Here is a 72,089-nt window from a genome sequence, read left to right on the forward strand (position 1 = left end):
TTGTAGGCAAACCAGAACAGTTGTTTGCCCCAAATAGAAGCCTATGATTGGCTGGCTGTCTCTCACTGTTTTAAGTGAGGTCCTACCCAAACAACTTCTGCTCAAACCTCATTGGCTAGAATTTAGTCACATGGTACCCATTTGCAAGGAAGGCCGGGACATGCACATGGCCTCCTACCAAAACTTTGTATCTTGGCAAGAAAAGAAGAAAAGGCAATCTCTCTCACACTTAGAAAGCCTGGAATGGCACAGTCCATGCAATCCCATAGTGTTCCTTACCCCCAATACTCTCCTCTGAGCCTAAGAGCATCAGTAGGGTCAGTTATAAGTACCTGCAACAACACAGGTGATAGAGACTCAGGAACTTATCAAATCAGAGAGCCAATTAGTTGAGAAAAGTTCAGGTGAGTTACTAAAACTATAACTGCCCGGAGGCTCCCCGTGGGCTCTGGATCTCAGGGTCCTGTGTCACATGGCCCCAGCAAGGTGATAGGGACTGGGTTCCAATGACACCCTTCCAATGAGTGTGCATCTCCATTTTGTATCTAAGCTCCAACAAGCAGAAGAAAGATGCAGAGTCCTATGAGCACTGACAGGGCCCTGATTAGGGATTAAGTTTTCTCCAATCCCATCTTCACCCAACCACAGAGCATCGTTTTGAAGAATCATTTGTGGTAAATGAAGAGAGAGGAGCTGTAAGGGCAAGAAATTGCTACAGAGTAATAGGAAAGAAGTGCTATCGTTTGATGAGGGTAATAACCTTTCTAAACTAGTGTCCTACTGCATTAGATTTTCCATGAAATTATTTAAAACAGCAGGGAATCCAACATCCCCACATTATTAACCTCTAGCGTGTGCTTACTGAAGAAAATCCAAAGAATATTTATGTGTCTTGTGCAGAGGTTGAACCGTAATGTCACAGACTGAAGCAAGACAGCCATGGAATCCTGCCTGCGCTGTCTTTTGTCAGTAATGGGGATCACAGCTACATTTCCTGCCTGGTGAACATGCAAAATTGTTCTTCAACCTATCACGATAAGCAGAGCATCAGTCATCACTTTCTAGCTTTTGGCAGTTTGTTCTATAGAAGAATAGGTCTTATTTGCAGTTGGTCCTCACTTTTCACTACAAAGTTGATATACAAAGTAGTGTCTTCTTTTCAGATTCTTTCCTAGGAGGAAACACAATGGTCTGAAAGCCTCACCCCCATAGCCCTGTAATTGTTATAATAAACCATGACACCACCTACATGAAGGAGAACATCCAGCCGCAGCTGATCACATTATTTGGGAGTAAATCTGTCACAACTAGAGTCACTGTAGAAGTGTTATGGTCAAATATGTTGAATTATAGCTAGATTTTAGCATTCATTATAATAATTATGTTATAACCACCATTTCATCATAAAAATGAGTTTCATGATGACATTTTGTTCTTTGTTCCAGGACTTGCAAAATACCCAAATTGCAAGAGGAGCTTAGGAATCATGTTCAATCAAGGTTACAAAATGTAAGTTTTTACAGATTTATGAGTTTTTTAAACAGCATTCAGATAAATGATAATTAATATACAGGCAAGCTTGCTAAAACTGATTGGATTCCATACTCCCTATAAGTTAGAAGGATTTAATTTTTACATTTTTTTGAAGAACTATGCATGTATAAATTATAGGTAGTTGTGAATTCCAAAGCTATAAATATACTGGAGGACCCTGGTGGTATCATGCTGAACAGCTGTTTGCAGAGAATAAGCCTCTCCAGTACCCTGAGGAAGGCATGGAATGTTGAAATGTTGGCTAAATGTTAAAATTGTTCAAAGAATAATATCCCTGAAAACAAAAGGAAAATAGGAATGATGTCCCTGGGTTTATAGCTTGATCTGAATAAACTCTGTCAAAACCCCTCTCCAGTCTCTCCTCTGCCTCCCCTCCCTCCCTTCTTTCCTTTCCAGAGCAATTTAGTTCAAAAGCCATTAGCCAGAGCCAAACAACATAGGTCACTAGGGAGAAGAAGAGGGCAGGCCACAGCGGTCCAGGGAAAGGGATAATCACTCAGTCACGTCTGACTCTTTGTGACCCCGTGGACTGTAGCCCGCCAGACTCCCGTCCGTGGGATTCTCCAGGCAAGAATACTGGAGTGGGTTGCCATGCCCTTCTCCAGGGGATCTTCCCAACCCAGGGATCGAACACCAGTCTCCTGCATTGCAGGCAGATTCTTTACAGTCTGAGCCATGGTGGTCCAGAGTTGTATATTAGAGCCCAAGATGGGTGAGAACAGCACCCAGGAGGAAGAAGGGTGGCCTGGCACAGGGTGCTGGAGCCAGAGGTGTCTGTGATGAGGGTACTGAGGTGGAGCCTAGGAGGCTTGACAAGGCCTCCATGCATGGAGGGGAGGCAGCAGTGGCCTGGCACAGATGCCAGAGCCCAGAGGGAAGAAGCAGGTGTGCTGGGGAGGGCACCTGAGCCCAGGTGTCAGAGCTCAAGCTGCGTGAGGAGGACGTTTACATAGAGGGTCCCAGAACTTGGTGTCAAAGCCTCAGTGAGGTGAGAAGTGTGTTCAAACTGGGGGCATAACCCTATGGTATACATAATCTTTAGTCCTCTGAAGAATTAATTTGTATTAAACACCTTTTTTACATAAGTCATATACCTGTCATAAAATGCTTCTAACTTCTTTAAAATTTCCATTTTGAAATAATTACAGATTCACAGGAAGTTGCAAAAACAATGCAGAATCCTTTACCCAATTTCCTCCAATGATTACATCTGATGTAACTGTACAACCATATCAAAACCTGAAAACTGACATTGGTAAAATGTGTGTGTTTAATACTAGTCCCGTTTGTCACCTATAAATTTGTGCAACCACATCAAAACATTCCATAGTTACAAAAGATCTCCTTCAGGCTACCCTTTATAGTGACTCCCACAAAAAAAAGAAAGAAAAAATACAAAAAACCTTCCCTAACCCCTGGAAACCACTAATCTATTATCCCTATTTATAATTTTGTCATTTTGAGAATGTTGTGTAAATCAAATTATATACTATTTGATTGGATTTTTTTCACTTGGCATAATACACTTGAGAATAAAGTTGTTACATGGATCAATAATCCATTTCTTTTTATTGCTAAGTAGCATTTTACAGTATAAATGTACCAAAGTTTATTAACTATTTGCCTATTGCAGGACATTTTGTTTGTTTCCAGTTTTGACTATTGCAAATTATGTTCCCATGTACATCTGTGTATAGAAGGGAGAGGGGAAAAGGACTTTCCAATGAAGAAAAAATTACTTATAAAGAAGACTACTGGGGAAATTGAAAAATTTTAATATGGACTACACATCAGAGGGATTTTCTGGTGACTCAGCTGGTAAATGTCTGCAATGTGGGAGACCCGGGTTCAATTTCTGGGTAGGGAAGATCCCCTGAAGAAGGGAATGGCAACCCACTCCAGTACTCTTGTCCGGGAAATCCCGTGGACAGAGGAGCCTGGTGGGCTACAGTCACAAAGAGTCACACACAACTGAGCGACTAACACTTTCACTTTCCCATAAGACTCATGTGTTCTTGTTTTTAGGAAATCCACACTGAAATATTTAGGGACGAAGAGATGCTTTACCTCTCAATTTCAAATGGTTATGGAGAAAATGAGGCAAAATTTAAACAATTTATAAATCTGGCTATAGGTATACAACAATTCTTAGCACCATCCTTAAAACTTTTCTATAATTTTGAAATTATATTAAAATTAAAGATTACAAAGAAAAGTACTATCAGAAGGACAATCCCTTTGGCATATTTTAGTTGAAGAGTCTTAAAAAGTTAAAAAGTATTAGATCTGTGTCCAGTATAGAGAACCTTTATCTATCATCTAAACAAGTGAAATGTAGTACTAGCTTTATCTTTCTTGCCCTCCACTCTTGAAGTACAACTATCAAGAAAAAGATCTGATCAAAGAGATTTTTTTAATGATATACATACATACAAGAGTTCAGTTGACTGGCAAAGTTTTATGGTAGTAACATTAAATGGTGGTGGTGGTTTAGTCACTAAGCCATGTCTGACTCTTGCCAGCCCATGGACTGTAGCCCGCCAGGCTCCTCTGTCCATGCAATTTTCCAGGCAAAAATACTGGAAAGGGTTGCCATTTCCTTCTCCAGGGAATCTTCCCTACCCAGGGGTCGAACCTGGGTCTCCTGCACTGCAGGCAGATTCTTTACCAACTGAGCTACCAGAGGAGGAGAATATTAAATGATCTCCAGCTCTAATGTGAGCCCTCAATTTTATTTTTCTTTTTATGGTGGGCGTGTTAACAGGGATTGTCCTAGCCAAGTCACCTTTAGATACTGTTCTACACGATACGTACTATGTAGATGCACATTTCTATTGAAAGTGAAAGTGAAAGTTGCTCAGTCATGTCCAACTCTTTGTGACCTAATGGACTATACAGTCCATGGAATTCTCCAGGCCAGAATACTGGAGTGGGTAGCCTTTCCCATTTCCAGGGGATCTTCCCAACCCAGGGATCAAACCCAGGTCTCCCACATTGCAGGCGGTTCTTTACCAGCTGAGCCACAAGGGAAGCCACATTTCTATTATGTGTTTTCAACAGGAGCCATACTTGCTATTATGGGAGGCTTTGTGCACTGATTCATACACACACACACACACACACACATGTATATAATACTTGTATGTAGTACAGTATCATTCAGTCACAAAAAAGGATGAAATCTTGCCATTGGCAACAACATGGATGGACTTTAAGGTATTATCCTAAGTAAAATAAATCAGAGAAGGACAAATACTCTGTGCTTTCAATCGCACGTATGTAAAATTTAAAAAACAAACACATATAACAAAACAGAAACAGGATCATAAATAAAGAGAACAAACTAGTGGTTCCTAGATAGGTATGAAGTGGGGAAAAGGGTGAAAATACGTGAAGGGGATTAAGAGGTACAACCTACCAGTTATGAAATAGGTAAGCCACAGGGATGTAATACATGGCACATTGTAATAACTTTGTATGGTGTGTAATGCATAAAAATATCGAATCACCATGCTATTCAGCTGAAACTAATATAATACTGTAAATCAACTACACTTAATAAAGAAAGAAAAAAACACTTCATCTTCTTTTAAGGTATTTTTATTTTCCTGCTTTTTGACAAAATGTTTCTTAATCTTCAGCAGTAATATATCAATATGGAGTGGCAGTTTGACAATATGGTTCTCACTTTTCATGGTATAAATTCAAAGACAAATTGTGAACAAGTCAAGTGAAACTTGTCATTCACAGCTGTGAGGTCACACTAGTGAATTATAAGCTTTTCATTATGTCAGAACTGTGAATTACAAAGACTTTTTTTCTGTATTTTCTGTCAAATAATTTATTAGTTCCCCCTCTATCTCAGGATTTTACAGCATGCCAGAACCAGAGAACACAGGGACTGTACTGTGGCAATTCCAGATAGAACAATAGGTGTTCATATGTATCAGAAGAATGTGAAAGAGGAGACAGTGATGATTTCAAGCTGTACTATTCACAAGTTCAGAGTCATTCCTGGTGAGCAGTTAGTTTTCTCAAAATTGAAGCCATTGCCATCCCAAACTAAGGGATGCTATCTTTTATTGTCTCCTCCTTGTTAACACCATCAACTATCATTTCTCAAAAGCCACTAAGGGTGTCATTCTATGCTGTTTAAAAAATTAGAAGATACTTTCTTGTTAACATTAACCTCATAATTATTACTGCTATTATGAAACTCTAACTCTTCATAATTTGCATAGTGCTTTCATGTTTTATTTATCATTCACATTGACTCAGTGAGGTCATATTATATGAGTATATAGCCAATATAATTAGGTATATATAGAAAAGATATTTCCTGATTCACTTACAAGGAGATCGAGGTATAGAAAGGCTCCAAGAGATGATAGAGGCTTAACCAAAATCATGCCACAACTAAACATCAAAAGCAGGAATCATTTACTCAGGTTCTAAATCTAGACATCATTTCCCACATTCCACAAAACTTCCTTCTCTCTAGAAGCATGCATGTGCTGCAACTCAAATAAATCTCGATGCTTCAGACAGTCCAGTGTCTCTTCAGTGTCACATTTGGAGAAGAGTTCCATATTCTAAAGTAATTTTTTAAAGAATTTCAACACCTGCACTTGTAAATCTTAACGAAAATCTACTCAGTTTCAGTTAATGCGCCACAGTCACATAAGCTCTTGCTTCCACTTGTTCACTCAAAACTCCTCCTGCTCAGGATCAATACGGTGTTTGCCATTTGTTCTTTTTCCCCTTTCTTTTGTCTTTCTAATCCTGTCCATCTCTCAGTAGTCCCCTGATTCTGCACCATGAGAGTCCCAGAACTGACCACACCCAACCAAATGCTCCTTGAAGTTCAAGGAGGTGGACAAAGGAGACAAAAATAAAATTACTTTTCATAAATGACTGGGGTACTGGAAGTTTGTAACACACTCAAATCTTATTTCAATTTTTGTAGTTTTGATCTCGCTGGTTTGAAGATTAGAGTACTGATGACAATGTTGTTGTATTAATGCTGTTCAGTCACTCAGTTGTGTCCAACTCTTTGCAACCCCATGGACTCAGCACACCAGGCTTCCCTGTCCTTCACTACCTCCTGGAGTTTGCTCAAAATCATGTCCATTGAGTTGATGATGTCATCCAACCATCTCATCCAATATTGGCCAGCATCCTTCCCCATGCCTCAAATAGTCCAACTTTCGTGCAGTTCTCTAAATGTATCATGCCCTTTATAGCTTCTAGACCAGTGCTTCCCACATCTTATACATCATGAAACACTGGAATAGACAGCAGAAATTGCTGCAGTGACCAGGGTACCCAGTGACTGGATACCAATTAGTATCCAGTGATACTAATTGCTGCATTAGTATCTGCACTGAGATAACCTATTTGAGGCATTCCTCAGCTCTGTGTCTTTGAACACATGTTGCTTTTCTACCTAGAATAATCTTCCTTTTCCTTCCCTCCAGTTTCTTCATCTAATCAGCTCACTGTCATCCTTCAAGAAACAGCTTAGGTGTTACATCTCTCAGATTGTCTCCCGTGGCTCTTGCAAAGTCATTGAACTTGACTGATGGGCCCCTAGAATTTCTGGACTTAGGCTCATTTTAGCGCCCCATACTGACTGGGTATTTACCTCCATCTCCCACTAGACCATAAGATTCTTGAGAATAGGAGCTTCATTCTATGTATATTCCATATATATTCATTTTGATATTTCTAGAGTACCTAGCAAATGGTAGGTACTCAATCACTACCATTTAAAGAATGAATGAACTAGTGGACTCTTCCTAGATATATGGTTCTAGATGTCATTGGTGGGGCTCACAACTCCACTCCTAAAAAAAATAACTCATCTCTGATAGTCCTGGCAGTGTCTTCCCAACCTAATCACTCATTACTCCTACTACATAACATAAACTTTAGATAAATAGAACAACTTTTGTACTCTCATTCTTTCAACATTCTCAGTTATGAATGGATGAAGGCAAAGTATTCATTCCACAGTTATCTGCTGAGTACCAGCTATGTGCTTTATGTACTTTCCTTCACGACGTTCAATAGATTTGCAATAAAGAACAGACATTAAAACAGTAATTAAACAATAAGCCATTGTTGCCTTTGTGATAAGTGCTGCAAGTTTCTCAATTTGCAATGAGGACAGACAATGACACATCTAACTTGGGATGTGACAGCCAGCTGACATCCTACCTCTTAATCTCTCTTGTTAGTTACAGTTGCTCCCAAAAGGTCTTACTGGCAGGACCATGAGCCTCTGGGAAAGAGCTGAAGGGAAAAGAATGTCTTTATTAAAAGGAACTCATCTACCAGAGGCTCCATGTGTAGGGAAAGGTTCTGGTCTAAGAACATCTAGCCAAGCATTCAAGTCACTCAAAGAAAACTGTGGTTTTCACACTTTCACTGAATATGTGCTTATTTCATTTTTTTGAAATATCCTTTTTTCTTCAAATACTTAAATAGGGACTTCTCTGGCAATCCAGTGATTAAGACCCCATGCTTCCAATTCAGGGGCATGAGTTCAATCCCTGGTCAGGGAACCAAGGTCCCACATGCCACAATGCATGGCCAAAACAAACAAAAAAAAAAACTTAAATTGTGGGCCACATGTCTCTCACATGCCGGAAGCCCTTCCTCTAATCTCTGTGCACCTCCACCCCCTAACTTGATGCCACTTCATTCAGCAAGTGTCTCCAACTTCCCCTAACCCAGGGGTGTCTTCTGACCTCCTGTACCTCTCGTGTAGCCTACCATTTCCTACTGTTTTTATCCTTAGAGATATCCTAATTTTTGAGAAAGAGATAGGGAGGAGAGGAAACTGGGAGGAGAACAGAGCTGCTGAGATGTGACGGGCTGGAGAGTAGACAGTCCAACCACTGATGTGGACCACCATCCCCTAGGAGTCAATGCTATCATAAGCAGGACAGGGAACACAAAGGCCGTTCCAGATTTAGTCACCATCTCCAGTCGGCTTCTTGAGAGAGAAAGAAAGAAAATAGCATTATAATCTTTTTAGGCATGATTCATGAAAAATGTAAGTATACCGAGATAATTGAGCCACCCGTAAAGCGGAAAGTCGGTGTGCATACCTGATTCATGGAAGATTTGATATGGGTAAATATATATGTTATGGTATATGGTCCAACTTAGTATTTTTAAATTGGATAATATTGACTTAAAGCAGTTTTTTCTTAGTTTTCAAAATAGTCAATGCTAAAATAGCACCCATCAAATGTGTCCCTTGACTGTTATAACAAGCTTGTCCTAGATACAAGAAAACTAATTGCAGTCTGTTTTTCTCCCTTTTCTATAAATACATTCCAAACACAGGGTTATGATCTTACTTAAATAAATATTAATATATTCCTTGAAAAAAATAAATGGATTTCTTTCTCTTGGCATTGTCTTTACAAGAGCCAGAGCAACAAAAAATGTAATCTTGTCCAAAATATGCATTTTCAATGACACTGGGACTTCTGGAAAGCAGTCATTACACACCAGCTTGTTGAAGGAATGTATTTTACTCAAGAACTCGACTGAGTCTTCTCATGAAAAAGTTATACCCACTATGTTTGTGCCGTTAGTGGTCAATTGATCTTTTGACCTGCCTTAATTACAGTCATTTCTTTTCTAAATCCTGAGACTAACCAACCTTTCAGAAAACTGCAAAAGTTTAATTAGATTCACAGAACCAACTCCATTACAAAGGCAAATATTTTGAGCCAGCTAGAACTATACTTGGAGTTCTAAATCTGAATATTTTATCATTAGATTTGCTTCTCACTTTAGAGGTGATATCAGGGAAGCCCAGGTGGCTTAGTGTCAAAGAATCCACCTGCAATTCAGGAGACACAGCTTCAATCCCTGGGTCAGAACAGCCCTCGGAGTAGAAAATGGCAACCCACTCCAGTATTCTTGCCTGGGAAATCCCATGGACAGAGGAGCCTGGTGGGTTACAGTCCACGGGATCGCAAAAGAGTACGACACGACCTAGCAACTAAACAACAACTAGATATGTAGTTCAGTTCAATCACTCTGTCGGGTCCGACTTTTCCCGACCCCACGGACCACAGCACACCAGGCCTCCCTGTCCATCACCGACTCCTGGAGTTTATTCAAACTCATCTCCATCAAATCGGTGATGCCATCCAACCATCTCATCCTCTGTCATCCCCTTCTCCTGCCTTTAATCTTTCCCAACATGAGGGTCTTTTCCAATGAGTCAGTTCTTTGCATCAGGTGGCCAAAGTATTGGAGTTTCAGCTTCAACATCAGTCCTTCCAATGAACACTAGGACTGATCTCCTTTAGGATGGACTGGTTGGATCTCCTTGAAGTCCAAGAGACTCTCAAGAGTCTTCTCCAACACCACAGCTCAAAAGCATCAATTCTTCTGCACTCAGCTTTCTTTATAGCCCAACTCTCACATAACCATATATGACTACTGGAAAAACCATACCCTTGACTAGACAGACCTTTGTTGGCAAAGCAATGTCTCTGCTTTTTAATATGCTGTCTAGGAGAAGGCAATGGCACCCCACTACAGTACTGTTGCCTGGAAAATCCCATAGATGGAGGAGCCTGGTAGGCTGCAGTCCATGGGGTCGCTAAGAGTCGGACACGACCGAGCGACTTCACTTTCACTTTCCACTTTCACGCCTTGGAGAAGGAAATGGCAACCCACTCCAGTGTTCTTGCCTGGAGAATCCCAGGGACGGGGGAGCCTGGTGGGCTGCCGTCTATGGGGTTGCATAGAGTCGGACACGACTGAAGTGACTTAGCAGCAGCAGCAGCATGTTGATCATAACTTTCCTTTCAAGGAGAAGCATCTTTACATTATCATTATTACAGTATTAATATATACTATATACTACTCTTTGTTATTTCCAGTATCATCCACTGTCTATGATCTAGGCTACCTTTTTTACCTCCCTCCTCCCCAGCCCTACTACCCACCAAGTTTATAAAATATGCAAGCCAGTAAAAGATACATGGGATGAAGGTCAGATAAGATTATTGTAGTGATGATAGGAAGCAAAGAATAAATCAAGAGGTCTTGGTGAAATCTGTGGAAAAGTAAAAATACGCAATATGTCATCAACCCTTTTATCCATCCACAAAATTGGAGTAATAGATACATGCCCTCAAAAGGCTGCTGAGAAGCATAAATTAGATAATTAAGCCATTTAAAAAACATGTGTTAAGGGCTTACTGTGTGCTCACCATGAATAAGATTGACAGTCTATGCCCTCATGGAGCCTATATTCTAGCTGGAGACACAAATTTTACTCAACAATTTCCTTACAGTTGTGATTAAATATTATGTAGAAGAAGAAAAGTATGCAAAAAAAAAGAGCACTAAAGGAGAAAAGCACTTTTCTAATGCCAAACCATAGGGATCAGAGAAGACTTCTGTGAGGAAGGAATGTTTAGGCTAAGATCTTAGGGATGAACTGTTAATAACTCCGGTGCAAGGAAGAGTCTTGGCAGGGGAAATACTACGTTTCCAGTCTTCGAAGCTAGGAGGGGGAGTGATGCATTTGAAAACAGAAATAAAGCCTGTGCAGAGCAAAAGGTAGGCTTACTGCTCATTGGAAAAGATTCAGGCTTTCCATCTCAGGCTTCCTCTCTTTTAAGACTAAGCACAGTTGCCAGCAATGCAGGAGACTGGGATTTGATCCCTGGGTCAGGAAGATTCCCAGAGGAGGAAATGGCAACCCACTCCAGTATTCCTGCCTGGAGAATTCCATAGACAGAGAAGCCTGGTGGGCTACAGTCCATGGGGTCACAGAGTCTGACACGACTAAGCGACTAATACAAACACCCACACACTGCAAATGCAAATGTTAGATAGGTCTCTTGATGTTTCCCTGGAGGAAATGGGGGTTTAGAGATATATATTGAGAGACAAAGAGAAAAACTAAGATGAAAATCAACAAACCATAGTAATTAAAAGCTCGCCTGCCTAGTTTGAATATCAGCTTTGGCATTTATTAAAGATTTGCCATTTTCTTTCAGGGTATAGAAATCAAAGGAAACATTCCCCAACATGTTTTATGGGAACAGAACAGCCTTGACACAAAACTTCACAAGGACATCATAAGAAAGAAAAATTACAGATCAATATCTCTCATGAACATAGATGAACAAACCCTGATGAAAATTCCAGTAAATGGAATCCAGATATGTAAAACAAGATAATTCATAAAGATTAAGTTGGATTTATTCTAGGAATACTAAGTTGGTTTAGCATTTTTTTAAAGCCAATCATAATTCAACATGTTAACAACATTAAGGGAAAGAATCATATAATCATTCAAATACATGCAGAAAAAACACTGATAAAATTCAATTTCTATTCATGCTAAACACTATTAGCAAAGTAAAAATAGAAGAAAACTTGAGAACTTTCTTACGATGACACAGGGTACTTAAAATAAAAAACATACAATGAACATTATGATTAATGCTGAATGTTGAAAGCTTTCCTTTGTAAAAAACCGGAAATAAAACAAAGATGGTATCACCATTAACCAAGGTAATGGTCGAGATTCTAAGCAGTGCAACAATGGCAAGAAAAATCTAAAATAATCAAAAATATAAGGTTTAAAAAGGAAGATGCAAATGATATACATGCAAAATTTCAAAACAATCTACAATAAACTATTATTACTAATCTTACTAATTTATCATAGGTTATTTTTCTATCTCCTGTTGCTAGATACAAAGTCAATATAAGAAATAAATTTGCTTTCCACATAGAAGAAACAGATAATTACAAAATAAAGGATGTAATATTAACATATAATGCATGTACGCTCGGTCATGTCCAACTCTTTGTGACCCCATGGACCGTAGCCCCCCAGGCTCCTCTGTCCATGGGATTTTCCAGGCAAAATACTGGAGTGGGTTGTCATTTCCTGCTGCAGGAGATCTTTCTGACCTAGGAACTGAACCTAGATCTCCTGCATTGCAAGTGGATTCTTTTTTTTTTTTTTTTTCAATTAAAAATTTTTTTATTTTTTTAAATTTATTTATTTTAATTAGAGGCTAATTACAATACTGTGGTGGTTTTTGCCATACATCAACATGAATCAGCCACAGATGTACACATGTCCCCCATCCCGATTCTTTACCAACTAAGCCACCAGGGAAGCTCTTCTGTAGTAAGACACTAAATCACAGGTGCTGTGATGGCAGGGAGGTTTTTTGTTTTGTTCACTGTGTATCCTTGTTCCTGGCATGGAGTAGGTACTCAACAGTTATTTACTAAATAAATAAATTCACAGCTTCCAATGCATATGAATCTCTAGAACTTAGTTACAACTCTCTCTCTCTCTCTAAAGTCTAGCATTATTAGAGGTTTCCAATATGCAGGTTCAATGAACACCTGATAAAAAATTGTTCCTTGATCACATGCTTTTGCACTTAGAGCATTTCACTGTCACTGATGATCCAACCAGTCAATCCTAAAGGAAATCAGTCCTGAGTATTTATTGGAAGGACTGATGCTGAAGCTGAAACTCCAATACTTTGGCCACCTGCTGCAAAGAACTGACTCATTGGAAAAGACCTTGATGCTAGGAAAGATTGAAGGTGGGAGGAGAAGGGGACAACAGAGGATGAGATGGTTGGATGGCATCACCGACTCGATGAACAGGAGTTTGAGTAAGCTCCGGGAGTCAGTGATGGACAGCAAGGCCTGGTGTGCTGCAGTCCATGGGGTCACAAAGAGTTGGACACGACTAAGCAACAGAACTGAACTGAACTGATGAAGAACCACAAGTCTTCCAGGAACTCTGACATGAAAAGACCTTGGTCCCACCCTCATTCTACCTAGAGGTATAAGTATAAACAGTAATGTAAGCATGACCTTCTGTGCTATAATTAAGCCTGTTTTCTCCCTCTTCGGCCTCCTGACTTTTTGCCTTTATCTGGAAGACAGGGAATAAAACTCTCACTATTGCAGCCTCGTGAAAGACCCAGAGACAGAAATCCACAGCTAAGCCACGCCCAGACTGTCAACCTCCGGAAACCATGAGTTACTATGTTATTATTTTAAGACATGAAGTCTGCGGGATAACTGGGGTAATTTTGATTTCAAAATTAACTTACAGATTCAAGAAGTTCAGTTCAGTTCAGTTCAGCCGCTCAGTCGTGTCCAACTCTTTGCGACCCCATGAATCACAGCACGCCAGGCCTCCAGTGAACCTCAAATAAATATAAAGGAAACCACACCTAGTCACATCAGAGTCAAAATACTGAAAACCAAAGATAAAGAGAAAAATAACATACTACATATGGGATGACAGCAATAACAGTGACTAAGTTCTCAGTGAAATCAATGGAGGGAAGAGACAACAAAGAGTTCAAAGAACAATGGCCAACTCAGAATCCTACCTCCAGTGAAGATCCTTCAAAATTAAAATAAAATACACTCCAGAAAACAAAAGCTGAGAAAAAAACCTTCAACAATAGACCTGCGCTACAGGAAACTCTTAAAAAGCAAGCAAGCAAACAAATACATGAATAAATAAATAAATCTCCAAGTTCAAGGGAATAATACCAGATGGAAACTTGGATCTATATGAAGGCATAAGATGTATTACATATGGTAAATATATATGAGTAAATATAAAGATCTACATTAAAAATTTTTTTTCTTAAAGGGCAACATACTGTTTAAAATAATAAGAACATAATAACCTGGGGGTTTACAACATATGTAAAGCAAAATATGTAGCAACAACAGCACAGAAAATGAAAGAGGCAGAAGCGGATTCGTATAATGTTGAAAATTCTCATATTTTGTGTTAAGAGATTCACTCTTAATTCTAAACAGACTATAGTAAGTTAAGAATATATATTGTAATTCTTGGAGCAGTCTCCAATAAATAAATAAGCTAAAAAGCCAACAGAAAATGCAAAAAATTAAGATTAAATACAAAAAATACTTGATTGAACAGAAACAAAGGAGGAAAAGAAGTAGAACTGGATGGGACAAACAGAAAACAAATGGGAAGATAATTGACATAACCATATCATTAAGTACATTCAATGTGAATGGATGGAACTCTTCAGTTAAGAGGAAAAGATTCAGAATGATTGGAAAACAAGACCTAACTGTATGCTGGATACAAGGCACATACTTTAAATATAAAGTTACAAGTCCATTGAGAAATTTTTAAAAAAACAATTAAAGGTGACAATGAATTCAGGTGGTGTGGCTAGACGAACACCAAGGGGAACTTCAACACAGTAAGTATTTCCAGAAACAAGCAGAGGTATTTCATAAAGGAAAAAGGGTCAGTTCATCAGAAAGATATTACAATCTTAAGTATACATGCATCTAAAAAATAGAGATCAAATATTTTTAAAACTAAAAGGAGAAAGAGACAACTCCATTATCATGATTAAATATTTTATCATTCTTCAATCAGTAATAGATAGGATAAAGAAATTTAAAAAGGATACAGAAGATCTGAAAAATATTATCAGCAACTTGACCTAAAATCTACCCGTACCCAAGAAGTTCAGAATTCACATTCTTTTCAAATGCACACAGTTTTATTCATCAAGTATACTATATGCTGAGTACTAAAATGTCAATAAATTTCAAAAGGTTGAATACTAAAGAATGTTCTCAGAATAAGAAAAATTATATTAAAAAACTGGGCTTCCCTAGTAGCTCAGATGGTAAAGTATCTCCCTGCAATGCAGGAGACCCAGGTTTGATCCCTGGGTCAGGAAGATCCCCTGGAGAAGGAAATGGCACCCCACTCCAGTACTGTTGCCTGGAGAATTCCAAGGACAGAGGAGCCTGGCATGCTATAGTCCTTGGGGTCGCAAAGAGTCAGACACAACTGAGCGACTAACACACACACACACACACACACACACACATACATATTAAAAAATAACAACAGGACATCTTTTAAATATTCCCAAAAGTTGGAAATCAAATAATATACTTCTAAATAACCCATGGTACAAAGAAAGATGACAAGGAAAATTAGAAATTACTTCTAACTGAATGATAATGAAAATACAACATACCAAAATTTGTATAGGATGAAACAAAAGCAATGTTTAAAGACAAGTTTATCATTTTAAATGCTTTTATTAGGAAAAGTTGTCACTGAGGAAAAAATATAATAAAAGCAAATTAAATTGAAAGGTATAATAGTTCACAATTTGGAAGTGTTCATATTATTAAAATCGTCTTCTTCTAATTAATCTAAAGATTCAGTGCAATCCAAATAAAATCTGAGTCATTTTTTTTTAATTGGCTGATTTGAAATTTTATATGGAAATGCAAACTACCAGGATTAGCCAAAATAATTTTGAAAAGTAAGAACAATGTTGAATAACTCAAACTACCTGATATCAATACTAACTATAAAGGTATAGTAATCAAGACAATGTGGTACTGGTATAAATATAGAAAAATAAACAATAGAATAGGATAGAATCCCCCAGAATACAGACAACTGATTTTGGCAAAGGCACCAAGTATTAACGGAGAAAGGCTTTCAAGGTGGCTCAGTGGTAAAGAATCTTCCTGACAACTCAGGAGACCCAGAAGATGCAGGTTTGATCCTTGGTTTGGGAAGATCCCTGAGAGGAAATGGCAATCCACTCCAGTATTCCTGCCTGGAAAATCTCATAGGCAGAGGAGCCTAGTGGCTCCTACAGTCCATGGGGTCACATAGAGTCACACACGACTGAGCACGAATGTACATCAATGGAGAAATGACTGTTTTTTTTTTTTTTTCAACTACTATATATATATATACCCATGTGAGAACAAAATTTCAACTCCTATCTCACCAACATGCAAATTGATTCAAAATGAATTACAGACATAAACACAAAAATTAAAATTCTAACATTTCTAGAAGGAAACAAAAGAATATCTTTTTGACTTAGAGATAAGCAAAGATTTCTTAGGTAGGACACAAAAAAGTATTAAGCATAAAAGAAAAATATGGTTCACTGGACTTCATCAAAATTATAAATTCTACTCTTCAAAAGACATGATAAAGAAAAGAAAAAGGTTCCTAAGTCCATGGGGTCGCTAGGGGTCGGGCACGACTGGGCGGCTTCACTTTCACTTCTCACTTTCATGCATTGGAGAAGGAAATGGCAACCCACTCCAGTGTTCTTGCCTGGAGAATCCCAGGGACAGGGAAGCCTGGTGGGCTGCCGTCTCTGGGGTCACACAGAGTCAGACACGACTGAAGCGACTTAGCAGCAGCAGCAGCATACTGTTGCTCACCTACTGGGGGTTTTCAGCTTCTTACATAAAACCAATGTGTTTAATACCATTAACTGCTGTGTTCCTAGTGTGAATTGCAGCTATATCAGAAGCTAAGAAGGAATTGTGATTATACTTCTCCTTTAAACTACTGTGTACCTAACTGACCCTTTAAATTAAAGAAATATCACTGGACTCACCTGTTTACAGTCATTAAGTTAATTCATTAGATATTTATTGAATATGAACCCTGCCCTATATCAAGTATTTACTTTGGCTTTCCTCATAGCTCAGTTGGTAAATCATCTGCCTGCAATGCAAGAGACCCGGATTCGATTCCTGGGTCGGGAAGAAGGAAATGGCAACCCACTCCAGTATTCTTGCCTGGAAAATCCCATGGACAGAGGAGCCTGGCAGGCTAAAGTCCACAGGATCGAAAGAGTCAGCCACGACTTAGCGACTAAACCACCACCACCACCAAAGCCGTTAGAATGTCCCTAAGAATTGAGAACACAGCCCAAGAAGTGACTACTCACATCTCCCTGGGTAGGCTTTCACTTTTTCCCAGTTCCTCAACCCCTGCTCCCTGGGGTCTAATTCCAAAATTCCAAAATACTTCCTTGGCAGTCCAGTGCTTAAGAAGCCACCTGCCAGTGCAGGGGACACACCGGGGTTCCATCCGTGGTCCAGGAAGACTCCAATTGCCACACAGAAGCTAAGTCCATGCTCCCCAACTACTGAGCCCACGCTCTAGAGCCTGGCTCCCCAACAAGAGAAGTCACCGCACCACAATGAAGAGTAGCCCCTGCTTGCCTCAACTAAAGAAAGCCCATGCAAAGCAAAGAAGACCCAGCACAGCCAGAAGTAAATAACTAAATTAATTAATTAATTTAAAAAATATATCCATACACAGCCTTTCACCTCAGGCACTGCTTCCAGGGAATCCCAGGCTACAATAATATTGTAGTTCAGAAATTAAAGGTCTCTTTGGCTAGGAACAAAGGGAAACTATTAATAACACTTTCTGAGCACTCAGTAAATGCCAGGCATACCACGTTTGCTATTACTCTTGACACTCTCCAGAACTATGAACAAGGAAATTGGGGTCCAAGTTACTCAGTTACACAGCTTTGCCAGAGCTACAAAATAAAGGTTTCTTTAGCTTCAGTTTATATCCTTTCTTATTCTCCAAACTGCCTCCAGCGTTACCTACCTTTGACTGTGGTCTGAGATAGAGTTTTGAAAGTGAATTGTCATGGTAAATAATAACAATAGTAGCTATTATGCATTTAGTGCTTATCTGTGCCAGACAATTAGCTGAGCGTTTACAATTAATCCTCACTGTAACTCTATAAGCCATTACTGTCTCCATTTCAGTCAGTTGAAAATGGAAACTTGCTGGGGTTAACTTTCCCCAGGTCCCCTGCTAGCAAAATAATGGCTAATATTTGTATTTACTCCATGCCCCTAACATCTATAATTTCATTTAATCCTCACATCCACTTATGAAATAGGTTCTTTATGATCAGCACATTACAGAGTCAGTCACTCCAAAGCTCATGGGTACCTTTTCCTCTCTCATGCTGCCTCTCATTATAGAAAAGGGGGGAAAGGAGTAGTGCATAACCAGAAGAAAAAAAATAGTCTACCATGGTCACTTTCTCCATCAGCTGCGTTAATAAAGCACAGGGAGCTCTGCTCAGTGCTCCGTGATGACCTAGATAGGTAGGATGGTAGCAGGGGGGACGGGGAGGGGGGAGGAGGTTGAAGAGGGAGGAAATATATGTGTACATATAGCTGATTCACTTTATTATACAGCGTAAACCAACATGATATGGTAAAGCAATTATACTTCAATTAAAAAAAAAAAAGACTTGGACAAAGTGCTTTGAACAGAGCAATAGTCTCACCAATCAGTGCCTATTAAAAATTTAACTGGCCTATGGCTATGTGGGGGACTTCCCAGGTGGCACTAGAGGTTAAAAAAAAAAAAAAAAAACCTGCTTGCCAATGCAGGAGATATAAAAGACACAGGTTAAACCCCTGAGTTGGGAAGATCCCCTGGAGGAGGGCCATGGCAACCCACTCCAGTATTCTTGCCTGGAGAATCCCATGGACAGAGGAACCTGGCGGGCTACAGTCCATGGGGTCACAAAGAGTCAGACACTACTGATGGGCTAACACTTTTTGAACTTCAGCACTATTTTGAGCAGGATAATGCTTTGCGGTAGATTATCCTATACATCATTGAGCAGCATCCCTGGCCTCTGACCACTAGATGCCAACAGTACCTTCCACTCAAGACAAAAGTGTGTTCATACTTTGCCAAATCATGCCTGCTTTAGAAACACTGGTGTATAATATTTTAACCAAATCCTTTTAATTTTGAAATTGAACTAAGCCTATCAGGACAATGGTTCTCAGGACAATTTCACTTTGCAGGGAACAGAATTGCGGACTCATCATATTTTCTCTCCTACTCTTACTCTCTCCCTCCCCCTATTTTGTTTCCAACCTGAGGAATGCCACCCACCCACTAACAGGAGACCAGAGAACTGGAAGAGACCTTGTCCCTGGGCCTGAGGGTTTTCCTAATACTCATCAGATATTTCTCTTCTGATTCAAGTTTTTGTCTAGCCCTGATTAGCATACTGTCATCACCAGACTAAAAACAAAACCTTTGTAATTGGCTCTGTCTCTAAATGACAAGCATACCATGTTAAGAGCACTGTTTCTAGATTTACAAATCCAAGACATGATTGAAAGCGTCACGCTATCAGTGTAGGAACAATATTCCCATAATCAAACATCCAAAGCAAATTGTATGATTATTTGTATTATCCAGGATTTCAAGGTTCTGTTTGAGAGCAGAAGCCAAGTAGAAATATGCCAACTAATTCAGTAACCCCCTTTCTCCTTCGTACACAAATAGAACTCTTGTTTACATTATCTTGTCCACAGTTTTGACATGAATTCGCCTAAACATTCTAAATTTATGAGTCATAAATGTTACTGAGTCAAAACTATAAGTGAGAGATATGACTAGCCTAAAAAGACCAGAGGTTTCCCAGGTGGCACATTGGTAAAGAACCCGCACGCCAATGCAGGATGCACAAGAGATGTATATTGAATCCCTGGGTGGGGAAGATCCCCTGGAGAAGGGAATGGCAACCCACTCCAGTATTCTTGCCTGGAGAGTTCTATGGACAGAGGAGCCACATGTCCATGGCTACAGTCCATGGGGTCTCAAAAAGTGGGACACATGAGTGACTGAGCATAAAAAGACTGAAGAAGGCTTTAAAACATTTTCCTAAACTATCCATTCTTTCTGGCATAAATGATGAAACAGTATAGTGTGTGTGTGATATGCAAGGTGACAAAGACTATGAGTGTATACTCTCTTAGTAATTTGGCCAAATAAAATGTCCTCTACAAAGCTATTCCGTAAATAACTTCTATAAAGTTCTATGATATTCCTATCATGTCTTTTAAATATATCTCTACAGGTGAAGTTAAAATGGTAAACTTAAAGACAGTATCAAATGGGTCCAATAATGTAATTTATCCTTACAAGGAACATTTTACATTTATATAGCAAGATACAGTTTTTCACTTACATAGGGTATGTATTTGAAAGATCAAAAGTCACACAGCCGATTTCTGGGCCCCCCCTTAATAGAACAGGTCTTAATAGAGTAAGAACTCAGTGAAATCAGAGGAAAAAAATATCCTTTCAATTCACAAAATCTTTATATATGTATGATCTGGTCTAAGCATTCAGAAGAAGAGATAATTGCATAAGTTAAAGAACTGTGACTTAATAAAGTAATTGATACCAAAGTTAATTAAACTTTGAATCTTCATTCTTTTGTTCCAATCCCATTTTAAAACTCAGTGCTAAAGTAAAAATGATTTCCATTAGGCAAATAATTAAAATGGAGAATCCATTTATGAATGCAGCAAAGTGTATAGACCCAATGTACATCAAATAAATAAATATCTATACACATTTTCATTCTAAATGAAAATTTAAATTAGATTTTGCTTTAAATGTGTTTGTGTCTGTGTGTTCAGTCTCTCACTTGTGTCTGACTTTTTGCGACCCCATGGACTGTAGCCCACCAGGCTCCCCTGTCCATGGGATTCTCGAGGCAAGAATACTGGAATGTGTTCCCATTTCCTCCTCTGGGGGACCTTCCCAAACCAGGGATCAAACTCAAATCTCTTGCATCTCTTTCATTGGTAAGCGAATTTTTACCACTGCATCACCTGGGAAAAAGCTATTTCTTACAGACTTGTTGTAAGAAATAAGATTATACATGTAAATGTACTATAAATCTTGATATGCTATATAAAATGTGGCATTTGTTCAAGTTTCCCCAGGTATTATGAAAGTGAAAGTGTGAAAGTGTTAGTCATTCAGCCATGTCCAACTCTTTGGGACCCCACAGACTGTAGCCCGTCAGGCTCCTCAGTCTATGGAATGCTCCAGGCAAGAATACTGGAGTGGGTTGCCATGCCCTCCTCCAGGGGATCTTCCCAACCCAGGGATTGAACCCAGGTCTTTTGCATTACAGACCGATTCTTTACCGTCTCAGCCACCAGGGAAGTGAGATATTTCCGGTGATATATACCATCTCCCTATTGCTCCCCTCCTTGCCTTCCTCACTGAAATCTAGGACAAGTACCTTACCAGAAGGTTATGTTATATTAAGAAATTAAAAAACCAAAATTATAGAGACTTCCCTGGTTGTCTGGCAGTAAAGAATCCACCTTTCAATGCAGGAGGCGTGGGTTTGATCTCTGGTCAAGGAACTAAAATCCCACATGCCATGAAGCAACTAAGCCTGTATGCTGCAATTGGACAAGCCCACACACTGGGACCTGATGGCCAAAAATAAATAAATTTATTTTTTTAAAAACATAAAGTACACCCCTTTAATCAGGGAGCAAATTATAAGTAAACACTAATTCCTCAACTATAAAACGCTTCAACTCACATGCGTGGCATTTTGTTCCATTTCCTGAGTGAGAAGTTGCACTTTTGGCATCACCCAGCTCCTCAGCTTTCGTTGCATTCCTCTGCAGCTGCTAAGTCTTAGAAGCAGCAAGGAGGCCTTCTCATATGAGCCCCCAGAGCCTGTTTCTGCTGTATTCTCTAGTTACTTGTTGTATGATCACTAAAAACTCCACTTATATTCATTGGAAGGACTAATGCTGAAGCTCCAATACTTTGGACACCTGATGTCAAAAGCCAACTCATTGGAAAGACCCTGATGCTGGGAAAGATTGAGGACAGGAGGAGAAGGGATGATGGAGTTTGAGATGGTTGGATGGCATCACTGACTCAATGAACATGAGTGTGAGCAAACTCTGGGAGATAGTGAAGGACAGGGAAGCCTAGCACACTGCAGTCCACAGGGTTGCAAAGAGTCGGACGCAACTTAGACTTAGTAACTGAACAACAAATGGCTACTGGTCATGGCCCAGCGCTCCAAGACAAGGATTCCTGCTTAAACACAAGGCTCAGATCATCACCCTCAGTGATGCTACAGGAAGGCTTACGTGGCCAGTCACACCACTGCCTTGGCACAGTGTAGAGGTACAACTATAAAACCTGAATAGCAGCCCTCTTTTCTGAGCAGGAAAGAGCTGATGTTAACCCAAACACAAAAAGAGCTGTCAGCACAGGACTGGAGCCAAGGTTCTGCCACCGTGTGAGCTTTTGTGTTCAGGCAAGTGGATGATGTTCATCAAATCATGCAGCTTAAAAGGCCTATAGCCTGAGGGTCAGGGACCCTCTCCCGGAGTCTAACATCTGCACTTGCTAGATCTCTCTGCAATGCCCCGGAATGTGATGAGAAACCTGGGACCTCTTATGGCTCCTGTCTCCGGGAGTTTTCCCCATAAATGCTGCTCCAGCCGGCCTCGTGCGTGTGCTCCTGGGCCTTTTGCCCTTGATATACAAGAGCTGGTGATAAATCAGGCACTGGAGACACAAAAGTAAACAAACAGAAAATTCCTGCCCACAAGTTTACCTTCCCCTGGGAAGAGAGAAAGCCAACAAACACATCTATAGATAATGTACCAAGTGGTGGTAAGTGATGTGAAGAATAATAAAGCAGTGGAAAGAGATAGATCAATCATGGAGGTACACAGGGTGGACCATGAAAGTGACATCTGAGCAATTAGTGACAGGAGTCAGCTAAAGGAAGTAAACGATTGAGTCATGGGAAAAGCATTCTTGGCCAAGAGAGCTCTTCCAAAGGTCTTGAGGCAGGAGAGTATGGTGTGTGTCTGAGGAAGACCAAAGAGGCTCTTGCTGTACCAGGAGGTCAAGAGCAGAATGGGAGGGGATGAGATCCTTCAGACCTTGGCATAGGCTGTGGGTTTTACTTTGATCCACACAAAATGCTGGGCTTCCCAGGTGGCTTAGTGATAAAGAATCCGCCTGCCACATAAGAGACTCTAGTTTGATCCCTGGGTGGGGAAGACCCCCTGGCATAGCAACCCACTTGTTTTCCTGCCTTGGAGAATCCTATGGACAGAGTCGCCTGGAGGGCTACAGTCCATGAGGTCGCAAAAAGTCGGACATGCCTGAAGCAACCTAGCATGCATACGCACACGGAAAGCCCGTGGAAGAAGTCAATTCAAGTTTCAGAAAGATCCCTGGGGTTTCCTGCGGGGGAGAGACAGGCTAGGGAGAAGCATCTGAGGAAAGGTAGAAGTGAAATGGAGCAGGACCCTATGGTTCCTGTCCCCTGTATCCTCAGCCCATCTTTAGTCCGTGCAAAAACTTTAGCCAAAGAATAAGTTTAATCAGAAAAGTGAGAAAATACAAAAGCAAAGAAAAGCAGTCAGACAAGGCAAAACAATAATCGTTTAGTCAGTAAGCATAGTCTTCCCAAGGGCTATAGATAGTATTCTGAACCATATCCTGTGAGCTGTCTTACAGATCTTGAATCTCCCACCAGGGGGAAGATGTTAACTGCATGATAACCAGACTGTGGCCATGACATAAGCTGCCACAATTCCAAGAATTGGCCTCAAGGAAATGGGAACAAACTGACCATGGGACTGAAGAGTAACAGTACTTAAAACAATCAAGATGACGTTGCTCAGACCACAGATGAACCATTTCAAGATAACTGTCAAAGCTGACTGCGTGGTTTCTGCATGGAGCCCCCTCCCTTCGTCTATAAGAGTTCTTATCCCCTGATTGTCAGGGGGCTTGGCAGGGGAGAGAAAAGCTGGACTTTGGACAAGCATCCTCCCACCCACCCCCACCTTCCCAGCATCCAAAATAAAGCAAATTTGCCTTTCCACAAACCTGGTCTCTTTATTGGCTTTTGAGTGGCGAGCAGCCAGACCCCACTTTTGGTTACAGAATCAGGAAGGTGCTTAGGGATGGATTATAATAATCTTTGCAAGAGGTTTGGTAGCTCAGCGTAGGATGAGAGGTCATAGAAGTCATGAGAAGAGGCTGGATTCAGGAAATATTTCCAAAAATAGAATTGACAGGATTTGCTAATGAATTTGGCATGGAATTTGAAAGAGAGAAGTTAAGAATGAAATTTTTTTTTTTTTTTTTTTTGGCCTAAGCAACTGGAAGCCATTTACTGACATGGGAAACCGTAGGATGATTAAGTTTGTAGGGGCAAAGTGAGTTCAAGTTGAGACAAGTTAAGTTTGAACAGCCTCTTAGACCAAGTTGTGAAAAGTGAGTGCCTTAATCGCTGAGTCATGTCTAACTCTTTGTGACCACATGGACTGCAGCACACCACGCTTCCCTGTCCTTCACTATCTCCCAGAATTCGCTCAAACTCATGTCCATTGAGTTGGTGATGCCATCCAACCATCTAATCCTCTGTCACTCCCTTCTCCTCCTGCCTGTCCTCTATCTTTCCCTGTATTGCTCCATTCAAATTTTTTCACTTGCATTATAAACATGTATGGATCTGTGAAAACCACAATGTAAAATGTACTTCTTACTGAGAGTACCAGTCAAAAATTCCTTGTACGAGTTCTTTTTCTGTTTTAACTAGCTAGAGTAAAGGTTCTTCCTTCCAAAGAAATCCCAGGGCTGATCTCCTTCAGAATGGACTGGTTGGATCTCCTTGCAGTCCAAGGGACTCGCAAGAGTCTTCTCCAACACCACAGTTCAAAAGCATCAATTCTTTGGCACTCAGCCTTCTTCACAGTCCAACTCTCACATCCATACATGACCACAAGAAAAACCATAGCCTTGACTAGACGAACCTTTGCTGGCAAAGTAATGTCTCTGCTTTTGAATATGCTATCTAGGTTGGTCCTAACTTTCCTTCCAAGGAGTAAGCGTCTTTTAATTTCATGGCTGCAGTCACCATCTGCAGTGATTTTGGAGCCCAGAAAATAAAGTCTGACACTGTTTCCACTGTTTCCCCATCTATTTCCCATGAAGTGATGAGACCGGATGCCATGATCTTCATTTTCTGAATGTTGAGCTTTAAGCCAACTTTTTCACTCTCCACTTTCACTTTCATCAAGAGGCTTTTGAGTTCCTCTTCACTTTCTGCCATAAGAGTGGTGTCATCTGCATATCTGAGGTTATTGATATTTCTCCCGGCAATCTTGATTCCAGCTTGTGTTTCTTCCAGTCCAGCGTTTCTCATAACGTACTCTGCATATAAGTTAAATAAGCAGGGTGACAATATACAGCCTTGACGTACTCCTTTTCCTATTTGGAACCAGTCTGTTGTTCCATGTCCAGTTCTAACTGTTGCTTCCTGACCTGCATACAAATTTCTCAAGAGGCAGATCAGGTGGTCTGGTATTCCCATCTCTTTCAGAATTTTCCACAGTTTATTATGATCCACACAGTTAAAGGCTTTGAAGGAGATCAGCCCTGGGATTTCTTTGGAAGGAATGGTGCTAAAGCTGAAACTCCAGTTCTTTGGCCACCTCATGCGAAGAGTTGACTCATTGGAAAAGACTCTGATGCTGGAAGGGATTGGGGGCAAGAGGAGAAGGGGACAACAGAGGATGAGATGGCTGGATGGCATCACTGACTTGATGGACGTGAGTCTCAGTGAACTCTGGGAGTTGGTGATGGACAGGGAGGCCTGGCATGCTGCGATTCATGGGGTCGCAAAGAGTTGGACACGACTGAGCGACTGATCTGATCTGAGAGTAAAGGTTCTGTTGTTTACAACTCAGAATTCACTGATACTCTCTAATATGAACAGACCAAGAGTGCATCTCATTCTCATCTCTTTCCACTGTTCTCTAAGCTCTGCTGATTCATCATCTAGTAACTATCAGTTAATCCCTAGCTCATAGCAGACATCAAATCAGCTCCTTCTTAATACACATGTCACAGTTAGTGAATGTGAAGGGCAACCAGGAAGAAAGTCTACATAAAGCTAAAATCCTCTAGTTTATGTAGATATCTATGTTTGTGATGTTAGTTATACTTGCCTTAAAATTTTCTCAAATGAAATTGTTTTGTGAATTTAAAACTCGAGGTTGTGATCATTATTTATTTACACATGTTTTCTTTTTTTTTTTAATGTAGACCATTTTAAAGTATTTATTGAGTTGGTTACAGTATTGTATCATTTTAAGTTCTGGGTTTTTGGCTGTGAGGTATGTGGGATCTTGGCTCCCCGACCAAGGAGCGAACCCCCTAAATTGGAAGGTGAAGTCTTAATCACCAGACCACCAGGGATGTCCTAACTCCTATTTTTTTCTTAATGAGAATCTCCATCTGTCCCAAGTGTTCTCTTGACTCTCCTTGAGTGGAGTTAGGATGACCTAACCGGGCACATCTCCTTTCTCAAAAGCAGAGATCAAAGACAACAATCCTACCCAGCTTGATGCTCATGGGAAACGTGTTTCTGATTTTTACCTACAGCATACAATAAGCATAGTTCTATTACCTAATGCATGCTCAGTTACTTCAGTCATGTCCAACTCTCTGTGACCCCATGAACCATGGCTTGCCAGGCTCCTCTGTCCATGGGATTCTCCAGGCAAGAATACTGGAGAGGGTTGCCATTTCCTTCTCCAGTGATAAAGTATGAAGTGAGTGAAATGAGTGAAGTGAAGTCGCTCAGTTGTGTCCAACTTTTTGCAACCCCGTGGACTGTGGCCTACCAGACTCCTCCGTCCATGGGATTTTCCAGGCGAGAATACTGGAGTGGGTTGCCATTTTCTTCTCCCTGTATTACATAAACATAATGCCATATGCAATATTATTCAAAGTTGTGGCCTGTTCAAGATGCCTAAAGAGCATGTAACCCCCAAAGTCCCCTAAATAGATTACAATCTACCCCTGCATTAATCCAGAGGTGCAGTTATATTCCTAGAATGTTGTATTCTTAGAACAACACAGTTGTTCCCTTGTTTAATTATGTGTAGGTGAGCAGAGTCCCCTCTACGCCAGGAATGTACTGGCTCTGGTGCTATTTCGTTACCCCTTGCTCTTTCTCTGTATTTTCCCTCATGCGCTGTTTTTTCTAATGTTTTTTTATTTATATTTGGCTGTGCTGGGTCTTCGTGACTGCTCAGGTTTTTCTCTAGTTGTGGTGCATGACCTTCTCATTACAGCGGCTTCTCTTATTGCAGAGCATGAGCTCTAGGGCACGTGGGCTTCAGTAGCTGTAGCACGAAGGTTCAGTTGTTGCGGCTCCCCGGCTCTAGAGCACAGGCTCAATAGTTGTGGCACATAGGCTTAGTAGCCCCTCAGGAAGTGGGATCTTCCCAAATCAGGGGTCAAATCCATGTCTCCTGCATTAGCAAGCAGATTCTTTGCCACTGGGCCAACAAGAAGCCCCACTCATGCACTGTTTTGTATGACTCTGCTATATTTCACAGATTTCTGCAAGCTACCTTCAAGCTTTCTTTGGAATGAGACAAGGTTTTTCCTATCCACACACAGAAGACCCAATTCAACTCAGGCCTCAATTACTATAAAAACTTTCTGGCAGGTTTCCCTGCCTGTTTTCTCCTCTCGCAATGTTGGATTCCTCTTCCTTGAGCTGATTTCATCCCTTTACCCAGCTGCTCACAATCGCGGTTGCTTGGTAATATCACTGTGGTAGATGTAGTCTTCAGGTTTGCATTCAGAACCCTCCATCATGTGCCCACACACTTCCAATTATATCTCTCACGCTCACTGACACAGAGCCTGTGCTCCAGGTCATCCAAAATGATGTCATCCTCATCTTGCCATTCTCAATCCTGCAGAACCCAACTCCCGCAACTACTATCTATACTGCCTTTGGAAAACCGCCTAAACTGCAGCTTTCCCAGCTTGTTTCTTCAGTTATTTAATAGAAAATGGAGATGGATGGATAGACAATGGGGTCCTACTGTAGAGCACAGGGAATTATATTCAACATCCTGTGACAAACCATAATAGAGAAGAATATTTTTTAAAAAGAATGCCTACATGTGTATAACTGAGTCACTTTGCTGTACAGCAGAGATTGGCACAACATTGTAAATCAACTACTGGGCTTCCCAGGTGGCACTAGTGGTAAAGAATCCGCCTGCCAACGCAGGAGACATAGGAGATGCGGGTTTGATCCCTGGATCGGGAAGATCCCTTGGAGGGGGGCACGGCAATCCACTCCAGTATTCTTGGAGAATCTCCCACTGGAGAATCCCAGGGACAAAGGAGCTTGGTGGGCTACAGTACACAGGGTCGCAAAGAGTTGGACATGACTGAAGGGACTCAGTAGCAGGGTACTTCAATTAAAAAAGAAAAGAAAATGGGAGACTGACCTAAAGAATGCTGTGCTTAGTGAAATAAGTCAGACAGAGAAGGACAAACACTATATGATATCATTTATATATGGAATCTAAAAGGTAACACAAACGAATACAAAATAGAAGCAGACTCACTGATATAGAGAACAAACTGGTGACTACCAGAAGAAAGAGAGAAGCAGGAGGGACAAATTAGACATGTGGGATTCACATATACAAACTATGTACAAATACATAAGCAGCAGGCACATACTACACAGCACAGGGAATTACAGTAATAACTGTAGTAACTTCTAATGGAGTCTATCCTGTAATAACTTAAAATGGAGTCTAATGTCCAAAAATAAAGAATCATCATACCAGACACCTGAAATTAATATTGTAAGTCAACCATTCTTGAATTTTAAAAAAAGTTTTATTTAAAAAAAGGAAAATGGAAATAATACTTTGCATGGTCTTTGTGAAAAGGGGTAGCATATGAAAGTGCCTAGATTAACCAAACACATAATGAATAAAAATGTCTGTCTTCTAAAGTGCCTGGCATATAGTTGGCACGAAATACAAAATGTTTCTGAATATACTATTTTTTTACTTCTGCTCATACTATTAGCACAACTCTGAAAAGCTCTGTACCCTCCTCAATCATTAGTTCCTAAAGAGTAGGCAAGGGTACCCAGCCCTCGGAGTCAGACAAAGGGAGGTTTACATCCTGGCACACTGCACTTACTGCTGCATCACCTCAGGCAGGTAGCATCAGCATCCTTCTCTGGGGCTCTTCCCTGGTACTGCTGAAGCAGGGGACCCAGGAGCACAGGGAAGGATGTCCAAGGCATGACTGATACAGTCATACTGAACATAATCCGTACTGTATCTTCTACGACTATTTCCTTCATATTAAAAACTGACAGGTGTCTAGTTTGGCTCAGTTTGAGATAAGATGGTTGAGTTGGTCCTTTTACCCATAGCACTCAGGAATGGTAACAGTTGAGATAGAACAACATGTAGACTCCCAGAGGAAAATTTTCTAGCTGTTAGCATGCTGAGAACAAGCCTGACAGTAACCGTATCACCTCCTCAAAGGGCCCCACACTAAGAAATAAGAATGATGATAAAATGGGACTTGTGATGAAAGAAGAAGTTCAATTAACCATAATACTTGATTCCCAAGCCACTCTGGTTAGATTTCTTTAACCTTATGTAAGTATCTCAAGTTGTGGCTTTCCCAGTGGCTCAGCAGTAAAGAATCCACCTGGAGTGCAGGAGTCACAGGAGACTCAGGGTTGATCCCTGGGTCAGGAAGATCCCCTGGAGGAGGAAATGGCAACACACTCCAGTACTCTTGCCTAGAGATTTCTCTGGAGAGAGGAGCCTGGCAGGCTACTGTTCTTAGGGTATCAAAGAGTCAGACACGATTGAAACAACTCAGCATGCATGCATGCAAGTGTCTCATGTTACCTTTGCATATCGAAAATAGAGAGTTTGACAGTGAGTGGGTGCTTTGTGTTTACTTATGACTGAATACAGGCTTTGCTGCCTCTAAAAATACATGACACATACTTTACCATGTGTAAAGTAGCTAGTGGGAAGCTGCTGTATAGCACAGGGAGCTCAGTTCAATGCTCTGTGATGACCTAGAGGGGTGGGATGATGGGTGGGAGTAAAGTCAAAAGAGAGGGAATATATGTATACAAAAAAAAAAAAAAGAAGAAGAAGAAGTATATTTCAGAAAAGAAAGAGTGAACCCATGACAACATTGTAAATCAACTATACCTCTAATTAAAAAAAATTTAATCAAAAATTAAATAAACAAATAAAACACATGACACAAATCAAAAAATCACATTCCTTCTGTGATAAAGAATCCTCACATAGAGTTTTTCCCAGATTCATCAGATCCAAAGACAAGCTATGGTACCAGCACATTTTGTCTTGGCACAGCCTTCATCAATAAGTTTTGCTAATTCTAAGAGTTCCCAACATCTCTAAGTATTAGATTACTGCTGAGACTGGTACTGCCAAACCCCACAGCAGCATTCCATCACCTACCCCACCATGAAAGTGAAAACTGAAGGTGTTAGTCACTTAGTCAAGTCCAACTCTTTGTGACCCCATGGACTATAGACTACCAGGCTCCTCTGTCCATGGAATTCTCCAGGCAAGAATACTGGAGTGGGTAGCCATTCCCTTCTCCAGAGGCTCTTCCTGACCCAGGGATCAAACCTGGGTCTCCTTCACTGCAGGCAAATTCTCTACCATCTGAGCTTCCAGGGTAGTTCCCAGCATCTCTAAGTACTAGATTATTGACTAGATTGGTACTGCCAAACCCCACAGCAGCACCCTATCACCTACTCCACCCTACTTGATCCCTATTCCTAACCAACTTTAAACTTAATGTGAAATAAAGAGAGTTCCAGAATTCAGTTTCCTCTAGGTTCATTCCCTAATTCCCCCTTTGTCCACTCTGATTTATTTTACACTCTGTGTTAGGGATGGAATTGTGTCCCTCCCCCCAAAAAAAGACACGTTGATGTTCTAAACCTCTAGTACCTCCAAACGTGACCTGACTTGGAACTGGGTTTGTTGCAGATGTACCTGGTTAAGGTGAGGTCATGGGCTTCCCCGATGGCTCAGTGGTAAAGAGTCAGCCTGTAATGCAGGAGGCTGAGGAGATGCAGGTTTGATCCCTGAGTCGGGAAGATCCCCTGGAGAAAGGAATGACAACTCATTCCAGTATTCTTGCCTGGGAAATCCCATGGACAGAGGAGCCTGATGGACTACAGTCCACAGGGTTGCAAAGAGTTGGATATGACTGAAGTGACTTGGCACACACGCAAGTATCTGAGGATACTTTTGCACACCTGACTGAAGGGGAGGTCATACTGGACTAGACGGGCTCTTAATCCAATACGACTGTGTCCTTATAAAAGAGAGACACACAGAAGGAGGAACCGTGTGATGACACAGAGACATGGGGAGAAGGCAAAGGAAGACAGAGGCAAAGATTCAAGGGATTGAACTTGCGTCTCCTGCACAGGCAGGTGGATTCTTTACCACTGAGCCACCAGCAAAGCCAGTGCTCATGGATACCCATGGATTCATGGCCACCTTCCTTTAAAGTCTTCACGCTTTATCCCCAGCAGCATGCTAAGACTTCCCTGGTGGTCCAGGGACTAAGGTTTAGTGCTCCCAGATTTGATCCCTGATCAGGGAACTAGATTCCACATGCTGCAGCTAAGAGTGAGAAAGCCACAATGAAGGTCAAAGATCCCATGTGCCTCAAGTAAGACCCAGCACAGCCAAATAAATAAATGTTTTAAATAAATGAATAAATAACAAAGTGATGCTGTCACAAGCCAAGAAACATCTCAGGCTCCCAGAAGCTGGAAGACATGGGGGAAGGATCTTCCCTTGGAGGCTTCAGAGGAAGCCTGACCCTGATAATGCCTTGATTTTGGACCTGCAGCCTCCAGAACTCCAAAACAATAAATTTCTGTTGTTTGAAGCCACCCAGTTTGGGTACTACATTACCACAGCCCCCAGGAAATTAATGTACCATGAGTCTTGCTTCATTCTCAGACTCGCTTAGAATACGAGCTCCCAACTCTGCACAGCACTAGACAGAACGTATGTCAGCCTTCCCTGTGCCATTTTGCATTGCCTTGAGTTTCTTCTTCCTGAAATTGGAAAGGGCTCATGGATTGTTGTGGTTAAGCTGCTAAGTCATGTCTGACTCTTCTGCGACCCTATAGACTGTAGTCCAACAGGTTCCTCTGTCCATGGGATTCTCCAGGCAAGAATACTGGAGTGGCCTGACATTTTCTTCTTCAGGGGTTCTTCCTGACCCAGGGATTGAACTTGCGTCTCCTGCACAGGCAGGCGGATTCTTTACCGCTGAGCCACCAGCAAAGCCAGTGTTCATGGATACCCATGGATTCATGGCCGCCTTGCTTTAAAGTCTTCACGCTTTATCCCCAGCAACATAAAAGTGTCAGGGCAGTGCAATGACATTTAAAGAGGAGATCCTTCTGATTCAACAGTTAAAAGCCCACACAATGTGCCCATAAAGTGAAAGTCACTCAATCGTGTCTGGCTCTTTGTGACCCCATGGATTATATAGTCCATGGAATTCTCCAGGCCAGAATACTGGAGTGGGTAGCCTTTCCCTTCTCCAGGGGATCTTCCCAACCCAGGGATTGAACCCAAGTCTCCTGCATTGCAGGCAGATTCCTTACCAGCTGAACCACAAGGAAAGCCCCAAAATACTAGAGTGGGTAGCTTATTCATTCTCCATCAGATCTTCCTGACTCAGGAATAGAATTGGGGTCTCCTGCATTGCAAACAGATTCTTTACCAACGAAGCTATCATAAACTACCATAAATATGTTCCTAGAGGAGGGCATGGTAACCCACTCCAATATTCTTGCCTGGAGAATCCCACGGGCAGAGGAGCCTGGTGGGCTACAGTCCACAGTGTCACACGGAGTCAGACACGACTGAAACTACTTACTAGCACGCATGCACTGTTTCTAGACATCACATTTTTCAAGCAGCTCCTGGAAATACTCTTCTACACTGACTCCAGGGAGCTGACCACTCCGCATCCAGTCATGTTCGATTTGGATAAGGATGGCAGCTGTGGTCAACGGAACCACCTGCAAAACAGAAGCTGAGTACTGCAAATGCAGCCAAGGGCTTGTCTGATGTCAGGTTGGGTGGGAGTCCCAGGAGTGGAAGCCATCTAGCGAGGTCTCCCTTTTTTCATGGTTTATGTTTTTAACTATACTCCAGTTCAGTGAAACGCTCCAAGAGTAGGGCCCAGATTTGACTTTTAAGAACCAGCTGTCTGACGTCTCCTTTTAAATTAACATAGGCAAACAACGTTATCTCCGTGTTAACAAAGGAACCGTCTCCTCCGCCCTTTGCGTTCCTCCTAGAGACTTGGGTAAATGAAGGCCTCACTCGGGCCTCCTTGCTAGCGCATTTGCTCAGGGCGGAACCGGTGCCAATTCAGCCAGCTCCTTTATGGGAAATGACATTCGGCAGCCGGGCCTGGATCTCCCGTAAGCCCCACATATTGTGGAGGCAGCTCGGAGGCCACGCTCGGCTCAGTCAGATGGTGCCCACAGCTGCCGATGGTGCCCTGAACTGCTCTGACCTCCTGTGCATCATTTTCCTTAGGCTTTCCTGGAAACCTCCTTCCTCCCATGTCCTTCTATGCCCCTCTGCCCACATTCAGGATAATGGACATGTCCTTGTCAGGACGATTAATAATAATAACAATAAAACTTAGAGCTGATGCAAGTTGTCATACAGCAGAAACTAATGCAACACTGTAAAGCAATTATCTTCTAATAAAAAATAAATAAAATAATAACAATAGGTGATAGCAGTAATAGGGACTTCCCTAGTGCTCCAATGGTTAAGACTTCACCTAATTCAGGGGATGCAGGTTCAATCCCTGGTCATGGAGCTAAGATTCCCACATGACTCGGGGCCCAAAACACAAAACATAAAACAGAGGCAATACTGTAGCAGATTCAATAAAGACTTTTAAGGGTCCGCATTTTTTAAAAAACTTTTTAAAAAATAATAATAAACTTTCAGGGAGCAGACTAATAGGAAAGGAAATGAAGTATGCTATGTAGTTTTTCTTGGGAGGCAGGATTTTTATTTTTCTCCCTTTAAAATGTTAGCCTTTTTTTTACTTTTCTGAAAGTGCAGGGTTTGGTTCTTTGATTTGTATGAGGAGCCAGAGAGGTTCTACAAGGCAACTTTTGGTTCCTGTTTCTCAAACCTACAAAGTAAGCACAGAGAAGGCTGGGGCACAGCTCGGAAAAGCCATTAAGTAGGTGCTGCACAGGGGACTCCCAGGTGGCACTAGTGGTAAAAGAACTCGTCTGCCAATGCAGGAGGCCTAGGAGACGTGAGTTCAGTCCCCGGGTCAGGAAGATCCCTTGGAGGAGGGGACGGCAACCCACTCCAGTATTCTTGCCTGGAGAATCCCATGGACAGAGGAGCCTGGTGGGCTATAGGGTCGCAAGAGTTGACATGACTAAAGCGACTTAGCACAGACTTCAGAGCAAGCAAGCGCAGTTTACATTCCCCCCTTGTGAGAAGTGAGGCTAGCAGCCTAGGTGGGGAGAGGGAGGTGGGTGGGGTGAACTTATACATAGTCATTTTATACTGTGCCATCTTGCAGCAGATTTTCTGAGGACTTTGTGTGGGTTTGTTAGGGAAGTAAAAATTGGGTCAGAATAGCTTCACACTCTACTATAACATTCCTTGCATTTTTTTTTTAACAGCCTCAATTTAGGCAAATCACATTCATGGATCATTGCTAATTTTCAAAACAATGACACAAGAAGACTCTGGCTAAAAAGGAGTAACATATTCTAATCTATTCTTGCTTTCCCCTAATCTATCACCTCAGTAACAAGGGACTCAAAACTGATCTGTAAATATCAAGCCTATTTTGCCAGGAAGATAATAACAATATCTTATGTCGAAAAATCTGAATAAGCCTGAATAATTTTTTTCAAAAGCAAAAGAGTATTTTTAAATGGACACAGGATTTTCCGTATCTATTTAGACAACATGATTATCTAATTTATGACTGAAAGGAAATAGAGAGTATCATAAAATATACTGAATGACAGAATCGGGATTCAAAATTATTTCAATGTAGGAAAATTACCAGAAAATCTGACATGATTGTATAACATGATTGTAATATTTGTAAATCCTGGCCCTTGGAGCTCAAAAATAACAATTATATAAGGAAGAATGAGGCAGCTGCAGTTAAATAGCAATCTTTGGGGAAATGACCAAATAAATTCTGTTAAGTACAAACTCAGTATTCAGTGACCTGCCAAGCAAGTTAACATCGTAGATATCCTTCTAATGACATAAGGAACTCAGACAAGACCCCTTCTCTCTTAATCACTGTCCAAGCCTCACCTGGTGTCTGGAAACTTCTCTGCTTCTGGGTAGTGCTCATTAAAAGGAGCCCACACCATCCAGACCATTTCTGAAAATTTGAAGATTCCCAAACTCGTTAATAATCTGAATACAGTTAAAGGCTTTCTGTTCAGAAAAATGCACATACATACAATTTTACATTCCCTTTCCAAATGCTCACAGATTCCTCAGAAAGTCTAAGATCGACAGTTATTTAGGGATGCCTGATTAGGAACTCCTGATCTAGAATGTAACCAGAGCAATCGGAATCAGAAGAGTTCTGGAACTGAGGTTCGTCTTGACTCTCAAACTGAAAAGTCCACTTCACTCATTCCTGCGGAAACCCAAGACTGAGGTGGTTCAGAGAAGCAGTCGCTGACTTTTACCAGATCATGCTGGTTTTCTACCATCACATAACCACACCATACACTAAATCCAATCATCTCAGCAAATATCAGTCAATTATCTGAAATCCTTCCTTCCATGAACATTCAACTAAGTGATGTTTTTCCATTTTAACTTCTTACACATATAGTTAAAATATTCATTATAATTTATGAAGCACTTACCCATGCCAGCCACTGTGCCAAGTCCTGTAGACCCTTCTCCTTAGTTCAGGCGAGGACACTGAGGAAGGAGACGTTGGAATCACTTAGAAGTCGTCACGCCCACGCCAGCTGTCTGCTCTGAACCTCATGGCTCCTGGCCCGATGAACAAAGCAAGCTGTCTTCCTTCAGGAAGTGCTATTGGGTGTCCCTTTCCTGAGCCCTGGTTACCAGGTCACATTCACCTGCAAGGACAGAACACTCTTATTCATAAGGTCAGAGGCTCTGCGGAAAAGCTACCCTTTAAAATTTTCAGTTGTAATTTTCCTTTTGCATCTGCCTTAAGGTTTGTGAAAGAAGGGCTCTCAGCTTCTGTCACCTCGTGTTTATTTGCCACATGACCTGTTCTCCTCTGGCGACCTTGAGTCATCAGCCTCCCACCTTTAGAATATAACCTTGGGCATATACTCTAAAGACACGGCTCTTCAGAGTTGTCATCTTTTTGTTGTTGCTGTTCAGTACTGTGACCCTGACCTGAGCCCAGCACTTTTCATGAACAGGTGTGAACAAACCCAAGAGTGTTTCCTAGCTCCAGCTCCAGAGACTGAGGTAATAAAACTCACCCTAAGCTTCCAGAGGAACTTTAGGTTGTGGACTCTCTTTGTCTCATAGAGGATTCAGCAATAGAAGCCAAGATGTAAACTAGCAATACCAGTGTCTGGTCCCTTTCTGCCATTTCCCTGCAACTATTTTCTTTCTTTTTTTTTTTTTTTTTTTTTTAATGTGGATCATTTTTAAAATCTGCATTGAATTTGCTACAATATTGTTTCTGTTTTATGTTTTGGTTTTCTGGCCATGAGGCATGTGGGATCTTAGTTCCCTGACCAGGGATCAAACCACACCTCACACTGGAAGGCAAAGGTTTAACCACTGGATCACCAGGGAAGTCCCTCCCTGCAACTAGTTTCTTTTGAGTGAGCTATTGGTTGACAATCTCCACCTCCTCCCTGCCGTCTTCTCCTACCACCTCCCTCTCTCTTAGGTGCCTAGACCTTTAGATCCCAAGGGCTACCCTCTTGCTCCTCTCTGAATTTCTGGACCAGAGAATACAGGCTATCTGTAAAAGAGTTCCATTTTGTGTTCACTGGACCAAAGAAAGCAGATAAATTATTACCAGAGTCATTGTAAGTTAACAGAACATAAAATATTCAGGTCCTTCACTATGGTCTCCTCTGACCTGAGTCTTGTGCTGTGGAACTCTGAGTTTATTTTAAAGAATATGAGATCACCCAACTTAAATCACAGTGGTAAGAAAGGGAGGAGGTGTGTCCCAACCTGGATCCCATTTTCCAACAAAAAGCCCATTTCCAGCACACTGGCCCACAATTCGGGCTCCTGCACGAATGTGCCTCACAAATAATAACCTCGCTGCACATCAAGCTGGGAAATGAACACTGGCAGAGTCCTGCTAAATTCCCTTAAACTGGCCCCTGGTGGGAGCAAAACATCCCCAAATGCATTTGTTGTATATCAAGGTGGTATTTCTAAAGACTGTCCTTAGCATTTTTTTTCTTTAAATCTCCTAATAAACATATCTGATAAATGATGATGATGGCCTCCATATTTCTTTGTTTAATTCTCAGTTTCCTTCTAAGACCTTCTTGAAGTTTGGTGGTAACGGATCATTACGTCCATAATGTGCTCAATGTTGGAGTGAATTTTGAACAGTTTTTAGGCTGCATACTGTTTTCTTCCAGATAATTTACTGGATTAAAATTAGCAGTGTGAAAAGCTGTAGAGAAATCTAAATGCCTGCCAAATCAAAGAAATAATCACATTTTTATGAATATTTAATATCATAGTCATGGCAAATAAGGCAAGTAATTAGTACTTACCATAAATTTGCAAAGTATTATTTTATGTAAATGTTACATTCTACTAGTTTGATATGAATTATTCATTGTATAACCAGACACTGACACAAACCAGTAAACATTTAAATCTATGTGCTATTAGTTTACTTACCTTCGCTGAAATTTTGTGCAGAATATATACCTATTGTTTTCCATGAGTCTATGTTTTCCCTCTTGCCCCCGAAAGGGACAAAAGACAATGAGAAGAATGTTGTTTAAAGCTATCTACTAGGTATTCAATAGTGAAGAAACCTAAAATGCAAAAATGAAATGTGTGGCCCTCTCATGTGTATAGATGAAGAGCCCCCAGCTCCATCTCTGCCCTCCTACCTAGCATGTGGATTCTTTTTAGTGAAGAGCAGTTACAAATGATGTTATGAGAACAAATATGGAGAAGAATAACTGTATGTTACAAACTCTGCAGTGAGGAATTAACCCTGTCCAACAAAGAGGTCTGGCCTTTGCCCTCAGCCACTGAGAATCAAGGCTGCTGGAAGGTCATGCCTAATAGCAGGGTCTTTGTTTGCCCAGGGGCTTTGGCCACCAGACAGTCTAACAGTGTGATTTATCTTAGGCTACATGGCATCAGCTGCTCTCTGGAGGAATTCGAAACTAAAGGTATCAACCATCTCTGGAAGGGCTGGAGACTGAAGAACAGCCATATGGGCAATTCATGATGGAGCCCCAGTAAAAATGCTGAATACTGAGGCTCAGGTGAGCTTCCCTAGCGGAAAATACCCTGTGCATGTTATTACATGAGGATGTAGGCAGGATGGATGCTGTCTACATCTCCCCCGGGAAAGGACCACTGGACACTGGGCATTTGGAACCCTCACGGACTCTGCCCTCTGCATCTCTTCCCCAGGCTGATTTTCATCTATACCCTTTCTCTATTATAAACCAGAACAGTGAGTGACAGATTTCAGTGGGTTCTGAGAGTCCTTCTAGCAAATTACTGAAACTGAGAGCGGTTTGGGGAACCCTCCCCCAAACCTGCACTTGGCATAGAAGTGAGGACAGTGCTGTGTGAACTAAGCCCCTTTAACCTTGCAGTTGGCTAAATTTGGCATAACAGACAATGCAAGGAGAAACCAGGTTCTGTACCTAAGAATGGAAAAAGAAGAGCATCTCCTTAGAAAGTCAAAGGGTAGGTCTCTAAGCCCTGGTAGCCCAGATGGTAAAGAGTCTGCCTGAAATGCTAGATACCTGGGTTTGATCCCTGGGTTGGAAAGACCCTGGAGAAGGACATGGCAACTCAGTCCAGTATTCTTGAAGGAGAATTCCTTGGATAGAGGAGGCTGGCGGGCTACAGTCCATGGGGTCACAAAGAGCTGGACACAACTGAGCAAATAACACTTTCACTTTTCTTTCTAAACCCATCAGCAGTCTGCTGTGACGGGCTTTTCCTTGCATCAATTTTCTTCCTGAGAGTTTCACTGACTCTGCCCTGACTTTGGGAGGTTAGCTGAGCTCTCATCTGATCCCAGAGATGCAATACCAGAAAGGACCAAGCTTAGGATCTTCCCAAGCAGCAGCTCTTCTAAAAGTCACGATGCTTCCAGAACCTTCCCCAGTCACTGCATGGATCACGTCCTGCTCTCCTTCAGGTCTGCTCACACATCACCTTCCTAGCAAGGTTCCCTTAATGGTCTTACTGGAAATTAAACTACACCCCATACCCCAGCTTCTCTGTTTTATTTTTCTTCACAGCATTTATCTCTAATACAGTGTGTGTGTGTGTGTGTGTGTGTGTGTGTGTGTGTGTGTTAGTAGCTTAGCCGTGTCCAACGCTTTGCAACCCCATGTACTATAGCTCGCCAGTCCATGGGATTCTCCAGGCAAGAATACTGGAGTGGGTTGCCATTCTCTTCTACAGGGTATCCTCCCAACCCGGGGATCAAAACCAGGTAACCTGCATTGCAGGCAGATTCTTTACCATCTGAGCCACCGAGGAAGCCCCTAACACCCTATGTATGTTACTAATTTGTCTTATTTTCTGTCTCTACCCATGAAATGTCAGCTCTCATTTTGCTGTTGTTGAGTCGCTCAGTCGTGTCTGACTCTTTGGGACCCCATGGACTGCAGCATCCCTGTCCTGCACCTTTCCTTAAGGCAGGGATTTTGCCTCCTTTTGTTCACTCATATCCCCATGCCCCGAAGAGTGACGGGACAGAGTAGATGCTCAACAAATATCTGTTGAACAAATGAAGGATAAAGCATACTCTACAGGAAATGCTTAGGGGAGATAATGTGTCCATAGGAGATCTGGGCGTGGGGTGAGGGGCTGTCCTGAATCTAACACACTGCTTTCACTTGGATTACATTTAGCACAACAGTGAAAGGGCATAGTTTTCTAGAGATCTTTTTTTATTCACCCTGGTCACAGATTCATAAGATGCTGGGGAAAAAAAGGAATTTAAAATTCTTGGTATCAAACCAGAAGTGGGGGGAACCCACCACTACCTGGAGAGTCTATCTTGGTCTCGAGGTGCTCAAAATGATTAAAGACACAGTTGGAAAGGAACGTGCATCAGTAAAACCTAGAAAACATCTGAAGTCCTGGGTGAAAGGTGGGGAAAGGCAAAGTGGGTGGCTTAGTTCTGTCTTAGAGACAAAGCCATAAAAACTAGCATGCCCACATCTGCTCCATATTCACATGGCCCAATGTCCTCCAGTCACGTGTCCTTTGTAAATATATAAAAAAATCTCTTGATCACTTGTTTCACTGTAGTTCCCGAAACTCACACAATCAGCCAACAGGGTTGTTAACACCACTGTTTAAGAATCACTGCAAAAGATACAACCTGAATTAAACACACCCTCATCCCAAAGAAAGGCAATGCCAAAGAATTCTCAAACTACTGCACAATTGTACTCATCTCTCATGCTAGTAAAGTAATGCTCAAAATTCTCCAAGCCAGGCTTCAGCAATACGTGAACCGTGAACTTCCAGATGTTCAAGCTGGTTTTAGAAAAGGCAGAGGAACCAGAGATCAAATTGCAAACATCCGCTGGACCATCGAAAAAGCAAGAGAGTTCCAGAAAAACATCTATTTCTGCTGTATTGACTATGCCAAAGCCTTTGACTGTGTGGATCATAATAAACTGTGGAAAATTCTGAAAGAGATGGGAATACCAGACCACCTGACCTGCCTCTTGAGAAACCTATATGCAGGTCAGGAAGCAACAGTTAGAACTGGACGTGGAACAACAGACTGGTTCCAAATAGGAAAAGGAGTACATCAAGGCTGTATATTGTCACCTTGCTTATTTAACTTATATGCAGAGTACATCATGAGAAACGCTGGACTGGAAGAAGCACAAGCTGGAATCAAGATTGCCGGGAGAAATATCAATAACCTCAGATATGCAGATGACACCACCCTTATGGCAGAAAGTGAAGAGGAACTAAAGGGCCTCTTGATGAAAGTAAAAGAGGACAGTGAAAAAGTTGGCTTAAAGTTCAACATTCAGAAAACTAAGATCATGGCATCCAGACCCATCAATTCATGGCAAATAGATGGGAAAACAGTGGAAACAGCGACAGACTTTATTTTTCTGGGCTCCAAAATCACTGCAGATGGTGATTGCAGCCAAGAAATTAAAAGATGCTTACTCCTTGGAAGGAAAGTTATGACCAACCTAGACAGCATATTAAAAAGCAGAGACATTGCCAACAAAGGTCCATCTGGTCAAGGCTATGGTTTTTCAAGTAGTCATATATGGATGTGAGAATTGGACTATAAAGAAAACTGAGTGCTGAAGAATTGATGCTTTTGAACTGTGGTGCTGGAGAAGACTCTTGAGAGTCCCTTGGACTGCAAGGAGATCCAACCAGTCCATCCTAAAGGAGGTCAGTCCTGGGTGTTCATTGGAAGGATTGATGTTGAAGCTGAAACTCCAATACTTTGGCCACCTGATGTGAAGAACTGACTCACTGGAAAAGACCCTGATGCTGGGAAAGACTGAGGGCAGAAGGAGAAGGGGACGACAGAGGATGAGATGGTTGGATGGCATCACCGACTCAATGGACATGGGTTTGGGTGGACTCCAGGAGTTGGTGATGGACAGGGAGGCCTGGCATGGTGCGGTTCATGGGGTTGCAATGAGTTGGATATGACTGAGTGACTGAACTGAACTGAACTCCCTCATCCAGGAAGGTACATAGACTAAGTCAAAGCTAATCCACTCATGGGACAGTGAAATAAACAGGAGTCATTAATGTGCACTAGGTATTGGTCCACTTGAGTTTTCCAAGTGGTCAGTTTCAGACCTGACCTTTCCCTTTATTTAGGAAGCCAACCAAATATGGTCACAGAATGGCCCCTTCTGGGTCTATAAATACCAGCCTGAGTAAAGAAGTCCTTGGGTTCCAAGAAAATAGCAAGCAGATCGGTGAGGGAGTAGCAATGACATATGGCTAACAGTATTCATTGAAAAAAATGTACTAAATAGAAGTCTCTCAAAGGTTGATGAAAGTGGCAAAGAAAGTTTATAGAAGAACATTTAGCCCCATTCGTATAAAACTTGCTCTTCTTTTAGACTTCCTTGGCAGTCCAGTAGTGAAACTCCACACTTCCACCGCAGCAAGTGCGTGTTTGATCCCTCATTGAGGTGCTAAGATTCCACTTGCCCTGAGGCGTTGCCAAAAAAACCCCACAACTTTCTTCCTTGACAGGAGGAAAAGAAAAATGGGAACGTGATGGTCAATGTTCCAGTTATGCAAGATAAATAAGTTCTGGAGCTCTGCTATCCAGCATGGAGCCTACAGCTAACGCACTTACTTTATAATGAAAATTTGCTAAGAGAGTAGATGGAATGTTGAGCCTTCTCACTACCCGCAAAAAATGATAATGATAATCAAGGGAGCTGGAGGAAATTTTGGGTGATGATAAATCAATATCTATGCATTGATGGAAGCAATAGTTTTACAGGTGTATGGTGATGGTGGTTTAGTCACTAAGTCATGTCCGACTCCTGCGACACTATGGACTGTAGCCTGCCAGGCTCCTCTGTTCATGGGATGCTCCATGCAAAAATACTGGAATGAGCTGCCATTTCCTTCTCCAGGGGATCTTCCCAACCCAAGAAGCAAACCCAGGTCTCCTGCACTGCAGGCAGAGTCTTCACCAACTGAGATTCAAGGGAAGCCCTCACGGGTGTATGCTTATCTCCAAACTGAGTGCCGAAGAATTGATGCTTTTGAACTGTGGTGTTTGAGAAGACTCTTGAGAGTCCCTTGGACTGCAAAGAGATCCAACGAGCCCATTCTGAAGGAGATCAGTCCTAGGTGTTCTTTGGAAGGACGGATGCTAAAGCTGAAACTCCAATACTCTAGCCACCTCATGCGAAGAGTGGACTCATTGGAAAAGACTCTGATGCTGGGAGGGATTGGGTACAGGAGGAGAAGGGGATGACAGAGGATGAGATGGCTGGATGGCATCACTGACTCAATGGACGTGAGTTTGGGTGAACTCCCGGAGTTGGTAATGGACAGGGAGGCCTGGCGTGCTGCAATTCATGGGGTCGCAAAGAGTCGGACATGAATGAGAAACTGAACTGAACTGAACTGAAACTCATCAAGTTGTATACATTCAACATGCACAGCTTTTTACATGTCAAACATACCTCAATAAAGTGCTTAAAAAAAAAAACAAAAAAAAAAACCCTTGCCAAATTGGTACAACCACTATGGAAGACTGTATGGAGTTTCCTCAAAAAGTTAAAAATTCCACTTCTGGGTATTTACCTGAAGAAAATGAATACATTAATTCAAAGAGCTATATGCACCCCCATATTCACTGCAGTATTATAACAATAGCCAAGACATGGAAATAACCTAAATGTCCATCAACAGATGAATGGATAAAGAAAGTGTGATACAGATCTACAATGCAATAATACTCAGCCTCTTATACAGTTCACGAGGTTCTCACAGCAAGTATATGGGGTGGTTTGCCATTCGCTCCTTCAGTCAACTCTGAGTATTCACTGGAAGGACTGATGCTGCAGCTGAAGCTCTGGTATTCTGGTCATCTGATGTGAACAAATGACTCATTGAAAACGTTCCTGATGCTGGGAAGGATTGAGGGCAGAAGAAGCAGAGGGCATCAGAGGATGAGATGGCTGGACGCAAGGAACATGAACTTCGGCAAACTCTGAGATGGTGAGGGACGGGAAGCCTGGTGTGCTGCAGTTCATGGGGTCACAAAGAGTCAGACACAACTGGGCGACTGAAAGACAACAATAATACTCAGCCATAAAAAAGAATGAAATCTTGCCATTTGTAACAACATGGACAGACCTTGAGGACATTCCGTTAAGTAAGTCAGACAAATACCATGTGGTATCATTTAAATGTGGAATCCAAAAGCAAAAAATAACACACAAAAATGAGCTCACAGATACAAAGAACAGATTGGTTTTTGACAAAGGTAGGAATGGGGTGTGACTAAAATGGATGAAGGTGGTCAATAGATATAGATTTCCAGTTACAAAATCAGTAAGTCATGTGCATGTAATGTATATATAGCATGGTGACTATAGTTAACAAGACAGTATTGCATATTTGAAAGTTGCTAAGAGAAAAGATCCTAAAAGTTCTCATAACATGAAAAAAGAAATGTTATAACTATGTACAGTGATGGATGTAAACTAGACTTATAGTGGGAATCATTTCACAATATGTACAAATATTGAATCATTACACGGTACACATGAAACTAACATGTTATAAGTCAATTACACCTTAGTTTTAAAAAAAAATTCTTTCTCTTTGCCTTGATACTCCCGTGCTCACAGAAGCAGACCATTTCAGCAGGCAAGATTATTTAAAATAAGTAAATGAAATGGCTGAATTAAGTGAAGTCAAAGGATTGAGAAAGTATATAAAGCTCAGGGTTGCCCTGTTTACAGGAAATTTCAAGCTTCAAATCACTCAATTCAATCTTCCAGTGAAAATCAACTATGAAGTTAGACTTCCTGGATTAAAATCTAAACTCCATCATCTAAAATCTATATGACCTTAAGCTGTTAAAACTTTATCAAATGAGAATAATGTCACCTCACATATGACTGTTGTGAGGGTCTGATGGCCAATTTCCACACAGCACTTTAGAACTAGGACAGTATGAATGGTCTATTAAGTACTGTTGGTTTAATTATTGCTTTTGCTGTTAATCCCAACTCTTCCATTTTGAAAACTATTCCACTTGGCTGCTGAAAAACCTTGTGCTATTGAAGAAAAGCATCCGAAATATTGAATAACTCTTCTGCCTACATCTTGAAGCTTACAATATTGTCTAGTTAGAAACAAGCAGTAGAACTTCTCCACTTAGGGGAGATTTTGTTTCCCCTTTGAGCTCTTCATTCAAATGCACATGTAATTACTTAAAGAGGACACTGAAGACAAACTTTAAATTTTATGTTGTTCAACTTAGGGTGCATAGATATTCACATATCCATATGAACATAATGCTTCGGTTTTTAAACTCAAACTTTGATTTAACATGACCAGATGTTAATTTAAGCAGAAGCTGCAAGACAATAAACATCACATTTCAAAGTGAGATGCAAGACCACTAGTTAGAACATGCATGGGACTTGCTTAAGAACTGGGATTTAATGCTTTGCTGACTACCCATCCTCAGCCCAGAAAAGATTAGGAGTACTGGAAAAAAAAAAAAAAAGAGAGAGAGAGAGAGATTATAAGAGGACTTTTTGGAGAGCTTCTACATGCTGTGAGTGGCAGCACTTCCCAAGATTAAGGGACTTGCAGTTCAAGTCAATGCATGCCACTGACCCCAAGTCTAAGGAATGGATTTCAGTGTGACCCTTCTAAGAGCCTGCCATGCATCCTCTAGAGCTGGGGGTACATCTTGGACTGGTGTCTGACTCTGGGATTTCAAAGAGAGGAAGATGACAGCCAGCTATTGTGACATCGAAGTAAAGATGGCTCTCCGGGCTGCCTGTGTATACAGGAGACACGGGTTCCCTGGTTTGGGAAGATCCCCTGGAGAAGGAAATGGCAAACCCATTCTAATATTCTTGCCTGGAAAATCCCAAGGACAGAGGAGTCTGGTGGGCTACAGTCCATGGGGTTGCAAGAGTCGGAGATGACTGAGCAACTAAACAACAGCAAAGGTCTGCCGTGTGCTCCCAGGACAAAGGGCTCCTGGGTATCTTTATATGAGAAGGCTAGAAACTCAGGACCCACCCAGACAGGGAGGTGACCCCAACAAGGTGTGAACTGCTGCATTCCCAGGCTGAGAACCATACACGACACCAGCCAGTAGAGACACTTGAGTAGTGAGAAAACCACTTCTGGGGTGTGTGTGTGTGTGTGTGTGTGTGTGTGTGTGCGCGCGCGCGCGCACGTGTGCGTGCATGCACCCTACAAGAGAAAAGTCGTTTCACAAATCTCCCAAGTCCAGGGAACATGCATGCCAACAGTGAGACCTTCCCACCTCTCTCCTCCTCCATGCCATATCCAACTCTGGTGCCAGAGAAGCACAGCTCTGTATGGGGCACACAAGGCAAGACCAGTACCACCCAGGCCTGTAAGGCTCAAGCTGAAGGAAAAGTCAGCCATTAAAAGAAAACTAGTGATTTATCAGCCTAGCTTGACATATATTAATGACTAAACTGGCATGAATTTTTTCTGAAGATAATCAGAGGATCTTTAGTTTTCTGGAAGTAACCAGAAAACCAAGAGGCTAGTCCTAAGGACAAGCTTTCCAGGTGGCACCAGTGTTAAAGAACCTGCCTGCCAATGCAGGTGACATAAGAGACAGGTTCAATCCCTGGGTCGGAAAGATACCCTGGAGGAGGGTATGACAACCCACTCCAGTATTCTTGCCTGGAGAACCCCACAGACAGAGGAACCTGGCGGGCTACAGTTCACAGAGTCACAAAGAATTGAACATGACTTGGCCACTTGACACACATGCACAGTCCTAAGGGCAGAAGGGGAACAAAGCATTGTGGGAGACGAATGAAGGCATTTTCAGGGCCCCTTCAGGAGCCCCATGTGCTCGACATGACAATTAAGTTATTAGGCAGTATCCCCCCAAGCTCACCAAGCTGGTTCTGACATATGCTTTCCATACTTCATTAGGCAGTGTGACACCTGGGGTGGTACCACCGGAAGGGGGCTGGGAACACAGGGACTGTTGGGAGCGCCCAATCCCCTATATACCAGCCTCAGCCCCTTGCCACTCCCAGGCTGTATTCGGGAAGGGAGAGGAGGCCATAGTGGTGTCTCAGTGCCCACAGCTCCTAGCAAGGCCCCTTTCCAGTCCACTCCCAAATGTGTAGCCAAGAGATGAGCAGGGAGGTCTTCCCTGGTGGTTCAGTGAATAAGAACCTACCTGCCAAGGCAGGTAACAAGGGTTCGATCCCTGGTCCAGGAAAATCCCATGTGCCATGGAGCAACTAGGCCATGTGCCACAACTACTGAAACCCGAGCGCCTAGAGCTCTGCTCTGCAATGAGAGAAGCCATCTCAGTGTGAAGCCTGTGCGTTGCAATTAAGAGGAGCCCCTGCTCGACACAACTAGAGAAAGTCTGCTTGCAACAAAGAAGACTAAGCATAGCCAATTTTTTTTTTAGCTAATTTTTTTAAAAGAGCTGAGCAGGGAAAGTGATGATAGGAATGACTATTGCCCGTTTGAAGTTGAGTGGCCTAACAATATCGAAAAATGCCCCCAAGCAATTCCATCCAACAATTTTCCTTCCCGTCACCCATATTTTTTTTTTACAGGAAACAAAGGGCTCCTCTCTCAGAGATTCCCTGATAGCTGTGATAGCCAGAGAAGCAGTCATCTCAGGCACTACCCAAGGTCTCCCCACACCCAGCCAAGTCCAGCTCAGGCTGTTTCTAGCAATGAGAGAGGGAAGACTGTCAAATTTAGAAATGGCTCGGAAAAGTGTTATTTCTAAACCTAGAATAAAACTCGACACATTTGGAATTTGTATTTTGTTTGGTTTTGGAGAAGCAGATGAGTTTGAAGGTGCTGCAGACGCTGTGATCTTGTTTCCCTGGGGAGTCTCAGAGGCTGGGTAGGCAAACTTTTATGTCACGCTGGTAGCGCATGGAAGCCATGCGGTTTTGAAGCACATGGACCAGAAAGGCTGCTTTTCTCAGCTCTGACCCTGTTTGTGATAACCATTTCCTGCTCCCCTATGTAAGCTGAGACACTGGTAGGTGAGTTGGTTCACTGCCCTGGGAACAATTACTCTTCGTAGCCGGAAACTCTTCCTTACGATGCTGAAACAAAAGGTTCCATTTTTTGACTGTGTTGGCTTCACAGCAGGAATGGTTCCCATTCTTTTATCTGCCCTAAAATGACACACGCAGACGCGCAGACGCGCAGACACTCATACACGCCGAAAACGTCCTCACACAGGAGAAGGCATCTGACAAAACAGGATGAGCTGGAGAGAGCCGGGGAGCAGAGCCATGTGCTCTGTGGGGCTCTTCTTGGCTGGAAGGGTTTGGTCTGTGCTCGCAGGCCACATGCCGTAAATGAGGAAGTCCGCTGCGGAGTTGACAGGTAAGATACAGTAAGTGCCGATCAAAAGTCAACTCACAAAACCATGCTTTTGACAACACACTGTGAAGCTCAGTGGGAAACATACAAGTTGCCAGTTGGCCCGGCAACAAGGAGAAGCACATCCAGGAAGCTCAGCTCCCTCTCTCCCGCAGCAAGGGGACAGCCCCTTTTGATTTCAGGTTGGCAGGGCGAAAGGATGAGAGAGGCAGACAATGATTGCTTATGATCAAAAGATTGTGAGGAAGAAAATAAAACAGAGGAAGTCACTCAGTGCGTCGTGTTCCTTCTGGAGCCCCATCAGTACGCAGTGGATGTAAGAGACAGGATCCGGGACTGGAGAACATGGGAACAGGAGACAGTAGTCTACCCACACAGACAGAAAGATGGGATGCGTGGAAATGTTTGTCTTTCATTTATTTTGAGCAAACATTGCCTTCCACGTAGCAGACTCATCCTGATCAGCAATTTCCACCTGGTGTTCTTCAAACCAGATGGAAGTGTAAATTATTTAAATACATGATCTTCCATTAGCTGTTGAGCTTAAGTGCCTCAAAAAAAAATTTTTTTTAATGCTTTCCAGGATTCCAGAGAGCATTTGCACTAAGACAGATAAACATATTTTCAAGACACAACTTCAGTGACAGCAATTTTTAGATTTTAAAGTACAGTCAGCATTAGCATCTATAAGTAATTATAACTTCTGCAAAAGACTGTTTACACTATAAAAGTAAAATCGGAGCTAATGAGCTAATTAAGGCTTGTTTTCCCCCTCCACATGACACTACTTCGTAAAACCCAAACAGGTTCATCACGACACACAGAGGAGCCATCATGCCCCATCTTCAATTGTTTCTCCCATTCAAGGTTCAGGTATGCTTTGTATAAATTTGTTTTTAAGTAAAAATTTGAAGACAGGTTTTGAGTTTAATCAGTTTCCTGAGGGGAAATGTTAGCATTCATGATAATACAATGACCACTGTGTTCATGCACATAGGCAGTGTGTGATGGGAAAAATTCATAAGCGTGAGGATGTTCTAGTTAACTTCCTAAACTGTGATCGCTCACTTGATTATGGAATTATGAAGGGAATATATTACAGTTAAGTAGTACTCAAAATTCTTAAAATTTCAGAAAGTGGAAAGAATGTAGAGGTAGCTTGACCTTGTTAAAATACAGACTCTGTATCTGAAATCCCTCCTCTTTTATTCACTCTGTCAATCTCAGTCTTTATCCCATAACTTTTTTTATGTGGTTTTTATCCTACTTGACTTCTCCGTTTCCTCTTTGCTCCTCCCCCTTGAGGTGAAAACCACCCCTTTGGAGCTCCTGGCATCTCCTTTCCCATCAGTCATCATCCCCCTCTAGCATAGTACCAGATCATCTCAGAGTGGACAGGGGCCGTGGAGGGTTCCCACTCCATCACTCCATCTGCGGTTTCTGTTTTACACAAAATAGACTTACAGGACCGAGCCCTTCAGAATCCCTGCCTTTTCATCAAGTTAATTCCTGCTACTGATGAGACTAATTCTTAAACACCCACTCTTTACATTGTTGAGGTTTGAAAGGCTTCTAAGTAACACACTCCTTTGCCCCAGTCAAGTTCAGGATTGACACACAGAGCCAGGAAGATGACAATAAATAAACAATCGCCTTTGTTCCTGATGGCTTCCCCCGGTGGCTCAGGTGGTAAGGAATCCACCTGCAATGCAGGAGACTTGGATTCGATCCCTGGGTCGGGAAGATCCCTTGCAGAAGGAAATGGCAACCCACTCCAGTATTCTTGCCTGTGAAATCCCATGGACAGAGGCTACAGTTCATGGAATTGCAGAGTTGGACACAACTGAGTGACTGACACTTTCACACTTTTGTTCCTGATAAAGCTGTTGGAGAATTTGTCTCAAGACAGGAGGGCTAAATGAGCTTCTAAATGATGTACAATGGGCCTCCAGGTGGCACTAGTGGTAAAGAACCTGCCGGCCAATCCAGGAGACATAAGTGGCTCAGGGTTCCATCCCTGGGTTGGGAAGATCCCCTGGAGGAGGAAATGGCAACCCAACTCCAGTATTCTTGCCTGGAAAATCTCATGGATAGAGAAGCCTGGCAGGTTAGAGTCCATGGGGTCACACAGAATCGGATGCAACTTAGCATGCACGCAGGCATAACAGAATTAAAATTATTCGCTGTGTCAAAGGAAATACGGAGTTCTATAACCAAGTCTTCCTTCCCCCAGCCCCAGACACTGGGTGGACCAGTCCTGTGTAAGTTACTACAGATCCAAGAACAGGCAAGTACACAAGTACACATTTCTGACGCATTCTCTGCGTCAGAAAAATGGGACTCAGGTTGAAAAATGAGCAAGCTCTACTCCTTCTCAAACTCACCTAGTGGATGGCTCACTCCTCTTCCCTCCACTAAGGGTGACTATAGGATTCAGAGAGAGGTGAAGAGTGTAGGATGTCATGTCACAGGCAACAAGAGAAGTGAAGACAAGCATTTCCCCTGAACATGGACTTTTATGAGGACAATTTAATATTTTAAACTTGCCAATTATCTCTGTACATATAAATACCCTCTCTAGAACTGACATGAAGCTATCCTGATTGTCATTAGTTATCAAGTCTCCAAACAATCTCCGTTAACCAGCACAAATTTATCATGCAAGGTATCACGCCAACCTTTTTGAGGGCTACAAAGCATAAGACACTGTTACATCCTCAGGATGTTTACAAATCTAGTTGGGGACATTAGCCTTAAACAAGTAAAACTAAATAAGGATTTTAATAGCAACTCAAGACAATACTATGAAAGACAAGGACTTCCCTAGTGCTCCAGTGGTTAAGAATCTGCCTTCCAAGCAGGGGAGGCAGGTTCGATCCGGGGTCAGGGAACTAAGATCCCACATGCCGTGGAGCAACTAAGCCCACACACCACAACCACAGAGCACACAACTCTGAAGCCCAAGAGCCACAGCTAGAGAGAAGCTGAGTGCCACAATATAGAGCTCACGTGCCACAACTAAGACCCAACATAGCCAAAAATAAACAAGTATTTTTTCAAAAAAGAAAGACGTCATAGGTCAACACACAATTTCCACCTTAGTTGAAAGTAAAATAAGGATCCAGAAGAGGAAGAAATCTTGACAAGTCAGAGTGGTGGGAGGTATAACCTGGATCTTCAGAGATGGATGAGGATTTGAAAAAAAGAAGAGAGAAAAGAGAAGAATACAGAAGTTTCAGGGGAAGCCAGAGGAAAAATCATAGACCACAGTGCAAAGTGTTTCATAAGGGAAAGTCTGGAAGGGAATATAGGAAATGGATACCAGAAAGCCAGAGTTCTAATCTGCCGGGCAAGGTAAGCCACCTCCCTGAGTCTCAGTGACCCCGACCAGAAGACAGGGATTTCATGGGATTTCACTAGTGGTCCAGTGGTTAGGGCTTGGGGCTTTCACCGATGTGGTCCAGGTTCAATCCCTGGTCAGGAACTAAGATCCCACAAGCTGCATAGCATAGCCAAAAAAAAAAAGATTGGCTTTAAAAATAAGTACAATTTTTAAATGGATATTTCAGTTACCATCTCAATTATTTTATGAGGATTAATTAAGGTAATATATATAAAGCAACAAGAACATGGTAAGCAACCAATAAATGTTTATTTTTGTTTTTATTATCATGACTACATTTATTACCAGCTAAACTGCCAGTGATTTCAGCAGCAATTGCTGATAAAATGTATTTAATATAGAGTTGATTTGGCCTCTATTGCTGTTGTAATCTGTTCAACTTCCCCTAAATATCACTCAAAAAAAAACTTTTTATTATAAAAAATGTCAAATATTTATTTAAAAAATATATCATAATAAGCTTAGTATGTACCCACCACCTAGATTCAACAATTACCAACTCAAGGCCAATTTCATAGTTTCATCTAAACTCTACCCAGACTCTTTTAAAGTTAATCTAAAACTTCATGTCATTCCACTCTTCCAATTTTTCAGTATGCATTCTTTACAGAAAACATAACCACGCTATCATTCAGTTCAGTTCAGTTCAGTTCAGTTCAGTCGCTCAGTTGTCTCCGACTCTTTGCAACCCCATGAATTACAGCACGCCAGGCCTCCCTGTCCATCACCAACTCCCGGAGTTCACCCAAACTCACGTCCATTGAGTCAGTGATGCCATCCAGCCATCTCATCCTCTGTCATCCCCTTCTCCTCCTGCCCCCAATCCCTCCCAGCATCAGAGTCTTTTCCAATGAGTCAACTCTTTGCGTGAGGTGGCCAAAGTACTGGAGTTTCAGCCTTAGCATCATTCCTTCCAAAGAAATCCCAGGGCTGATCTCCTTCAGAATGGACTGGTTGGATTTCCTTGCAGTCCAAGGGACTCTCAAGAGTCTTCTCCAACACCACAGTTCAAAAGCATCAATTCTTTGGCACTCAGCTTTCTTCACAGTCCAACTCTCATGTCCATACATGACCACTGGAAAAACCATAGCCTTGACTAGACGGACCTTTGTTGGCAATGTCTCTGCTTTTGAATATGCTATCTAGGTTGGTCATAACTTTGCTTCCAAGGAGTAAACGTCTTTTAATTTCATGGCTGCAATCACCATCTGCAATGATTTTGGAGCCCAAAATAATAAAGTCTGACACTGTTTCCACTGTTTCCCCATCTATTTGCCATGAAGTGATGGGACCATTATCACATCTAAAAATATGATTAGATATCCAAACAGTGCTCAAATTGCCCCAAATTCCTCATTTATAAACATTTTTAGTTTATTTGAGAAAGATTCCAAATACAATGCATACATTGCAATCACTTGAAACGTATTTTAAGACTTTAATCCAGATGTGTCATCTCTATTTCTCTTCCTTTTGGGGGGTAGTGGAGGGGTTCCTTGAAACTTACATGTTGAAGAAGCCAGGGAAACTTGTCCTATGGAGATTCCCACTGCTCGAGTTTCACTCTTACATCCCTATGATATTGTTTACCATATTTCTCTGTCCCATGTCCTCCCTCTAAGTTGAAAGGGCTTAATGCTTCCTCGGATTTTGGTTCCATTTTTGGCAGTAACTCTCCATAGCACGGGCTTCCCTGGTGGCTCAGTGGTAAAGAATCCACCTGCCAATGCAGGAAATGCAAGTTCAATCCCTGAGTTGGGAATATCCCCTGGAGGAGGGCATGGCAACCCACTCCAGTATTCTTGCATGGAAACCCCATGGACAAAGGAACCGGTGGGCTACAGTTTGTGGGATGCAAGAGTAGGACACAAATGAGTGGCCAAACAACTCCACAGGTGAAGCGTGTTCTTATACCAGTGGACACTAGTATACTGAAGTTTTTCTTTTCTGTTAGTAGTCATTTGTAACCATTACCAGTTCCATTATTTCATTCATTCCAAAATGATAACTTTCTAGTGTTTTCTATGCTTCTTTCCTTTTTCTTTTGTTGGCTTGAATATTTCAGTAAACTTCTTCCCCTCATCAATTATTTTATTACTCTGAGGTCTGATTTGTGTAAGAGCAACAGGATAAATGCTTGATTTTCAGAATAATGAGTTGGTTCCCTAGCATTCTCCATAGGTGATCATTGAGGGTATTTTTGCTTTTGATTCATTATTAAATCATAGTTGAAATGTTTCAGTTCATAACAGTTATTACCGTTATTGATAACTAAATGGTCCCAATGTTTGCACTGGGGGCTTCTTCAAGTTGACCCTTGAGTCCTTTGGAAATACCCCTGGTAATTTTTGGTATCTGTGTTCTGTACTGTGATGAGATGTTACAGCTTCATCATAACAATTCCTGCCACAGAGTTGCCATTTTTTCTGAGGAACCCTGGTTTCTTTGTGAAGGAAATGATGCTGGCAGATCAGGATCTTGGCATTAAGTTAGGATCTTGGCATTAAGTTTGCTGATTACTACTGGGGTGGCCTTTATTCCCAAGTCTTTTAAGTGAACAGAGCTAGAAACATGTTAGTAGCATTTTGTGGTTGTTTTAAGTAAGATATATCATGAATTTGAATTTATATTTCTGATTTAACTTTAGGACTACTGATTTAACTTTAAGGTTGATAACTTGGTTATAACTTAGCCTCATGTTAAACATCTTTTGTACTTTCTCCTATCCCCAAATCTCATTTCTCAATAATATAAACAGAACTACTCTCTTTATCTAAACAATACACATTCAACAGTCTTAAAATAAAAATGCCAACACTACCACCCACCACATGATCACTGAAAACAGTTCAAGAATTTTTTTTCAATTCTATTTTCTTTACGACATATTCTACTAGGGAAACAAAGTCAATGTGTGTTTTAAAGTCACCTGAAATCATTTCTTTCTATATAGTTGAGCCACGTATTCAGTGTTCTGGTGATTCATTTATTTCATTATGCTTTTAATTTCTAGAACTTTTCATTTAACTTTTGTTCTGTAATTATGTGAATATTTACATGATTCCAAAATCAAATCTATAAAATAGTGTCTATTCAGAGAAACACTGTTTCTACTCTTGTCCCCTATACTATTGGGTTGGCCAGAAAGTTCATTCAGATTTTTCCATAAACATTTTATGGAAATGCCCAAAAGAACTTTTTGGCCAACCCAATACAATACACACTTTTATACTCTCTGTTGTGGGTTGAATTGTGTCCCTAACAAAGAGAAGTTAAATTCTAATTTCAGGTACCTGTGAATGTGATCTGATGTGGACACAGGGTCTTTGCTGTTGTTGTTCAGCCCTCAGTTGTATCTGATTCTTTGCAACACCATGGACTACAGCACGCCAGGCTTCCCTGTCCTTCAGCATCTCCCAGAGTTTGCTCAGACTCACGTCCATTGACTCAATGAAGCCATGCAACCATCTCCTCCTCAATCACCCCCTTCTCCTCCTGCCCTCAATCTTTCCCAGCATCAGGGTCTTCTCCAATGACTGGGCTCTCCACAACAGGCACTGGAGTACCTGTTGCCAAAGTACTGGAGCTTTAGCTTCAGCATCAGTCCTTTCAGTGAATATTCAGGGTTGATTTCCTTTAGTATTGACTGGTTTGATCTCCTTGTTGTCTAAGGGACTGTCACGAGTCTTCACCAGCACCACAGTCTGAAGGCATCAATTCTTTGGTGCTCTGCCTTTTTTATTGTCCAGCTCTCACATCTGTATATGACTACTAGAAAAACCATAGCTTTGACTATACGGGCCTTTGTCGGCAAAGTGATGTCTTTGCAGATGTAATCAATTTAAAACAAGATCATGCTGGATTAGGGTGGATTCTAATGCAGTAGCCAATATCTTTAAAAGAGAAAGGAGAGGGAGCTTTGGACAAAAGAGACATAGACACACACTAGGGAAGACAGCCATGTGGACATGGAAGCAGAAACTGGAGTGAAGAGCTTCCCTGGTGGTCCAGTGGCTGAGACTCCACGCTCCCAACGCTGGGGGCCTGGATTCGATCCCTGGTTAGGGAACTAGATCCCACAAGCCACAACTAAAGACCCCACATGTTACCACTAAAAAATCCCACATGTACGTGTGCATGCTCCAGGGCTTCAGTTGTGTCCAACTCTTTGCAATCCTATGGACTGTAGCCTGCCATTCTCTGAAACACAACCAAGTGCATGCGTGCATGTTCAGTTGCTCAGTTGTGTCCAACTGTAGCCCACCAGGCCCTTCTGTCCACGAGATTTTCCAAGGAAGAACATTAGAGTGGGTTGTCTTCCTCTTCCAGGGCATTGAACCGACCCAGATTGAACCAGAGTCTCCTGCATTGACAAGTGGATTCTTACCACTTAGCAACCTGCGAAGCCCAACACAGCCAAGAGCTGTGGATGATGGACCTCAGACCGGAAGGCCTAGACAGAGAAAACTTCTGAGACAGGCCCAGGAGTGCACCACATCAGGGGCGGGATCTAAATGACAATCCCGAGCTTCTCTCTCCCAGGCCTGTGCAGAGTCCACTTTGGCTGTTCCTTTCTCTGCACAACTGGGATTCTTGCTGAATAATTGAAGCCCCAGCTTTGTCCATATCAGGAATATTACTGTTTGATTTTGTGGTCCCAGAGGGAAAGCTGTGAACAGCTGATGCCTCTGCTGGTACTGAAACTGCCACAGAAAGCAGGAATTTGTTTTCCTAGTTTTCTGTTGGAAAAATCTCCAGGCATTGCACTGGGAAGTGGGGGATTCTTAAACGTTTTTTAGAAAGTGCAAGAGTATATGCGTGGGGAGAGCCAGAGGTTAGTGAGATGCTTTTTTTCTGCAAGGCAAAACTGCATCTGTGCAATTAAAAAAAATTAATTATAAATGAAATAACCCAGCCCCTAAGGAACTGAGATAGGCAAATAAGTTCCTGCTAAGGAAAAGATGTATATTTTAATATGCACACATAGCAGCGTGTGTGTGTGTGTGTGTGTGTGTGTGTGTGTGTGTTAGTAGCTCAGTCGTGTCTGACTCTTTGTGACCCCATGGACTGTACCCGCCAGGCTTCTCTGTCCATAGAATTCTCCAGGCAAGAATACTGGAGTGGATTGCCATTCCCTTCTCCAGAGGAACTTCCCAACCCAGGGATCAAACCCTGGTCTCCTGCATCGCAGGTAGGTTCTTTACCGTTTGAGCTAAAGGGAAGTCCACATAAGAGCATAACACTGCTCACATACACAGACCACGAAAACACACTCCACTCCCTCATCCCCCACCTCAACCCAGCAAGAGTAAATCATAAAAGGCTCAGTTTTAACTTCTTCAAAGAGAAATTTCCAGATGTAAATTCACCAAGGAAGAAGTTGGGCTGCAACACCATCATATGAATAAGACCTATGATCTCAACCCGACCAGCCCCACAGGGGTCACAGAGCCAGGGCAGGGCCCTGTCTAGCAGCAGAGTCTGTGTTCTTTGCCATGTGTATCTGAGAACTCCCTTCCAAAATGCTTAGTAGTTATTTCTCACAGACATACTCTGGATAATTTAGCTATGATTTTCTTTCATCAAAAAAAAAAAAAAAAAACAGTTTGAAACAAGCTAAGAAAGATTCCGTTATTTTTTCCTTAAGAAAAACACACACAGTGGAGTCCATCAAAATTCTAAGATTGAGGCAAAATAATGTAAACAAAACATTGCTCTCCCTGCGTGGTGGCAAAGGGCTTAAGGGGAAGTTACAATTCTGAAATGGCTTTTCAGGCCCAAACTTATAAAAATAAGTCCAAATAGCTGAGACTCCTAAAGCCAAAGCAAGGAAGTCACTCCCATTTGCCTTTTTCCCATTTCATGGTCATAGATGAAGTACACAATCAAACACAAACATTGCCTGACAACAACAGAAAGGCTTTAACTTGTCTTTAAAAAGATAACAGTTATGTAGAGTGGCTCAGTGATCTGCCTGCCGAAGCAAGAGATGCAATAGATACAGATTCGATCCCTGGGTTAGAAAGATTCCCTGGAGTGGGAAATGGCAACTCGTTCTAGTTTTCTTGCCTGAAAAACTCCACGGACAGAGAGGAGCCTGGTGGGCTACAGTCCATGGGGTCACAAAGAGTCGGACAACACTGAGCGACTGAGCACACAAAACAGGTGCAAGCTATGTAGAATTAGTGCATGTGAGAATTAGTGAAGGATTCATTCGATGGATGAAGCAAATGAAAAGAGTGCTAAGATTCTGGAGTTCTGCCCTCAATTCTGCATTCTGTAAAGGAAGAAAGTTTGAATTTCAAACCAGGAGACATGGGTTCAAATCTCTGTCATTTCCAGCTGCATGAAGCCTGGCCACCCAGTTATCCACTCTCTGCCTCAGCACCCTCAACATGATGCAGGAGAAATTCCCCACAGCATGCCTGCTGAGAGAGGAAAGTGAGATGGAGAAAGCTCTGAGCACAGTGCCTGGACTCAATAAAAGTGAGCTGAAAATTAACCCAATATTCAAAAAATAAATGTGTTTTGCAGACAGCAGAAAGCACAGTCTGAGGGACAGCCTTGAATAAGAATCATTGATCTCAAAATATTGTCACCAGAAAGTCTTCCTTTTAGAGAAGGAACTTATGGTTGGGGGTTGGGGGGAGGATGCAGGGAAGGAATAGTTAAGGAGTTTAGGATGGACCTGTACACACTGCTGTGTTTAAAATACAAAACCAACAAGGACCCTATATAGCACAGGGAACTCTACTCAAAGTTATGTGGCAGTCTGGATGGGAGGGGAATTGGGGGGAGAATGGATACATGTATATGCATAGATGAGCCCCTTCGCTGTCCACCTGAAACTATCAAATATTGTTAATCAGCTATACCTCAATACAAAATAAAAAATTTAAAAGAATTAGCTTCAAAATTAAAAGAAAAAGTCTTTCTCATTTTCAGGAAGCCTCCCAGGTGGGCTAGTAGTAAAGAACCCACCCACCAATGCAGGACACACAGATGAGGGTTTGATCCCTCAGTCAGGAATATCCCCTGGAGGAGGGCATCAGTATTCTTGCCTGGAGAATCCTATGGACAGAGGAGCCTGGCAGGCTATAATCCATAGGGCCACAGAGTCGGACATGACTGAAGGGACAGGCAAGATATAACTGACATATAACACTGTATTAGTTTTAGGTGTGGAACACAATGAGTCAATATTTGCATACATTGCAAAATGACCTCCCCCCAAAAAAGTGGAAACAGTGTCAGACTTTATTTCTTTGGGCTCCAAAATCACTGCAGATGGTGACTGCAGCCATGAAATTAAAAGATGCTTACTCCTTGGAAGGAAAGTTATGACCAACCTAGATAGCATATTCAAAAGCAGAGACATTACTTTGCCAACAAAGGTCCGTCTAGTCAAGGCTATGGTTTTTCCAGTGGTCATGTATGGATGTGAGAGTTGGACTGTGAAGAAAGCTGAGTGCCAAAGAATTGATGCTTTTGAACTGTGGTGTTGGAGAAGACTCTTGAGAGTCCCTTGGACTGCAAGGAGATCCAACCAGTCCATTCTGAAGGAGACCAGCCCTGGGATTTCTTCGGAAGGAATGATGCTAAGGCTGAAACTCCAGTACTTTGGCCACCTCATGCGAAGAGTTGACTCATTGGAAAAGACTCTGATGCTGGGAGGGATTGGGGGCAGGAGGAGAAGGGGACGACAGAGGATGAGACGGTTGGATGGCATCACTGACTCAATGGACATGAGTTGGGGTGAACTCCAGGAGTTGGTGATGGACAGGGAGGCCTGACGTGCTGCGATTCATGGGGTCTCAAAGAGTCAGACACAACTGAGCGACTGAACTGAAGTCTAGTTAACATCCATTACCACGAAGTTGTCTTTTTTCTTGTTATGAGAACACTTAAGATCTACTTTCTTAGTAATGTCCAAATACGCAATACAGTATTAGTAACTAGAATCACCACGCTGTACATTACACCCCCAGGACTTTTTCATTTTATCACTGGAAATTTGGACACTCTGACCTCTATCACCTACTTTGCCCAGCTCCCCACCCCTAGATTCCGCCTCTGGCAACCACCAATCTAGTCTCTGTAATCAGTGTTTTGTTTGTTTGATTGATTACTCCACATCTAAACTCTGTCTGTCCCTGGACTCCCGTGCTGGGAACTGCTGACGGCTTGGTCAGTGTTCCCGGCTTGTTTGGAATCCTTCCCCAGATGCCACGCTGGGAACCACTGGTGGCAGCTGCAGCTCTCCCCGACTGTGGAATCGGTCTCCAGTCTCCATCCTTTCAGCTCTGCTGGCTCAGTCCTTTCTCCCAGTCCAAAGTCCATGGCAATGGACCAAAGTTGGACTGGGTTCAACTTAAGAACTGGATGGGGTCCGGGATCAGACTGGGCCTGATTTGAAAACCAAACTGGGCCTGGGATTGGACTGGGTCCAATTTGAGCTGAACTGGGTCCCATGAGGGGTCTCAGGTAAATAAAAGCTGATTGCTAATGAGAATATTGGAAGTGCCTGGAAGCCAGTAAGTCTGGCTGTAAGGCTTTCCAGGTGGCTCAGTGGTAAAGAGTCTGACTGCCAATGCAGGAGATACGGGTTCTGTTCTTGGGGCGGAAAGATCCCCTGCAGCAGGAAATGGCAACCCACTTGATATTCCTGATGGGATAATCCCATAGACAGTGAGCCTGGTGGGCTACAGTCCACTGAGTCGAAAAGAGTCAGACACAACTGAGTGACTGAGCATGCAAGAAACCCAAAGGCCTAGCTAAAAGAAATGGGATCCTTTATAAACAAAGAGTTGAGTGTACCACCTTCCTATACACCTGCTCATTTTAAGTTGAGCAACTGTAGTCCCAGAAGTTACAAGTATCGAACAAATGGCAAGATTTTACAAGAATCACAATGGCCATCATGGGGATCACTCCAATTACAGGATTGTTCATTTAAGAAGCACACCTGAGAACACTTGAAAATTGTCCCAAATTGTGCAGTTAGAATGGGATGCCGACTTTAATTGGTATGCAGAAGCTTACAAAAGGCTGCAAAATTCCAAAACAGCTTCATTGAAAGACTCATTACCAAAAGGCTAATGAAAAATTAAGACACAAGAGGATCCTAAAACGCAAGGTGGTAGGACTGACGTGACCTCCAGGCTCTTCCTGGCACTTCCTTTTTCACCTGAGTACTCACATGTTGCCAATTCTTTGCTTGAACTGCCTTTCTACTCCGAAGAGACTACTGGACAATCACCATCTAAAATAAAATTACCTGGGGATTTCCCTGGTGGTCCAATAGTTAAGATTTCGCCTTCCAATGCAAGGTGTAGGGATTTTAAGCCAAGATTCTACATGCCTCATGGCTAAAACATAAAACAGAACTAATACTGTGACAAATTAAATAAAAGATGTTTAAAAAAATTCTCCCAACACTTATCTGAAAAAAGAAAAAAATAATAAATAAAATTACCTGAGGTTGTAGACAAACCCACTCAGGTAGCTTTCACGTCTTGGTCAAAGACTGAACCAGGAAATTAATCCTTTACAATATGTGGATCCCCACTTGCCATGCTCAGTTACCAAAGAGGCCATTTATTTACTGCATGAAAGTGAGAGTGGCTCAGTCGTGTCCGACTCTTTGCGACCCCATAGACTATACAGTCCATGGAATTCTCCAGGTCAGAATACCAGAGTGGGTAGCCATTCCCTTCTCCAGGGGATCTTCATGACCCAGCGATCAAACCTGGGTCTCCTGCATTGCAGGCAGATGCATTACCGTCTGACCCACCAGGGAAGCCCAAATGATCCAACAAAAATTATTTTAAAAAACAATGTAGATTAAAAGTCAATAAAGATAACAAACAGGGATTCTTGTGCTTTAGCAAGTACAATACCCCGAGTGAGTGAGTGAGTGAAAGTTGCTCCATCGTGTCCAACTCTTTGCAACCCCAAAACCCCAGGGATTGAACCCAGGTCTCCCACATTGCAGGCGGATTCTTTACCAGCTGAGCCACAAGGGAAGCCCAACAATATTGGAGTGGGTAGCCTATCCCTTCTCCACGGGATCTTCCTGACCCAGGAACTGAACCAGGGTCTCCTGCATTGCAGGCAGATTCTTTACCAACTGAGCTGTGAGGGAAGCCCTATTTAGTGCATTAAAAAATCCATTTATTTACTTCAATGGTGTGGCTCGGTAGTCGCTTCAGTTGTATCCTACTCTTTGTGACCCTATGGACTGGAGCCCTCCAGACACCTCTATCCATGGGATTCTCCAGGCAAGAATACTGGAGTGAGCTGCCATGCACTCCTCCAGAGGATCTTTCCCACCCAGGGATCAAATGTAAGCATATCTTACGTCTCCTGCATTGGGAACCGGGTTCTTTACCACTGAATCACCTGGGAAGCCGGTTAGATGAGATGATCATCACCTAACACTAAAGCCACCTTACATCCTCAGACAGAATTTGGTTGAATTTCAAATTTTGTTTTGTAACCATTTTTAATCCTTGTAACAGTCTATGTCCTGGACTTAGAGAAGGCAAGTCCAGTATCTTTCTCTAAGAAGCAGAGAAGTCAGAATTCAAACCTGGTCTGCCTGACACAGGACTGATGCTCTCAGTTGCTGCCTTCCACTGGATTCTTCCCTGAATGGAGGGCAGTTGTCCAGGCTGGCCTAGATCTCCTGTTTCTTAAGTTGGAGGTGAACACAGCTTAGCCCAATTCTGCTCGATTATTTACCAGCTCTTGTTTATTGCCAAAGAAGTGAAAAGTTATAAAGGCGGGGGGGGGGGGGTGTGGGCAGGGGTGTGCATCGTCTCCCCAAATGGATCACGGTTTTATGTGGCATTCAAAGCCACAAAAACATGAAGCTGGGCCTCCCGGTTTTAAACATGGAGTTTAGAATAGCTTCTCAGGTGAGGAAGCAGGGTGGTAAAGAAGCAGACCTGAGTTCAGTCCTGGCTGTGACCTTATAACAATGCAGACTTCAGGCAACCTACCCTCTCTGAGTCTTGGCTTCCTGTTCCGTAAAATGCGCACAGTGATGCCCAGCTCAGTTGTTGTTTAGTCGCTCATTCAAGTCTGACTCTTTGCAACCCCATGGGGTAACCTGCCAGGCTCCTCTGTCCATGCGATTTCCCAGGCAAGAGTACTGGAGTGGGTAGCCATTCCCTTCTCCAGGGGGATCTTCTAGATTCAGGGATCAAACCTGCATCTCCTGCATTGGCAGCCGGGTTCTTTACCACCCAGCCACTGGGGAAGCCCATTAGTGCCCAACTCAATGGGAGGCTGTAAACACCTAACACAGAAAAGTGTCGACCACGTGAACACTGTGGTGGCTACCACTGTGGAGCGGAGTGGATCCAAGTACCTGCAGAAAGAGCCCCCAGTGGCTCACACATCCTGAGAAATCATAAAAGGCCCAGGTGGGTCCTTTTCATGGTCGCCGAGAGTCACAGAAGCCGTCAAAAACTGGAATGAGAAGCAGAGAGGGCAAGGAGGAAGAAGCCACTTTAAAATGTGGGGGGGGGGGAACCCTGCTTGAGGTCCTGTGCCTACTCATCCTAGCAGGCAACAGCATTGAGAAACTAATCAATAATGGTCTTATTTCAGGACATTCTAACGTTTAGAAACTACAGAATTCAGGTTCACAGGGATTTCAATTCACACCCACTAGACAACAAATTTTCATTTTTGTGATAATCCTGGAGATTTCACACACAGGCTACTAAAAGAAAACAGAAATATATATATATATATATATATATATATATATACACACACATACATCTCACACACACATAATTACATATATGTATGTATTTGTATATCAACAAAGAAAGCTAGAACTACTACCAGTAAATGAACAATTCCCTGTATTTGCCACGCATCTCTCTTTAATGAACTGCAACCTAGTCATTAAACCGGAGGAAGAAATATGACGACAGGAAATGGGAAGGGGTGGAGTATGGGGGCAGGAGGGGACAGAAGAAATCACTTTATTTCTAACATGATGCAGGGAGATACAAATACAATCACAGAGCTTAATCTAATCCCTTTGTGAAGCACTGAGTCAGAGAACAAGACAAAAACAAATCTGTGATCTGGAACTCCCCGAGCCCCCACTCAGGGGGATTAATGAGGAGTACACGGCTGTGAAATTACGTGCCCTCTGAATCAGGAAAATGGTCCTATTGGTGCATGACCTTGAAATGAGGGGACGCAAACTTCACCTGATCCACAATTATGGAGCCCTGGGAGCGGGGGCTCGGGGAGAAGTGAGGGGACGCGTGAAAGAGGCTGCGTGAACATTTGGAATATGAAACTCACAAATCTCAACCGACCCGAGGCGTGCAAGGGGGATCTAAATGGAATATAAAATATTCAGAGGACTTTAAAAGGACGCTGGCATTGGTGCAGGAAGCAGGAGGAGGCAAGCCTGTCCTCTTTATTGACGTGAAGTAGATATTTTGTGGCTGTTGTTATGGACTTAGTGATGTTTGCTCTGTTCAATTTTCCCTTTGCAATGAAAAATCTTTGTGAGATGATTTCTAGTCTTCGCTGCTTTACATGACAGTATTATCAAGGATTCATCAAGAGGCCATCTGTCGAATTTATGAAAAAAATATGCAAAAACAAAACAGATGAAAAGGAAAGAGCAAGACAGACTGGTCCAGGGAAAGATCGATGTGGCAGCATGTGCCTCCGTGTGAAAATTACAACATTTAAATGCTGTGGAATAAATTACTGTGCCGAAAAATTAGTGATGCTCTCTCACTTTGGGCACTACCCTTACCATAAGAGCATAATGAAATATATCACATATCAAATCACCCTTTCCTCAGACGATTATTATATTCTAATGAAAAATTAGGAGAGGAGAGACACATAAACCTCAAGCGGGAGGGATGAAAACGAGCCAGAGTGGATTTGCTCTGGTTTTGAGCCATGAGGGGCTTCTCCATAACGCACAGTCCATATGGAAATAAGATCTTTTCCCCCCTATTTATTAGAAAGTCAATAAAATAAATTACAGATTGTGTGAGAAACCAAAATAATATATATTAAAATGACAACGAGGCTGGCCAAGCCTACGCCCAAATTAGATGGGCTGTAAAAACAATGTATTTCAGAAGGGAAATGGGAGGGAGGGGAGAGAAGCCTGAGGATACAAATGACCAGAGCTGCGGTGCTGCCCCCTGTAGACGAGACACAGAAGCACCACTCCTGGAGAAGGACCGACTCAGCCCTCACCTCTGACAGATTAGAGTAAGCGCTGTAGGAACAGCCCCTGACAGACCTTGCTGGGGGCAGCTCCCTTTGGAGTTATTTCCAGCCCTTAATTCTCATGGCTTCTTCCTCCCCTCGGGGGCCATCTCTCTCCCCAGTCCCTTCATCCCTCCCCTCCTAGAGTCTGAGCAATAGGAAAACTTCTATTGTGGTGCCTTAAGATATTACAACAGTGTTGCTAAATATAAAACATATTAAAATATATCACCACTTCTTGGTGGCTCAGACAGTAAAGAATTTGCCCGCAATGGGGGAGATCCGGGTTCGATCCCTGGGTCAGGAAGATCCCCTGGAGAAAGGAATGGCTACCCACTCCAGTATTCTTGCCTGGAGAACTTCATGGACAGAGGAGCCTGGCCAGCTACAGTCCATGGGTTAGCAAAGAGTCAGATACAACTGAGCGACTGACACTTTTACTTAAAGTATAATGCTCCAAACACAATGAGGAGAGTAGCTGGTACTGGTTCCTAGATTGGAAAAGAATGGGAAGAAAAGAGCAAAAAAGTCCTATCTCACCAAGAGCTAAACAGGGTAATAAGTGAATAATAGAAAACTGTGAGCAATCAGAATATGAGCTAACACTAATCTAAGTGGTGTGCACTGATTAACTAGTATAACCTTTGCACTAACCTGATGAGATAATTATTATTTATTATTGCTCCCCATTTTAAGGAGAGAGAAATTGAAGCACAGAGAGATATAAGTATCCCATCCAAAAATCACACAGTTGTGGAATCGAGATCCAAAGTCAGGCTGGCAGGTTCAGAGCACATGCTCCAATCCACCCAGTTTTAATGCCTCCCACTAGACAGGCAGCTGAGGTTCCTCATTTATTTTGTTTGAAATGTTATAAATTCTTCAATCAAGAAGTGTTAGGAATTTACAGATGGCCAACAGGCACATGAAAAGATGCTCAACATTGCTAATTATTAGAGAAATGCAAATCAAAACTATAATGAGGTACCACCTCACACCAGTCACAACGGTTATCATTAAAAAGTCTACAAATAATAAACGCTGGTGAGGGTGTGGAGAAAAGGGAACCCTTCTACACTATTGGTGAGAATATAAATTAGTGCAGTCACAATGGAGAACAGAATAGAGGTTCCTGAAAAAATTAAAAATAGAGTTACCATGTGATCCAGCAACCCCACTCCTGGGTATATATCTGGAGAACACCATAATTTGAAAAGATACGTGCACTTCAAAGTTCATTGTGGCACTATTTACAATAGCCTGGACATGGAAGCAGCCTAAATGTCCATCAACAGAGGACTGGATAAAGATGTGCTACATATAAACAATGGAATATCATGTGTGTGCATGCTAAGCTACTTCAGTCATGTTCAACACTCTGAGACCCTATGGACTACAGCCCAGCAGGTTCCTCTGTCCATCTGATTCTCCAAGCAAGAGTACTGGAGTAGGTTTCCATGCCCTCCTCCAGGGAATCTTCCTAATCCAGGGATCAAATCCACCTCTCTTATGCCGCCTGCATTGGTAGGCAGGTTCTTTACCACTAGCACCAACTGGGAAGCTCCACAATGGAATATTACTCAGCCATAAAAAGGGAAGAACTAATGTTATTTGCAGCAACATGGATGTACCTAGAGATTCCATATTAAGTGAAGTAAGGCAAAGGCAAAGGTCATATGATATCACTTACATGAAGAATCTAAAAAAATGATGCAAATGAACTTATTTACAAAACAGAAATCAACTCAGACACAGAAAACAAACTTATAGTTACCAAAGGGGAAAGGGTAGGAGAGACATGAATTAGGATCTTGGGACTAATAGATACACACTGCTATGTATAAGATAAATAACAAGGACCTAGTGTGGCTGGCACTAGTGGTAAAGAACCCACCTGCCAATGCAGATGTAAGAAACACAGGTTCAATCCCTGTGTTGGGAAGAGTCCTAGAGGAGGGCATGGCAACCCACTCCTGTATCCTTGCCTGAAGAATTCCATGGACAGAGGAGCCTGGTGGGCTATATAGTCCAAGGGGTCACAAAGAGTTGGATACAACTGAGTGACTAACACTAACTAATGTTTTTAAAACTGAAAAACTTTGCTGTACACCTGAAACTAACACAACATTGTAAATCAACTATACCTCAATGTTTAAAAAAAGAAGTGTAAGAATAAGAATTATCTCTATGAAAAACTAGGTTGGACCATATCATCCCTCCAACTGTCGAAAGCCACAATCTTAAACAACCCCAGCTCTCTCTCTCAAGTTTGCCCTCTTTCTGAAGAGAATGGAGAACACATACTTACAAGTGTTCCCTTCCATCTATTATGAGACCAAAGAAAATAGGATAATGATAATAAACACAGAGAATATTACATTAACAAAAAGTGGAAGGTGAGAAGTGAAGGCCAAAGGTCTGGTCTAAGGGAACAAACTCCTTGGAACCAAGTTAGGTCCTCCCAGAACACTGTCCATGCTTACTTTTCACACTGGAGAATCCTGAAACATATTAGATCTATGATACATAAGAGTTGACAGAAATTGTATCAGTGCAACCGTAAAGTCTCTGACCTCCATGGAATATCCGATTAGAACTTCAAATCTCAACTGAGCACTTTGTGTGATTATTAAACCAACGGTTTACAAAAGAGTTGCTGCTGCTGCTGCTAAGTTGCTTCAGTCGTGTCCGACTCTGTGTGACCCCACAGACAGCAGCCCACCAGGTTCCCATCCCTGGGATTCTCCAGGCAAGAACACTGGAGTGGGTTGCCATTTCCTTCTCCAATGCATGAAAGTGAAAAGCGAAAGTGAAGTCGCTCAGTCGTGTCTGACTCTTTGCAACCCCATGGACTGCAGCCTACCAGGCTCCTCCACCCATGGGATTTTCCAGGCAAGAGTACAGGAGTGGGGTGCCATCGCCTTCTCCGTACAAAAGAGTAAATAACATTATTTGGGAAATGAAAAATAATTTCAGCATTCAGTCAGTTCAGTTCAGTCGCTCAGTCATGTCTGACTCTTTGTGACCCCATGGACTGCAGCACACCAGGCTTCCCTGTCCATCACCAACTCCCAGAGCTTGCTCAAACTCTTGTCCATCAACTCGGTGATACTATTCAACCATTTCATCCTCTGTCGTCTCCTTCTCCTCCTGCCTTCAATCTTTCCCAGCATCAGGGTCTTTTCCAATGAGTCAGATCTTCACTTCAGGTGGCCAACGTATTGGAATTTCAGCTTCAGTATCAGTCCTTCCAATGAATATTCAGGACTGATTTCCCTTAGGATGGACTGGTTTGATCTCCACTGAAAACATACAAAAACATTTGTATGAATGTTTTGAAGCTATGAAGGGCCATGTAAGACATTTAAGTTAAAATTTCCTTCCTCTTATGTTTTCAACATAAACAGAAAGTTGACCAACTTTAATTCAGTATCTTATTTTCACTTTTTATGGAATTACGATTGTCTGCAATCTATAATCATAATCTGTAATTATGATTATCTGATATATTGGTATATATCAATTCAGGAAGCTCACTGGTCTCAACTCAGCTAGTACTGATGATAATGAGATTAACCATGTGTCCTGAAATTGACCAAAAGGATAACATAATGTGTCTTCCCATGGAAGCATCTCAACCATAGCAAGACAGGATGACCCTGTCAGTCATCAGTTCCTCTTTTCTTTCATTTCCTATTACACACAAGCAAAATAGACATTGACAATACTTCTTAAACATATAGATATATATTTTATACATTATTTTTCAAATTATAAGAACAGTAGGATCATACACATTGGACATCCAATCCTTAATCCTAAAAATGCAGGATTCAAAGCACATTTTTATCTAATTTCTATCTAAAATGACCCCCAAAAATGGGAAAGAGAGTATACATTGACCCTCTCACACTTGCTGCTAACAAGTTCTTTGGTTTAGTAACTTGAAATATCTACACTGACATAAGTAACTTAGACTGACTCAGATCTTTCCAGTCTGTGAATTAGCCCAGGACATAGCAAAACTACCAGTTACCAGTGGCCTCAGATAATTTAAAAATGGATAAACACATGGGGCTTTTCTGGTGGCTCAATGGTAAAGAATCCGCCTGCCAATACAGGAGGCACAGGTTCGATCCCTGATCCAGGAAGACCCCACATGCAGAGGAGCAACTGAGCCTGTGCACCAACTACTGAGTCTGCGCTCTAGAGCCTGGGAGCCAAAACGACTGAAGCCCACACGCCACAGAGTCTGTGCTCCACAACAAGAGGAGCAGAGAGTCAGACACAACTGAGCGACAAAGGATGCACAAAGTAAATCAGAAATTCATATTTCAGTAAACCTTCACTCAGACACATATTTGAAGCAGTTACTGATATTTTTCCCTGTGGAAAGTCCTTGTATTTCCCATCCACCGACTCATCTTCCTTAGTCTCTTTCAAAATTAACCTCTTGCAGGAAGCATTCTCTGATCACCCTAATCTACAATGATCCCTGCTCTCCACTGTTGTATACTACTTTTTTCTCATATGGAGGACACGATGAGTTATTTATTCATTCTTTATACACAGGGTCTTATATATTTAGGTTTCATTATGTTTGCTGAATTTAAACAAATTCTTGATTTATTTGTAGTTTATCTATTTAACAAAAATCCATTTGTAAGTTTATTTATAACATATCTCCTATGTGACTATAAAAGTACGTCATTCAAGGATACTTAAATTTATAGCAGGGAAAAATATAACATAACAGGCCAAGACTTCCCTGATGACCAAGTGGTTAAGAATTAGCCTTGCAATGCAAGAGATGTGGGTTCAGTCCCTGGTTGGGGAACTAAGATCCCACATGCTGAGCAACTGAGCCCATCAATCACAACTAGAGAATCCATGTACTGCAGTGAAGATCCCACTGCAACCAAGACCCAACACAGCCAAATATAACTATTAAGAAATAAATAACATAATAGGCATTTCAAACCGAGTATGTCATAAACAGAATTCTTAGTTTTTATATCCAGAAACTCTCAGTCCTCACCATCTTTAAAAATGTCACCATTATTTACCCAGTATCTTAATCCAAAAACCTTCAATCACTCTTCATGTCTCATTGCTATCTTGCTATCAGTATTTATAAACACCCTTGTTACACCAACATCCATAAAATGAGAAGAGTGGATTTCAATTTGATGAAGGCTGAGGTGCTTTCTCTACACATACAGCTTTTACCAAATAATTTTCATAAAATGAAAAAGAGGTGACCATTGTAATAGTGAGAACTAAAAAGAGACTGACAATAACCATTTTCAAAATGTTTAAAGGTACTATGTTTCATTTAGGGTATTTTTTTATTACTTATTTATTTATTTTTGGCTGTGCTGGGTCTTTATTGCTGAGCAGGCTTTTCTCGAGTTGTGGTTAGCAGGCTCTACTCTCTAGTTGTGCTGTGTGGGCTTCTCTTGGTGGTGGCTTCTCTTGTTAGGAAGCAAGGACTTTAGGGCACGCAGGCTTCACTAACTGTGGCACATGGAATCAATAGCTGCCGCTCCCAGGCTTTAGAGCACCAGCTCAATAGTTAGGGTTGCTGCTGCTAAGTCGCATCAGTCGTGTCCGACTCTGTGTGACCCCATAGAGGGCAGCCCAACAGGCTTCCCCGTCCCTGGGATTCTCCAGGCAAGAACACTGGAGTAGGCTGCCATTTCCTTCTCCAATGCATGAAAGTGAAAAGTGAAAGTGAAGTCACTCAGTCGTGTCCGACTCTTAGCAACCCCATGGACTGCAGCCTACCAGGCTCCTCCGTCCATGGGATTTTCCAGGCAAGAGTACTGGAGTGGGGTGTCATTGCCTTCTCCAATAGTTAGGGCACATGGGCTTAATTCCTCCATGGCATGTGGGATCTTCCCAGATCAGGGATCGAACTGGTGTCTCCTGCATTGGCAGGCAGATTCTTTACCACTGAGCCACCAGGAAAGCCCCATTTGGGGTATTTTTATAAAACATACCTCAAATACTGAAGAATCTCAATGTGAGTTCCTTTGATAGTATCCAAATGTAGATATAATAAACCCTTATATTTGCATGGGGCTAAACATTCATCAGTCCTATTCTTAAGATTAGTGACATTTTATGTTCATACTGCAGTTTATAATAGCACATGTATCTGTTACGTCATTTCTCACTACCACAGCACCAGAACAACTACTTTACAGATGGAGATGCTGGTCAACGTGCCCAAGGTCACTTAAGGGTGTCGTTGCTGAAATTCATCCCAGAGTCTCAATTTCCCAATGCTTGGAACAGTGCACCTTCTATTAGAATTTTCTCTGGGCAATTCTTTTTTTTTTAACTCTTTATTTTGTATTGAGGTATAGCCAATTAACAATGCTATGACAGTTTCAAGTGAACAGAAAAGGGACTCAGCCACACATATACATGTATACATTCTCCCCCAAACTCCCCTCCCATTCAGGCTGCCACATAACATTAAGCCAAGTTCCCTGTGCTACACAGTGGGTTTTTGTTGGTTATCCACTCCAAATACAGCAGTGTGTACATGTTCAACCCAAACTCGCTGGGCAATTCTTACCCTAGGAAATCAGCAACAGATCCCAAATGTGTGTATATGCACATTCACTGCACACATATGCACCTGTACGCACAGGGGCACGCACACACACGTACACACACACACACACACAGTCCCTGAGCTTCTTCAGGCTGTTGGAGGGTTTCCACAACCTATTTTAGAATTTGAGGGCTTCCCAGGTTGTGCTGTGGTAGAGAACCCGCCTGCTACTGCAGGCGACGTAAGAGACACAGGTGCAATCCCTGGGTTGGGAAGATCCCTGGAGGAGGAAATGGAAAC

The 72,089-nt window shown here is 42.1% G+C and overlaps 1 long non-coding RNA gene across 1 annotated transcript; it reads right to left on the reverse strand.

The window, feature by feature from the left end:
- Window positions 1-5,168: 5,168 nt before the first annotated feature.
- LOC132342200 (uncharacterized) lies at window positions 5,169-35,986 on the reverse strand. The gene is made up of 3 exons (XR_009490488.1): window positions 35,545-35,986; window positions 13,695-13,790; window positions 5,169-8,554 (listed from the first exon to the last, which is right to left on the reverse strand). It is a non-coding gene; the product is annotated as an uncharacterized lncRNA (long non-coding RNA).
- Window positions 35,987-72,089: the final 36,103 nt, after the last annotated feature.

This window comes from Bos taurus, chromosome 14 (genome assembly GCF_002263795.3).
Source record: "Bos taurus isolate L1 Dominette 01449 registration number 42190680 breed Hereford chromosome 14, ARS-UCD2.0, whole genome shotgun sequence".
NCBI classification, from domain to species: domain Eukaryota; kingdom Metazoa; phylum Chordata; class Mammalia; order Artiodactyla; family Bovidae; genus Bos; species Bos taurus.